Source organism: Nuphar pumila, chromosome 3 (assembly GCF_984573655.1).
Source record: "Nuphar pumila chromosome 3, dmNupPumi1.hap1.1, whole genome shotgun sequence".
NCBI classification, from domain to species: Eukaryota; Viridiplantae; Streptophyta; class Magnoliopsida; order Nymphaeales; family Nymphaeaceae; genus Nuphar; species Nuphar pumila.
The window spans coordinates 94,736,148-94,808,236 of NC_143251.1; the positions used below are offsets into that span (position 1 = coordinate 94,736,148).

At 35.8% G+C, this 72,089-nt stretch overlaps 1 protein-coding gene across 1 annotated transcript; it reads right to left on the bottom strand.

The window, feature by feature from the left end:
* Positions 1-11,356: 11,356 nt before the first annotated feature.
* Positions 11,357-26,654, bottom strand: LOC149843151 (putative methyltransferase PMT18). The gene is made up of 4 exons (XM_090000842.1): positions 25,956-26,654; positions 24,812-24,911; positions 23,783-24,077; positions 11,357-11,516 (listed from the first exon to the last, which is right to left on the bottom strand). The coding sequence occupies exons 1-4, from the start codon at positions 26,652-26,654 to the stop codon at positions 11,357-11,359; spliced, it is 1,254 nt and encodes a 417-aa protein (XP_089856968.1).
* Between the last annotated feature and the right edge of the window lie 45,435 nt (positions 26,655-72,089).

The following is a 72,089-nucleotide window of genomic DNA, read 5'->3' on the forward strand; positions in this document are numbered from 1 at the left end:
GATGACATTGTGATCACTGGGAGCTCAGATAATCATGTGCAAGACGTGAAGCAGTTTTTAATGAAAACTTTCAAGATGAAAGATTTAGGGGAGTTGAGGTACTTTCTTGGTGTGAAAGTTGACAGACAACAAGACACATTGACACTCATGCAACAAAAATACACTCTTGACCTTCTGGAAAGAGCCGGGATGACGAATTGCAAACCAATCAGCACTCCTAGTGTATTACATCAAAGGCTGAGCTCTGAAGATGGTCATCTTCGTGTCAACCCTACAACGTATAGAAGTCTCGTGGAGATGTTACAGTACTTGACCTTTACCAGACCTAATATAGTTTATGCTATCAATCAGGTATCCCAGTTTATGCATGCTCCAACGGAGGGTCATATGGAAGTTGTGAAGCGCATTCTACGCTATTTAAAAGGAACTATAGGAGACATACTTGTTTATCGCAAGAACGATAATCTGCATAGAGGACATGAACTCATCACTTATACAGACGTAGATTGGGCAGGGGATCCAGATGAGAGACGATCTGTCTCTGGATATTGTGTATATATTGGACACAATTTAGTGTCCTGGAGCAGCAGAAAACAAAAGGCAGTGGCACGATCGAGTACAGAGGCTGAATACAGATCGATGGCTGCAGGCACGGCAGAAGCTACATGGATTAGACACTTATTGAGTGATCTTGGGGAGACAATTATTCGATCATTTCTTCTATGTGACAATCAAAGCGCAATAAACATTGCATGTAATCCTATCCAGCATAGCAGAACGAAGCACATTGAGATTGATCAACATTTTATACGGCAGAAAGTCGAGATGAAGGAGATAGAACTACGTCATGTTCGAACAAAAGATCAAGTGGCAGACCTATTTACCAAGGGGTTAACAGAACGCCAATTTTGGCTATTGAAGAGCAAGTTGTACATGCTCCAAAATCACGTACAACTTGAGGGAGGGTGTTAAAATATAGTTTGCGTACCATATGCATGTTAAATGAAACACATGCACAATACAGTTTCATTAATGACATTATTGTAATACCTCTGATATTAAAAGGCTCATTGTATATCTGTTTCTTTTTTATAAAGCTTAGGGTTTGGAGGTCGAGCCTGTGCGTGCCGCCCCAGCCAATTGTGTATCCCCTCCTCCTCTCTCTCTCTCTCTACTTTCCTGTGTGAAAGCTGAACCACACATACACCCATACGAAATCTCATAAGGCTTTGGTGAAAAAATCTGCCAATTGATATTCTAAAGTAACATAAGGTAGATCAATGACTCCCTTTAAATAGGCTTCACGAACATAATGACAGGCCATTTCAATGTGCTTAGTCCGCTCGTGGAAAGTATGATTTTTGGCAATGTAAATTGTACTCTTGTTATCACAGCATAGCTTAGTGGGCCCTTCAATAGTGATCCCCATGTCTTCAAGTAGCTGATGGATCCATACAATTTCCATGGTAGTAGTTGTCATGGCACGATATTCGGCTTCAGTTGACGATAAAGACACTTTTTGTTGTTTTTTACGTCTTCACGAAATCAGTGAGTCTCCTAAGAACACACAAAAACCAGTGGTGGAGTGACGGTTATTTGGGTCACATCCCCAATCAGAGTCAGTATAAGCAATTAATTTTAAATCAGAAGATGATATAAAAACACCCTTATTTAGAGTACCCTTTATGTATCTTACGACTCCCAAGATGGCACTTACGTGGACAAAAGTTGGTGCATGTTGAAACTGGCTTGTAGTATGGACTGCATGAGAGATATCTGGTCTGGTGATACTCAGATACATCAATGATCCATCAAGTTGTCTGTAGGGAGTAGGATCCGAAAGGGGGACACCATCATCAATCTTCATTTTAGCCCCTACTATAGCAGGAGTTTCACAAACCTTTTCATCTGTAATACCTGATTTGTCAATGATCTCAGAAGCAAGCTTAGTTTGAGACAAAAAATACCCTCTATAAGAGTATGCTACTTCAATACCCAAAAAATAAGTTAGAAAACCCAAATCAGACATTTCAAATTTATCTTTCAAAATTGATTTTATACTCTTAACCCCGTTAGAATCACTACCAGTGATGAGCATATCATCCACATATAACACAAGATTACAATCCTTGCATTGGATTTTCTAACAAACAAAGCAGAGTCAGTAAAACAGAATGAAAAACCATTTTCTATCATTACAGAATTGAACCTATCATACCAAGCCTTAGAGGCTTGTTTCAAACTATAAAGTGTTTTTCGAAGGCGAAGCACCTTTCCTTTAGGAGTCTCCATTCCAGGAGGAGCATCCATATATACTTCTTCGTTTAAATCTTCGTTTAGGAAGACACTCTTAACATCCATTTGATAGATGTTTCACTTGTTGATTGAGGCAACAATTATAAGACATCGGACAATGACCATTCGAGCCACCAGAGCAAAGATCTTTTCATAATCAATCTCATATTCTTGACTATACCCCTTTGCAACCAGACGGGCCTTATATCTCTCGAGGGACCCATCACTCTTAGTTTTAACCTTAAATACCCATTTACACCCTATTGCTTTCTTACCTTTAGGAAGGTCTTGAATTTATCATGTTTTGGCTCTTTTCAAAACTCCGAGTTCATTATCCATTGCGGCTATCCATTCAGGACATTTTTGTGCTTCCTCGAAGTTTCTAGGTTCTATGTAAGAATGAATGGCGCTTAGACAAACTCTATGTTTAGGTGAAAAATATTCATATAAGATGAACCTAGAAGGAGTTTTTATGTCTTTCGGTCCTACGAAGGTTCTCCTCACTTTGAGGAGCAGTTCTACTAGTATCATCATATCTTTTAAGAGCACTTTTGAAGGTGTTTCTATCTCTACGAGTATAGGTAATGGGATCTCTAGGAGGTTCCTCATTGATATGTTGATGAAATGGAGAGGATACAGGACGAGTTTCCCTAGTTTCATTATCACTTGAGTTATTCTGATTTGACTCATCATCACTAGTATCATCTTCTTCAGTTAAGAGATCAAATAGAAAAGAATAGTCTACATTCTCGTCATTAGATTCAATATTTTCGAAACCACTGAGATTTTCTAAAAAACTTACATTTCTGGAAACATATAGTTTATCATTTTTAATATCATAACATCGAAAACCCTTTTGAATTTCGGAATAACCAAGAAAGGTACAAGGAATGGCCTTTAGGGAGAGTTTGTCATTTTTATCGGTAAGGACAAAACATTTGCATCCAAAAACCCTTAACCTGCTATAATAAGGTTCTTTCTGATACAATCGTTCAAATGGAGAAATCTTGTTCAAATTTTTTGATGGGAGTCTATTTATTAGATAGACCGATGTAAAGGCTACCTTAGCCCAGAGTCCTTTTGGAATATTCTGCGAAATGAGCAAGGTTCTAGTGGTTTCAATGATATGCCTATGCTTTCGCTCAACCAACCCATTTTGTTATAGGGTTTTTGGACATGATTTTTTTATAGAGAATACCATAACTTTCAACTTTTGAATTCATTTGAAAGATATTCGTCACCGGAGTCGGTCCTAAGAATTTTTAAACTTTCATTGCATTGATTTAAGACCATCATATGAAATGTTTTAAAAATTGAAAAAACTTCATGTTTATGTTTAAGAAAATATATCCAACAAAATCTAGTGAAATCGTCCACAAAAATAACATAGTATGAGAATCCTCCTTTAGATATCACTGGAGCCGGACCCCATACATCGGAGTAAACAATTTCAAAAGATTTTGTTGTAAACATGGATCTTTGAGTAAATAGTAGACTTTTCATTTTCCCAAGAATTCATTCATTACATACAAAATTCTCATTACAAAGATGTTTAATAAAAGGCAAATAAGAGATTTTAACAATGTTGGGATGCCCCAGTCTCTTATACCATACATGAATATCTTTGTTTTGAGCAACATTATAAAACTGATTCTTGAGAATTTGGAGAAAATCAACATAGTAGAGGTCTCCTCTCCTAGAGCTTTCCCCAATCAACTCCTCGGACTGGCGATCCTTTATCCAACATTTATTAGAAGAAAATTTTATATCGCAACCATAGTCCGAAAGTTGAGAGACCAAAAGTAAATTTAAGTTTAATTTTGGTATAAAACGAATTTTTGGAACAAAAAAATCTTGTTTTTCAAAATTGCCTATTCCTTTAATTTCAAGAGGTGTTCCATCTGCTGTTGAGACAAAAGATGGAAGAGAATTTTTAGAAAAATCGGAAAGAGAACAAACACTTGGAGTCATGTGAAAAGATGCACCGAAATCTAGGAGCCAAGATGTCTTACCCGGAGGTGAAGAAGATGACATAGCAGCTCCGGAAATGCCTCCCTTGAGAAGAGGTTGTAGAGCATCCACAATTTTTTGAAGGGAAAGAGGCCCATTTGATGAAGATGGTCGTTCCTCTGGTTGAGATGTCATAGCCGCAGCAAGTATTTTCTTCAATTTGGGGCAAATGGGTTTGATATGCCCGGGTTCTTTACAAAAATGGCAAGTTAATTTGCTATAGTCTCTTTTGCCATATCAATCATTTCCTCCTTGACCTTGATTTTTGAAATGAGGAGGTTTGTAGGCCTTCATGTTATTCTCGGGTCTTGACATGGCATTTACCCCTTCACAATCATTTTGAGAAGAAGAGGTAGCAAGGATGCTAGGAATATTCTTACCAATCCCCGTACAAGTTTCCTCACCACTTAGCTTAGTGATTACATCTTCAATGGAGGGGGATGTGAAGGCGAATAAAAGAGAGGACCGAATTTGTTCAAATTCGGATCTAAGTCTATTAAAAAAATTGAAGAATCGATCTTCCTCTAGTTGTTTGTGTCTTAATTCGAATGCTTCTCCGCTCCATTTTGGTTTGAGCATAGCGAGCTCACCCCAAATAGAAGATAGTTCGGCAAAATATTCCCGAATGAACATATCGTTTTGTTGAAGGGTCAATGCCCTCTTTTGGAGGTAATACTTGTGTGATAAATCCCTTGAAGTATACATTTTTTCAAGGTACAACCAAGCTTCGGAGGCATTTTTGAACTTAATGATGTTGGCGTTGATCTTGGTTTCTACGAATGAAAAAATCCAAGACAAGATTTTGAAGTTCTTCATCTCCCACTCATCATGCCTTTTTGAATACTCTTCTAGGGCTTTTTGTCTATCTTCCTCTTCGAGAATCTTAATATCTCCTTTTTCAATGATGGTAAGTTTGGGTTCGGGTTTCGGTATTGAACCTTGAACGTAACCCCAAAGGCCCTTTCCTTTGATATGGGCTTCCATATTGTCGGCCCAAACATGATAGTTCAAACCACTAAGTTTAAAACCAAGGGAGAAATGGGAGTCTTTTTCGCCCATTAGAGAGAATAGAAGACGAGGAAAAACACGTACCTCAAAAGTTTTTCACTTCTTTCTTGACAAGAGAAGCTTCTAAAATATTGCTCGGGAAGGATGACTCATGGTTGCTATTTTGAAATGATCTTTTTAAAACAATTATTTTCAATAAAACTTTGGAAAATCGTCAACCAAAAGTATAAAAACCGACTTTCCACAAAGTGGTAAGTACGGGTCGAATCTTCAGGGAACAGGAATTAATCAAGATATTTCTGTAAAATTTAATTTATTAATTGCAAATATCAATCGACAATTACAAGGCTAATACAACTACAATTAATCACTAAAATGAAAATAGAAAAGCAACTAAGTCTTCTGATCCACGCCAAGGGTATTTCCGTCTTTTCACCAATTATTCACTCTTCGCACTTGGACAATAACCCTGGATAATGATTATGCTTTTCAACCTAAAAACAAAGGAAAATGCAGAGTTAGCAATTTATTCTATTAATGCAAGTTAAAAATGCAACTAAACCTAATTTTCAAGCAATTAACAAAATAATTCCTAATTACACTAAAGTAATTAATTAAAATATTAAACTAATTCAAAAATCAACTAATTTAATTCTAACAATACTATATGATGCAGATGCAGTACCTAATATGCAGAAAATACTAAAAACAGTCCTAAAATGCCGAAACTAAGGAAATTACGAAAATGCCCCTAACTAGTGTAAAATAGATTTCTGACAGGTTATCGGAAAACCACTGTTTGACAAGGCAAACAAGATCCGATTTTCCCGAAACTTGTTCTGTTCTGTAACAGACAGATTAAATAATCTGACAGTTTTTACAGAATGAAAAAACAATATATGGAACTCCAGATATAAGCGTTTCAAAACTGGGAAAAATCAGGATATTTAAAGTCCCGAAATTTAAAAACCAGAAAAAGCGGTTTTCACAAAATGCTTAGAAATCAGACCAAACCAACTCGGATCGAGCTGAAATTTGGTCTGCAGTTAGCTAACACGTTGATAAAGTGAATAAAACAAAAATTTGCTAAAAACTCAGAATTTTTGTACATAAAATAACGATAGTGCGATGGGGCAAAAATCAAGTTTTTCTTTGAGTGCACTATTCACTTTATAAATCTATTTAAACACTACAAAATGCAAATTAAACCTAATGCAATCTAAATGACACTGAATGACAGTGTATATGCTGCTATTGAATGCACTATTACTACATGAACTAAAGAATAATCATAAATTGCAAACTATGACTAACACTACTAAATTAATGATGCAATGCAACTAAGCTACTCAATGAAATGCACTTCCAATTAACTATGTTAAATACTAAATAACTACGAGTCAAATAAGCACAATGCACAACTCACACACACGAAACAAGTATAATTTACGCACACACACTTCTACACTATAACTAAATCAAATAAATAAACTAATTAGTCTAAAATCAAAATAAATAACACCTAAATGAAATTAATCCCCTAAAGAACAAAGGCTGCGGGTTTAGGATAGGGTTAGGGTTAGGTTTACTCGGTTGACTCAACTAGGCTCGGTCTTGACTTAACTAGGTTCGGGTTGACTTAGCTAAGGTCGGTTTGGTTTAGGTGGGCTCAGTTTGGGTTAGGCTAGGTTTTGACTTAGCTAAGGTCGGGTTGAGTTGACTCAATTAAGTTTGGTTTTGACTCGATTAGGTGAGGCTATGTTAAGTAAACTCGGTTGACCTAAGCTTAGGTTAGGTTTGACTAGGCTCGAGTTGGGTAAGGTAGGCTCGGTTGACTCACTAGGTTTAGACTAGGTCTTGACTTAGGTTAGGTCTTGGATCTAGGTTGGGTTTTGACTTAGCTACTTGGTCAACTAAGTTGACTAGGTTAGGTTAGACTGACTCAATGCTAATTAATAAATAAAAGAAAACGAAAATCAATAAAGGTATTTAATTTAAATCTAATACACGTCTAACTAAGAATTAATTAACTAATAAAGACTACCTACCTAATTATTGACTAAATTACTAACCTAACTTAACTACACGATTTTTTCAAAACCTAAACTAAGGCCACTATGACTAAATTAATTAGGCCCTAATCTAATTTAATTCACTAAGGAAGGTTAAATAAAAGGAAGGAAAGGTGCATTAATGACTTTTAGAAAATTGGAATATCAAAAACCGTCCAACCCCATTAGGAATGGCATTAAAATGCAACTTGGGAAGTGGAAACGTCCAGCCTAGAGAACCCCACGGATTTGGCTTTCCAAACAAGAATTAAAAGCACTTATTTCTTTCTTGAAACCATAGCCTCTCACTTTGGAAATTCAATTAATTTTCAAAATCACTTTCCAAAGTTCACTTCGTAACTCCCTTCTAATAAATAATCGGAATTTAATGCTTTCTTTCTTTACTCCACACGATTTTTGAAAAATCAATTCTTTCCAAGAAAAAGTTTCCAAACTTTAAGTCATTAATGGCCCTCCTTCTAAAAAAACGTCAAGACTAAAGGAAAGTTATTCTAGGCTAAGGAATTTAAACTTACCTAGGGTAATGAAAAGACCTAGATGGAAAAATACGAATTTCTAAGCTAAGTAAATGAGCTATATCTAATTCAAGACTTACCTACCTAATTGGAATCCTAAAAACGTCTAAGGCATTAAACACTTAATGCATTGAATGTAGACACCCTAATGACTCTACCTACTTACAATTAAGTCCTACCTAAAATAGCCTAGAGCTCAATTGGAGCTCTAATGGCTGCCGCCCCTCCTTGGGGAAGAAGAAGACTAAAAAAAAAACTAAACTCAAAATTTCTCAATTAAGATAACACAAGTATGAAATTGCATAAACGAAATTAAATTAAATCTATAACTAGAAATCTAAACTAAGGAAAACTACCAAAGTAATCTAAGATGCTAAGAATAAAGCTAACATAAAACAACAAATTATTAAACGACTAACCTAATGTACTAAACTAAAATTTTGAAAATACTAGCTCTATGTCTATGCAATATCTAACTAAACTCAGCATGAATCAACACTTTATGCTCTTAGAAACTAAACAACATAACAAACCGACCACTAGCTAGACAATTAACAACATAACACAAATCGACTTTTGATTTTTATATGAAGAAAACACCTAAAACTTGAGAACATCAAAAACAAGATTTAAGACGATCCTAAGATACTGAAATTAATTCACTCAACTTGACGAAACTGTGAACTGCGATACAACCAGGAAACCACATGAATTACACAAGGAAATCACATATACTTACACGACTTCACACATTCATTCACGATTTTAACAAAAACTTAGCATACGACACATAAGAAATCTAACTTCCTCTAAAACGAGAAGAAATGACCCTGGAAACACTTGAAGGAATTCAGATCATGCAGTCACAACACAGAAACTAATGACAGACCATATACGTATTAAAATCCAAGGATCGGCTAGACTTAATCTAGCCGATTTTTCTTCTTTTCAAGCAAAAACGACACACAAACAAACCTAACGACTAAGATGAATCAAAATGAAATTTGTTTATGAGATTTTCTAAAAAAAAAAACACATATAACACGCTGGAAACAAAAACCCAAATCGACTAGAAGAACTTCTAGCCGATTTACACGTTTTAGATGAAAACGATGGAAAAACCCGAATCGAACTCAAAAATAATGAAATAGAACCTAATCTATCGTGCTGGTCTGTGCACAAACTCTATACTAGGGCTGAAATAGGAAAAATGCAGGAAACACACAGAAATAATAAAAGAAAACCACACACACGAATTGGGTTTTAGCTAGAAGAAAAGGAAGAAGAAGACCTACCTCTTGGGTGATCCGACGACCGGGGGGATGAAGAAGAGCGGACCATGGCTTGATCTTAACGTCCCAAACTGTTCGAGAATGCTGGACTTCACCAAAAACAACACTTTTGCAGCTGCTACACGTTGGAGATCCACCGAAGATGGAGTATGCGCCGATTCTCGATCGGAGGGTGTAGAAAACCGAATGGAGGTAGGGCCGGCTCACCTTGTTGGTGTGTTTCGCACTCCCACACAAGGTTAGTAGTCTCCACCTCTGCTACACCTGCAAAAACACAGAAAAATGGTGAAAACACAGCAAGGAAAAAGGAAGAAACGGATAGAAATCACAAAAGATATCGAAATATGCTTGGAAACCAAGCATGAACCGGTCTTCAATGGCCAAAACGTGGAAGAATGGAGGGGAAGGAGGTGGTGGAGCTAGAGGCACTGCAGGGGGCGTCAATTCCAAGCCAAAGACGTCTAGGGCTTCTCTAAAAATTGCATTTATACTTTTGACAATTTTCAGAAAGAAGGTTAAAAAAATATATTTTGCTAGGCGCCACTTTCTGGGGGGTTTTCTGCAAAACTTTTTGAAATATGGATAGGCGTGTGGGTTGGGTTTTGGGCTTTCTAAGGGTTGATCCAAAGTCCAAATAACCTAATTGGGTCGGATATGGATCCGATCCACCTCGAAATCCGTGCCCAAACACTGAAATAGCCATAACTCTCTTATTTTAACTCCGATTTTTCTGAAATTCGAACCATAACCCCTTACTATCAAAATACATCTAAACATGGGTTTAAAACCTTAAACTTGTTACAAAATGCATGAAAAACTTATTAACATGATGTGCATTTCATGCATCATCAACTCACTTCAATCTTCAAAATCTTGAAGGCACGATTTTCGAGGCACTAAAAAATGAGGATACGCACAATCCTCTTTCTTCAACGAGGCTCTGATACCATATAAAACTATATTCAACAAGATACAATTATGAAGACTTTAATATTCTTGATAAAGAATGGCATACATGCACAAAAAGAACACTCACAACACTTGTGCATAAAAGCACAAACCTCTCACAAATGCACCAAAGGCATAAAAATAAATATTCAAACTTTATTAGGAGCATGGGCTTTGTCCCAAAGCCATGAAAAATACAAGGGGGGGAAGCCCCTATTTATAAGCAAACAAAAGAGCCACATAGGGGGCTCCCAAGAGAGTCGTTGGGAGCCCCCAACGGTCACATATGTGACCATTGGAGGCTCCCCAACGACTCTTTGGGGAGCCTCCCTATGTGGCACAAATTACAAAAACAAAAAAGAAAAAGGAAAAATAAAAAGGAAAAAAGTTACAAGCATATTCCAAAATGGAATATGCATAAAACAAGAATTTACAAAATTACCCTTTTCAGGTGAACAAGAAAATATATAAATATATTTATATACATAGATAGAGATACATATACATATATACATAGTACATATGTATACGTATCTCTCTCTATATATATGAATATATATATATATATGAGATTACAAATATCGATACATAATTTAACAGAGGGGATACATAATAGGCATCAATCTTGAACCCCAACTCGTGCACACTAAGCTTGAGGGAGATATCCAAAAGTCTCTTGAAGGAAATGAAAGAACGAAGGTTATCTAATGACTATCAAATGAAAGTTGAAGATTGAGAGAGCAATCATACCAAGATTCTTGCATAGTTCATGAACAACGTAGATATTAAGATTTGTGTCAATATTGCCATATTTAGAAGGCAAATGAGGCATGGCTATTTATGAAAGGCATGTATATCTAAAGGGATCTTGCAAGGCAAAATTAAAACTGCAAAACAAGGAGATACGAGTGTTAGGGATTTCTTTAGTACTTTGTCCCTTCTATGGGATGAGTTGGCACTTTTGGAACCTAAGTGGGTAGCTCCCGATGATGTAGAACTTAGGCGAAAGCAAGTGGAGAAAGAACATTGCTTTCAATTTTTCCATGAGTTGTGTCTCGAATACGAACAAGATAATCTATTCTATATAGGACTACTCTTGTTATGGGTATAGAATTTTTCACAAACTCGCGATGCACCAAACTGCCTAGTCTGGCCAGCCTAACGGCCAAAGGTTGTGCATCAACACTTTTCTATGTGTTGAATCATTTCATTGGCCCTACGCACTACCTCGTGCACAGTTGCCTAGAGGAAACTGATCAAACGCATCTCCAAATGTGTATTCTATCTGATACATGCCACTTACGTGCATAGCCATCCCATACCGACTAACAAGTGCAAGGATGCCTTTGCTTCGCATGTCATGGATCATATCACGACTTTATGGGCATGCCCAAGCATAACCTTGCCACAGAAGGGACAAAGCCTTGCGACCCCCAGTCCGAAGACCAGTTGATTATTGTATGCCATAGCGAAGAGCACTACCCAGACTCGTTAGCCGACTCCTAGGCATTCACTCGCCTAGTCCCGAGTTACCATACTCGATTGGAACCACCTAAGGTGATCCTTGGAGAAATTAGCCCTAACCCACACACACTCTTGTGCGTTTAAACACTACGCGTGGAAAACTCATCTAAGTCGAGAGGTCCTTAACCAAATCTCCAAAGGCAACATCCTATGATTTGTTGGCACTGCTTAACCAAACAACGTTTCACGTCTGTGTCATCACACACCATCGCACCAACGACGATACTGTTGCCTATCGATGCCATGCTACCACCGCACGTCACCGATCAAGCCAATACATACCAAACGTTCCTACACTTGATGTATTTTCCACTCAGTAAAGCTCCGCACTGCACATGCTCCATTCTAAAAGCTTGGTCTGAAACATTCTCCCCCACCCAAACCATTGTCGTCCTTGACAATGTCAATGCAGGTAAGAACACAACCTTTAGTTATGCCAATTTTCTTTTGTACTTATCTTTGGTCTTCTTTTCTTTACCTTACTCAACTTGTTCTGGTTTTTATCCACCATCGCCACAACCTTTAGTACCAAGTCTCATTCCTCAATGCACCTCAAATCACTTAGACAGTGATCTTCCGCTCTATCAACATCAAACACTCTTCCCTCGTGGGAACCCGGTGCAATCCCATACACAAGTGGGTTATCCTCGCCCGCATGACAAACTTGCCGTTTTCACGCTCATGGCTGGGGTGCCTTTCGACCCCAACAAGAGCAATTCCAAACCTTTCATGGTCCTCGCAGAAAAAGGCGACCACCAATGCATGCCGCATGGATATCAACTCCCTTAAAGCACTAACTTTCGGTTTTCCAATGATCCAACCTAGTCCTTAAATAGGGGATGCCTATTTGCGTACCACCCCAAAGCGGTCTTTCAAAGCATCTTCCTAGTTACTCGTAATAGAATACCTGCAGAAATCAAAGACGAGAGAGAGAGAGGGAGAGAGAGAGAGAGGGAGAGAGATTGTTGTTGAGAATCGACAACCTATTTCCTTCACACGTCTGCGCTAATACATCATTAGCTTAATAGGGTTACAATATTTCACACGTGGACAAAAATACCCTTGTATTAGTGACTCATTACATTAAAATACAAAGCCTGGGAATGGATATGGATCCTTTATTAAATGGATCCATATCCAGCCCATATTCTAATACCCTCCCTCAAGTTGTGCATGGGAGTGAACTATGTGCAACTTGTTCTTCAGATACCAGAAACGTTGACTTGTAAGACCTTTGGTAACATATCAGCAATTTGGTCTTCTGAAGGCACATAAACTGGTTCAATCTCTTTGTCTGTTATCTTTTGTCTGATGAAATGTTGATCAATCTCAATATGCTTAGTTCGACTGTGATGAATGGGATTGAATGCAATTTGTATAGCACTTTTATTATCACACATAAGTGTCGAATTTGAAATATCCTCCCCCATTTCTGTAAGTAGATGCCTAATCCAGGTCACTTCTGCAGTGGTGGCTGCCATAGATCTATACTCTGCCTCTATGCTAGACCTTGCCACAACTTTCTGTTTTCTGCTACTCCATGAGACAATATTTCTTCCAATAAAAACACAGTATCCTGAAACAGACCTCCTCTCATCTGGATCCCCTGCCCAGTCTGCATCTGTATAGGACAGTATGTTATGTTTTGGTGACTTCCATGAAGATTGAATATACGTAAGTCCATCGCCTATTGTTCCTTTTAGATAGCGAAGGATGCGTTTGACAACATTCATGTGACCAGTCTTTGGTTCATGCATGAACTGAGATACTTGATTAACAGAATATACAATGTCTGGTCTAGTAAAGGTAAGATATTGCAACATACCCACTAAACTGCGATACTTGACTGCATCAGGATATAACTCACCATCATAAATACTGAGCTTTTGGTTGACAACACTGAGTGTAGGTAGAGGTTTACAATCTGTCATTCCTGCTTTAGCCAGAAGATCAAGAGTGTATTTGTGTTGAGTTAATGACATTTTGTTATCTTGTCTGTCCACCTCTACACCAAGAAAGTATCTCAATTCCCCAAGGTCTTTCATTTTGAACTGCATACTCAATAAAACTTCAATTCGTTGAATATGGTCGGGAGCATTACCAGTGATCACAATGTCATCAACATATATGAGTAAGAAAACCAGGGTGGTATCATTCATGTATATGAACAGAGAATGATCTAATTGAGAACGAAAGAAACCATGTTTCTGAATTTCTAAGGAGAAGCTTTCGAACAATGACATGGAAGCTTGCTTCAAACCATACAAGGCTCTGGTTAACTTGCATACATACTCTTTTGGGTCTCCCACTGTATAACCTTGAGGTTGCTCCATTTAGACCTCTTCCTTTAAATTTCCATGAAGAAATGCATTTTTAACATCAAGTTGACTAAGGGTCCAGCCATGTTCAATTGCCAAGCCAAGTATGATGCGAATAGTTCCCATTTTCACCACTGGGCTGAATGTCTCATCGTAATCCTGACCATATTCTTGAGTGAAACCCTTGGCTACGAGACGTGCCTTGTACCGTTCAATGCTACCATCCGGTTTATATTTAATTTTATATACCCATTTGGAACCAACAACATTCTTATCTGGAGGACGGCCAACTATCTCCCATGTTTGACACTCATGAAGTGCCTCGATCTCCTCATTCATCGCTTCAATCCATTTGTTGGATTGGACAGCTTGATGAAAACCAAGTGGTTCATCATGTTTCTCAATCTTGGATAGAAAATTTTGAAAGTCCATAGAAAAGTTGTCATAACTAACCCATTTTTCTATAGGATGTCTTATCCTACCTGATCTTCTTGGTGCTTCTTTGTTATCAGGCAATGCAACGTGTTCTTCAGCAGGTACATTTGTTTGCTCTTTGGGTCTCCTGGTATACACATTACCTTTGTATCTCAGACATGCTGTTTGTGATGCATCATCTGAAACTGTCTCACCATGTGTGTCTTCAGGAATCAAAATAGTATCTTCTGCAGTATGTGAAATAAGTTCAGCACTAAGCCATGGATCATACCAATTACCAGCTGCGTCACCGTGTTCTCGATTGTGATTTGCTTTACTTTTCAGAAAACTATTTTCATCAAAAACAACATTTTCGGAAATCCTAACCTTCTTATTGGCAGGGTCATAACACCTGTAGCCCTTATGTTCATCTGCATAACCAACAAATTGACATATGGAGGCTTTGTCCTGAAATTTAGTTCTCATGGATTTATCAATGTGAACATAACATGTGCATCCAAAAACTCGTAACTCATCATAATCAGGATGCGCACCAAAGAGAACGTAATAGGGAGACTGATTTTCAAGGATAGACATAGGAAGACGATTTATCACATGAGTGGCAGTGTGAAAAGCTTTTGTCCAAAGACTAATGGGCAAGTTACAATCATGCATCATACTCATTGCACTTTCCACAATATGTCTATGTTTACGTTCAGCAATTCCATTTTTTTGTGGAGTGTACAGGCAAGAAACTCTACGATGTATCCCATTATCTTGGAGAAAATCTAAAAATTCTTTGGAGGAATACTCACCACCTCCATCACATTGGAGAATTTGAATGTTTTGGGATAATTGAGTTTTAACATAGGCATGAAAATGACAAAAGATGGAAAAAACCTCTGATTTGTGTTTCATAAAGAATATCCAGGTAAAATGAGAGAAACTGTCAATAAAAGATACATAATATTTGCTTTCAGAAGAGGAAGGATTGAGGGCTGGGCCCCAAACATCAGAACATATTATTTCAAAGGGCATGGAGGCTCTTTTATTTATTTGATGAAAAGGAAGTACATGACTTTTGCAGACCTGACAACTGGGACACATTTTATCCTTCAATGAAGATGAAACATACTCTGAAAGAAAACCATTGGACACTAACTTTTCAATAAAGACTTGACTACAATGACCAAGACGAGAATGCCAGAGATCTGGCTTATTACATTTGGATATACTTAAAACGCCTTTGGAGACATGATCAGACTTGGGCTTCAGGACACTGGAGGTTGAATCTTCATTGAAGACATACATGTTTCCACGTCGCTCTCCTTTAGCAAACATCTCCTTCGTTTGAAGATCCTTGACAAAGACAGAAGTAGGAGTAAATTCCACAGATGAATTGGTAGAGTCAACAAGCTTAGAAACAGAGATAATATTTTTCTTTATATTTGGCGCATGAACAACATCAGATAAAGAAATAGATGACTCAGACAAAAGAATGAGGACATTGCCAATGTTTGAAATAGGGTGGTGAGTCCCATCTCCAGTTACAATATTAAATTTACCAAGATAAGGAGTCAAGGTAGAGAACTTACCTGCATTGCCACTGACATGAGTTGTTGCCCCAGAGTCAACATACCATATTCCATCATCACTCTGTTTTAGATTCAAGTTGGCCATCGCAGATAAGAGAAGATCCTTGGCATCATCACTGACTCGAAATGTACATGCAGTTCCTGATGTAGCAGCATTTCTATTATTTTGTGTTCTGTTCCGATTTTGTGGATTGAACCAGCAGTTGACTTTGATGTGACCACGTTTGTTACACTGGTAGCATGTGGGAACATTCTTTGAAATACTGACATTAGGATTTGGTGTAGGTAGTAACCCACGTCCACCCTGGATTGGAGTTTCCCTGCTTCTGCCACGTCCTCCTCGTGAACGATCAGCTATTATCCCTGTGGCAAGAACTTCATGCGTAGATGATTGTCCTGCTGAAGCATCAGGCATGCTTTTCAGAGTCATCTCGTACTGAAAGAGTTTAGCACGTAATTCTTCAAAACTGAGTAGCGTAGGTAGACACAATAAAGACGTTACAAGAACATGATATTCTGGTCCCAGAGCATTCAGTGTCTGTTGCACTTTTTCTTTATCTGACACTGGATATCCAACCATGGCTAACTGATCTGTGATGCTTTTGACTTGATTTAAGAATTCAATGATGCTCATTGCCCCCTTTTTTAGCATTTGAAATTCGCGTTTGAGAAACAACAATTTGGCCTCCAATATCTGAGAGTAGGTTTGAGCTAAAGCCTCCCACAAAACTTTGGATGTGCAATCATCAGGAATGGAAATCAGTACTTCTTGTGATAACGTGAAAGTGATGTATGCGACAAGTGCCTGATCGCGCTTCATCCAAGAAACAAAGGTAGGATTGCGAACAATATTCGACAATCCTCCATCCTCTTTGGCTTCGGTTATGATGGATTCTGGGGGCATTGGAATGGAGCCATCCAAGTGACCTGAAAGGTCTTGACTTCGAATAAAATGAGCAATTTGCCTTTTCTAAGTCAGATAGTTGTTTGTAGTTAGCTTTTCCGAAACTAGCTGCCCCAAGAAATTGGAAGAAAGACCCGAATTAGCTGAAGTATCCATTTGTAGGCTTGTTGACAACCTTCTTTTTTTTTTGAGAAATAATACTAGTGACTGAAACTGAGCTGTTTTATTACAGTTGGCAGAAATCGGCACAATGTCACGACAAGGGAAATGGGAACTCTAGGGTATGGAAAGTTTGACATAAAAGGAATGAGGATATCAAAAACAGATTCCTGGTTGGAAAACCAGGGAACTCGATATCAAAGGCAGATTCCTGGTTGGAAAACCAGGGAACTCGATTTTACTGAAATCAGAATATAAGATGTTAAATATGATGAATCAATAGGAAACTAAAGAATAAATTTTCACAACTAAAGAACAAAAAGAAGAAATATTAGAGGATGATTATGTAAAACAAATGGAAAACTGAAAAACAAACTTCGACCAATAGATTTTCACAGTAGAAGCTAGAAAGATAGGTAATCTTTTTTCTGTCAAACTAGAAACTAGAAAGATAGGACTCGGCACAGGGAACTCGACCTGAAGAAGGTGATCTGCTGAAGAGGATGAAGGGGACTCGGCACAGGGAACTCGACCTGAAGAAGGTGATCTGCTGAAGTGGTGAAGGGGACTCGATCTGAAGGATCGTGCTTTTCACGTCACGCTGGATAAGATGAATGTCAGGACTCGGCTGAAGGATCGTGCTTTTCATGTTACGATAGATAAGATGAAGGATCTACTGTTGGGTGTGGCTGAAGAAGATGAAGGAGACTCGGCTGAATGATTTCAGCCTCTGAATGGGAAAGATTCGGCTAACTGGAAGGAGAGATGGAGCCGATGCTGAATGGAAAAGACTCGGTTGACTGAAGAAGTTGAAGGATCATGCCTTTTGGTTCAATTAAAGCTTGCACTGAAGAGATTCTTTATGCCCAGACCTGCCATGCTCTTATACCATAATAGAATACCTGCAGAAATCAAAGACGAGAGAGAGAGAGAGGGAGAGAGAGAGAGAGCTCTGATATTGTTGTTGAGAATCGGCAGCCTATTTCCTTCACACGTCTGCGCTAATACATCATTAGCTTAATAGGGTTACAATATTTCACACGTGGACAAAAATGCCCTTGTATTAGTGACTCATTACATTAAAATACAAAGCCTGGGAATGGATATGGATCCTTTATTAAATGGATCTATATCCAGCCCATATTCTAATAACTCGTCCACACAAGGGGTAACTCATGGTCCAACACTGAAACTCAAATCCAAAGCCAGCAAACACGTTCTCGTAAGAACCAAACCGACGATCCACGAATGACTTTTTCCGTAGACACAATCCATAGAGAAACTGCAAACTCAAGGGACTAAAACAGCGAGCATTCTGCTCACGATGGGCACTCCGCTAACCCACAATCTCGGGAGAGAACATAAAAGTTCAATTGAATCCCCCATCTCAAAGGTGCAAATCCATAAAGTTGAATTCAACGTGCATTCTCTACATGTATAAAGCAAACACCACGCTCCACCTGCGAGCTTGACGCACAATTGATAGGAATCTCTGACTTATCCACGTTCTCTTAGCCAACTGAACAACAACCTTACATTTCTACTTACTATCTACAAGATGACCCATACCACATTGCCAACAACTTGCTTCCACGCTCGATCAACTAAACTTCAGTTGCGTAAATTCGCATAAACATGACAAACCATCATTGCTCTCTTCAGTGTCAAACTCACTAAACAACAAGGTCTCTATAAATCTTTCTGTTGTGATGTTAATTTGTCACGGTCATAGAATTTTTCGTAAACTTGCGATGCGCCAAACTGCCCAGTCTGGCTAGCCTAACGACCAAAGGCCACACACCAACACTTTTCCATGTGCTTAATCATTTCATTGGCCCTGCGCACCATCTCATGCACAGCTGCCTAGCAGAAGCTGATCAAGCGCATCTCTAAATGTGTATTCTATCTGGTTCATGTTACGTGCATAGCCGTTCCATACCGACTAGCAAGTGCAGAGATGCCTTAGCCTCACATGCCATGGAGCGTATCGCGACTCCATAAACACGCCCAAGCATAACCTTACCACATAAGGGAAGAGGCCTTGTGACCCCCAGTACGAAGACTAGTTGATTATTGTAAGTCATAGTGAAGAGCACCACCCAGACTCGTTTGCCAGCTCCTAGGCATTCACTCGCTTAATCCCGAGTTACCATACTCAGTTGGAACCACCTAAAGTGATCCATGGGAGAATTAGCCCTAACCCATGTAAGAAAATATGCGGAAGCACGAGAACAAAAGCCACTTGAAGGCTTTACAAGATTGCAAACATATAAGTGCATATGCACAAGTCCTTTATGGGACAATACAAAGATCAATAAGAAATAAAAGACACTCAAGAATAAAAAAAAGTATACTCTTCTTATTGATAAAATGCTTCAAAAGAAGCTTAAAGAGACAAGGGGGAATACCCCCATATTTATACACAAAGAGAAGAGGTTGGGGACCCTTGAGAGCTCCCAAAGAGTCATTGGGAGATCCCAAAGGTCATATTTATTATTGGGAGCCCCCAACGACTCTATTGTCAAAATGACCATAGAGCCCCTAGGGCTCCCTTGATATTACAAAAAGAAAAAAAAGATTAAAAATTTTAAAAATAAAAAACAAAGAAAAATTTATTACATGAGTGAAATGACTAAAATACCCTTATGGGACATATACCTATAAAAGTGAATATATATATATATAATCTTAACACCCCCCTCAAACTTAAGGTGTAAACATCGAAAGTTTGTTTAGAAGAAAGAGAAAACGTGGGGCAGCAAGAGGCTTAGTAAAGAAGTCTGCATGTTGAAATTCTGAAGTGACAAAAGGCAACTCAATAGTTCCTCTCAGAAATTCATCATGAACATAATAATGACAGTCCATCTCGATGTGCTTGGTACGCTCATAAAAGGTGTGGTATGCTCGTTGGTATCACAACACATCTTTGAAGGGTTGGAGATGTCAACACTCATACCTCTGTGAAGATTTCGTAACCAAACAAGTTTCATAGTTGTAGTTGTCATAACTCTGTATTCGGCTTCAGTAGAAGATAGAGAGACCTTCTACGCATCTCCAGGCAATCAGAGAACCTCCTAAAAAGACATAAAAACCAGTAGTTGAGATTCTATCATTAGGATTTCCTCCTCAATCAGCATCGGTACAAGCAGGTAAATTTAATGAAGAGAATGAGGATAGAAATAGCCCTTTAGTTATGGTATTCTTGATATATCTGATGATTCTTAACACAACGCTCATGTATACAGTTGTAGGAGCATGCTAAAACTGACTAGCAGAGTGAACGATATGAGCGATATTTGGTCTGGTAATTGGCAGATAAGTTAGAGACCCAATTAGCTGTCTGTAAGGTGTGGGATCTTCGAGAAGAGTCCCATCTTCAAGTCTTAATTTAGCATTCACCACTTCAAGAGTCTCCATCTTCTTATTATATGAAATGTCAGATTTAGCACATATAGCTGCAACAAGTTTCATTTGAGACAGTATGTACCCTCTAAGAGAGTAGGTAACTTTAATTCCTAAAAAATATCTTAAGAATCCTAAGTCAGACATATCAAAATTATCTTTTAGCACACTTTTAACATTACTAACTCCATCTTTATCATTGCCTGTAATAATCATATCATCTACGTAGAGTAGAAGAATAACAACACTAGTACCTATATTTTTTATAAAGAGAGCAGTGTCAGTATAAGACAAACGAAAACCCAAATTAGTCATGACATTACTGAACCTATCATACCAGGCCTTGGGAGTCTGCTTAAGACCATAAAATGCTTTTAGAAGTTTAAGAGATTTTTCATTTTCAATGTCAAATCCCGATGGAGGATTCATATAGACTTCTTCATTCAGCTTTCCATTAAGAAATGCATTTTTAACATCTAATTGATATATAGGTCATTTTTTAGTTGACACAACGACTATTAGGGTCCTAACACTAGTCATTCTAGTTACGGGTGCAAAGGTTTCCTCATAGTCAATACCATACTCTTGTGAGTATCTTTTAGCTACTAATCTTGCCTTATATTTTTCTAAAGTTCCATCACTCTTGGTTTTAACTTTGAAAACCCATCAACACTCAATAGGTTTCTTGTTGGGAGGTAGCTTAACTACCTACCAAGTTTTTGCTTTTCTAAGAGCATCTAGTTTCTATGTCCATGGCTTCAATTAAATGAGAAATATTTTTAGCTTCATTATAGTGTGAAGGTTTATGGTGTGAATGTAAAGTTATTAAGCAAGTCTTATAATTAGGGGATAATGTTTCATACGATACAAACCTATTTGGTGGAATAGATTCTCTACTAGATCTTCTAAGAGATGTTTCTTCTAAAGATTCATTGTTTTGAGAAAAAATTTCAAAGGCACTAATAGAATCATTTTGTTTACGCCTGAATGTTTTTAGAATTGGTGATGTTCCAATATTAGACTTTTCATGATGCATATCATCTATAACTTTATAATGATTCAATAAATCATCATTAGGATGTATATCTTTTCTTGGGGAAAAATCATACAAAAACATATAATCAATTTCTGATGGACAGGTTTATGGTAACCTCAAAGCGTGCAAAATGCACATTGTTGAAATCACATAAATAGTGCTCATCGTCTTCACAGATAAGATGCTCGAACTGGTTTGAAAGACCAAAGCATGTAGAATGGGTCGTCAGTTAAAATATGACCTGACATATCCATTCGTCTCTTTGTTTTCGTCAAGGGAGATGATGGGATAGTACAAAAACTCTAATGGACAGGTTGTTAACAACCACCCTTCAGGCAAATGACTCGGTGTCCCCAATCATCAAAATTAGGGGACGGAACTACCAAAAATTATTCTAGGTAATAGATCTCATAGAACTTCTGCAAAAGTTGGATGCATCCTTTGCTACTAATGCCTTTGGGGAATCCTCTCTCGATCACCGACCGTCCCCTTAGGAACGGACTCAACTGGCTGTCCGGGGTATCAAAAATACATAGCATAACAAACCCCCGGACAATCTTAGTTGTTTTTACATTTCGCTCATGCGCGTACCCTCAGGACAGCTAATATCGAAACAAAGTTATTATGTTCATTTTACTTATTTTGACTTGAACAACGCAAAAGGAACGACGTATATATTAGTTTGAGTTCTGAATTTTGGTCATTATGCTCACTCTTTGGTGACATCTGATAATATAGGAACGATATATAATCAAGATTAATATGCTCATTTCTGCATATTCAAAATTGCATATCATGTATGCAATAAAGCATGTGTTAGTTTTGTCCTAAATTGTTATGCTTGCGTGTGCACCTACTAGTTTTTCATAAAACAGACCCGTCTTATGGGTACAGGTGATGATTAGGTCGGTACGACAAACGATGGCATGATGACGTGATGGTATTAAGATGAGATTTTTTCCCTTACGTTTCGCTCCCAAGGACATTTTTGTAATTTTGCATAAGGGTTTCCTTGAAAATTTCTCTTTTGTATAAACTTTAAATTATTTAAAATCTCGTTTTTAATCTATTTGGTTTTTAATGTACACAGTTTCAAATTCGTTGTGTAAAGGAAAGGTTTCGCAAGTAATGCGCCCAAGGTCTGATGACTTGTTATTTCAAAAATATCATTTTCTGCTGAATTACTATTTAAAACTCTAATAAAGGAATGATTACAAGGCTTTCAAAATTTTCCTAAAAAGTTACAAGTCCAGGATTTTGGGGGCGTTACAGAGAGGGCAGGAGGGTCGGCATCCTCCTGCCGACGTTAATCAAAGAGAAGGGAAGGGGGGAGAGCAGAAGACGGGAGAGTGCAGGGAGCGTACCTGGGCAGGGACGGCTGCTCTGGCGAAGGGGGCTTCGGTGAACCACCAGCGAGCGAGAGGGGTCGAGGAGGGAGAGAGAGCGGGAGACGGGAGAGTGTAGGGAGGGGGTTTCCTCTTTTTGTAAAGAGAAACACCCCCCCCCCCTGCGAGGGTTTAAATAGCCCATGCAATGCGTGGGCTGGGAACTGGATCCGATTGGATCCAACCTGGATCTGATATATATATATATATATATATATATATATATATATATATATATATATATATATATATATATATATATATTTAAAACTCAGGTCTTACATTTACCTTCTTCTCCCAAAGTTTCCATAAGGGAAATGATTTGTATCATATTTTTCCTGTGCAACATACGCTTAAAGACCATCATCATCCACATTTGAGAAAGACAACTCTTCTATGATGACTATAGAAACATGAGAAAGCCATTTCCTTTTCTACACACACTTGTAATATGGGCTCCACTGTGGATTTGAAAATCAGATTTCCAAGGAAGTAACTATTTGATAGGCTTGTCCAAAATAGATGAGTATTCTGTCCAAGAATTTAGCTTTAGGCTATGCCACATTCATTTACCTGGCATATAGTCCTTAGAAGACTGGACTAGGAATCAGCTAGGAAGTTAAAAGCTTGTCTGATCCACTGACTGCCCTGATAGCAGAAGCAATCAATTTCTCACTCGCCTTGATATTTCTCATCGTATAATGAAAGTAAATATGATTTTCAGATAAAAGGGAAAAAGGAAAGAGAGAGAGAGAGAGTTATTCTCCTTTAAAGTTGCTTAGTAAATGGTATTAGTTGGTTACGAAATAAACAGTAGCAATTTTCCTAAGAAAAAAAAGGAAAACATTAAAAATTCAGGGAACCAAACAAAACAAACTATAAGAAAATTACAAAAGAAAACTTACCATGCACTATCAGAATCAGTTTCTTGGCAAAAAGGAGAGTTCAAAATCTTTGACGTTTTGATGCAGTGTATATGGTTTGTGGGCTTTCTCCATACTGCTAACGGACCCGTCTCAGCAATCTTCTTCCAGCATAGGCGTTTAGCCAGAAGCTCCAAGTTTTCCTGGTCTTTTTTGAGTTTCTCAGCACTCATTTGCCAACCCTTATAGGATGTTTTCCAAGCAATGGGCGGCCCTGACAAAACCCAGAAGCCACCAGGGCGCAGAACCCGATCTACTTCCATCAGATAGAGACCGTCTAGACATTTTCAAATGTATTACAGTCAGGAAGGCAAAATAAGCATGTAAATAGAGATCTAATAAAAATTCTTTTTTTCCTTTTTGTGAAAAGGCTGCCAGAAACTTAGTAACAGTCTCTAGAGGATAAATTTGGTGATCTCATCACAATTGATCTTTTAAGTTCATAAAAGAGTCCAGATTGCCTTTCATGGAGACAATGGAGCTCATGTATGCATCATTGGAACAAGGGCACAAAATTTCCTCAGGAAAATCATATATCAACAGTGTCACTAAACCCAATTTTGTCTTGCAAAAAATCATTTATTAAACTATAGTTCGTTCAATTAATAAGAATGGGGAACTAAGAAATAGCAAACATTTCTAGTACTCTTCTTACCTGTTCAACTCAATAAATCTTTGGTTTGTGGATTAGACATTGGAAAAGTGAATGTTGGACTGTTGATGTTTTACAAAAGCAAGGATGTTGATCAACACAAGAAAAATCACATGAAGGATCTTAAGTAGTACTAAAGCTATCCTATGAAAGCTGGCAATAGCATCCTCCTGTTACCAAATTGTGATCAGATCAGCTAGATTTAGCAGTTGAAACAAACTAGTGACAAAAAATTTGTGTATAACTACCATAACCAGTCCAATCGACCAGACAACGTGAACAATGGGCCATGTCGAATGATCTTGATGGAAAAGGTAGTCTGTAGGTGCTAAGTACTCCAAGCATAGCTGGTAACCCACGTTCCAGTGCAAATTGTACTTGGGCATGATGTATATCTCTTGGTGCAACTGACATGGTCAGTATGTTCAGATCCAACAAAGCAGCACCAAAGCTAGCAACCTGCAGAAGACATACCAGCTACTCATTGGACTCATAATTCAGATTCCTAATGTTTATTAGAAGCATCAGTATGCTAACAGCTAGGACAGGCTTGTAGAAGTCTATCTTCTTTCATATGGGGATGCACTTGTATGATACATTAAACTTTTAATTAGTGTAAACACATATAGTATCAGAGGCAAGATGTCTCCCAGGTGCTGATAGTGAAACATTGTGACTTGCGCTTTTTATGATTATGTTGGTTATGTTTTGGCATCAATCTTACTGAAATCGTGCACATGAGTTAGTGAGTATGTGTTAAAGTGAGTTGAGCGAGCAAGTCAGCATGTTCTTGTCAGTAAGTATAGGTTTAGTTACAAAATGATTTGGTGTGTAAGAAAGAGAACTGAACTTATGGGTAAGTGACAGAAAACTCTTTATCTAATTGAAATGACAGATGCGTGTTGTGACAAGAAGAAATGTATCATTTGGAATGGACACCTAATCACCATTTTCTACTTGATGGTGCCACTCCATTACCAGAGACACTGCATTAATTAGATAATTGGTGTATATTAGTACTAAGGATCAAGGAGTTCTCTACCAGATAAAGATACAAGCAGAGCAAAACATCAGCTGACAAGCTTCACGTTGTGTGCATCGTAGAGCCTGTGAGGCACTGCATTTGGAAGCCTGCAATCCTCCAGCTAAGCTTTTCCTATGCCAGTTGATTATGATAATGTCTCTTAAAATGAGTAAAAGCCATTCAATTTTGAAATCATTTTAATTTACTCAATTTATCTCAACGGCCAGGTTGCAATATCTAGCCCCTAACAAAAATCGTCAATAACCAATAAATTGAAATAATTTAAATAAAATATTGACAAGAAAGAAATCCCAAGCAGCAATTGCCCACAATATATTATTCCACAAACCCAAGTGAAACAATGCAAATTATAAAAGAGTTTGTAAGGGTAAGTTAAGAGAATTTCAGGAAAATATATCATAGCAAAAAAGGAATGAAACTAAAAACAAAGAGAGAACGCAACTTAAGCAGCTACTTACCCCACAACCAACATCAAGAGCAGTCCTTACATTGCCACTCTTCAAGGGCACAACGCGTGAAATCAGCTTAACATACTCCTTGGCACCCGCCGGAAAAGACGTACCGCCACCGGGAAAGAAGAGTCTCTGGTGGACGATTCGGACCCAATTCTGCACTGCCTTGCTCACTGTCAAGGTCTTGTAAGGCACATTGTCAAACCAAGCCCATTCCCTGCTCTTAGGCCAAGGGAACGGATTCTTGTACCTCTTTGGCCTTGGAATCAAGCACCTCAGCAATTCACTCCTATTTGGACAATGCCTCTCTCTGTGAAAGAGCATGTGGTTGCTGAAGTCGTTCTCTCTATTGGGGTCTTGGCATGGGCAGTAGTCCATATACTTCATGTCACAGTACTGGAACAATTGGACCTCTAGAGAGAGGTTTGTAGAGAGAAGAAGTGAATGGTGGGTCTCAAATTCAAGAGTGCTGCTGTTAGAGAGAGAAAGTGGGTGGGTCGGGGTATGTGGAGAGGGGGGAGAGAGGTTGGCGAGTACGAGGTTGGTGCAGAGTTGAGATGTGGGTGCAGTGTGGAGGGCCGCTTTCAGAGCCAAGAAGGATGTCTTGGTGCTGCTGTAGAGGCCCAGAAGGTAGAAGAGAGAGATGATCACAGAGGAGAGAAGGAACCTCACCAGGTCTCTCCTGCTGCAGTTCAGAGTCGGCATTGCCGTCTCTCTCTCTCTCTCTCTCTCTCTCTCTCTCTCTCTCTCAAGTACGAATTGGAGTGTGTCGGTGTGAGTGGATTGCCGTGAAGAATGGAACTGGGGAAGGAAGTTCTGGGGAAAACATTATCATGAGTGAATTACAAAAGTAGATATATAGTTGGTAGTTATTACCATGTGTCATTTTACAAAAGTAGATAGATGGTTTTCCTTCAAAGCCGAGGATAGTTAATGGCTTGCATCTATGTAAGGCTGAGAAACAAGCTGAGCTACTCATAGTTCGGCTCATATTGGGCTCGTAAAGAGCTTGTTTGAGCTCCTAAAATTGGTTCACAAACTGACTGTGAACAATAGGTATTAAGTTCGGCTTAACTTGTATAAACTCCTTAGGTAGTAAGGAATATTTTTACATATATTTTAATGTATAATTTTGTAATCCTATTTCTTTCAGCTCTAAAGCAATGTATTTTTTATATAAACCAGCAAAATGTATTTTTTATATTTTGCCTGGTTTTTTCTCAATGTTGAATCGTTGGGCCACCGATTCAGCTGTATCCCCGATACCAATATCGGCCCAAAAATAAAAAAAAATTTATTATGTGTTAGTCATAACGTGACACATGTTAAAACTATAATAATTGTAAAATAATATTACAAAATATTTTTTGGTATTTTTTTTACATTTTATTATCAAATAACCGATTAAAGCCTGTAGTAAAACAGACTGGCTTATGAGAATCAAAATTTAGTTGATGTATGTTAGGAATGTCACTTGAAATCCAAGACTTATTGGATTTTTAAGTTCCAAGGTTCCTATAAGAACCACCAAGAATCTTGAATTAAAGATGTCAAGTGGTATCGAAAGTTGGTGCATGGTTTGATGCCAATAAGGTTGTTGTTACTACAGATTGGTGGTTCAAGGTCGGATCTGGTGTGGGGCACATGTCTCAACCGACCGGTACATAGAGCCCCAAAATGTCCTCCATAAATCATGAATCTCAGGCCCGAACATTGCCTTAATCTAAAGACATAATGATCTAAGGCAATCAAACACACCCCAAGAGTTCCAAGTTTTCTAATTTTATGCACTAATGGCAAAATAGCTAACCAAGGAAATTAAGAGTTTGCAATGGCATACACACTTTTATAGGGATGCAAATGGATCAGATCCAAAACATACATGAGAATTTGGATTCAGATCAGATATAGAACAGCCAAAATTGTAAAACCTCCATCGTGGACCCGACCCATTTGCAACCCTACAGTGTAGGCGTAATGGCACTCAAGCTAGCAAGTTTTTCAGGTGGATAGTGATAGGCTAAATTCAGGAATTAGCCAATCGCTTTGGGTAACTTGGTCTACGTCAGCCAAACTATTTTTGTTGGGTTTACTGCTTTACACCATTGTTGTAAGAATCGTTGCAAATCGGCAGATTCATACCCCTCGATTATAAAGAGGGCCAATTCGTTTTTAATAATATTAATTTTCTTAATATTTTTAAGAGGGTTAAATAAATTTTAAATATTTTACTGTTTTTATCTTTTGGTACAAAATTGACTGATTTCGATTGATTCGATTCAATTCCAAATTGGTTCGATTCTCTGAATCGTTTTCAAAATCGATTCAGACCTGAAACCAATTGTCACAGCATTGCTTTACACTACTTCATGGAGAGAAACCCATCTTTGGGATTTTTGCAGAATTGGCTTGAATTTTGTCAATTTTTGTGTAACTTCATGTTTGGCTTGATTCTTTAAAGAAACTTTTACTCTTAGATTTTTTTTTTCTCCCAAAGAAAATCCTGGTACCCATTTTGTGACATTGGTGGCAATCATCAATTGTTACAAGGACACCTCTAAAGATTCAAACTAGTCCTTTGGATTTCTTCTTGCCTAAATATACAAAAAAAAAAATGGGTTTTCTGGTGGAAAATAAGCATAAGGCTATGCAAAAAGATTTTCAAGTTATACAAATTCCCATCAATAGTAAGATTTTAGAAGTTCCAACAATTTCAGGATACCGGTAACAACACAGCCTGACTCTTTGTGAGGGACCCGAGTGAAGGGCATCTTTGTCCTTGCAAAATTGAACTGCGAGCACCCCTTGGGGCTCCGCTTGCTTGGTAGTAGCAGCTAGTTCACGTTACCTTGTGTCGGGACGTTGCAGGTTCAAAACCCAATGCTATAGTTGTATAACTGGTAAGTAAGGATGGCAGTGGACCGGGGGAAAGCGGGCCCCCGCCCCGCTTCACCCCATTTGGACCGGGGATGAAGGGTATGAAACGGGGATGGAGGCGGGAACGAAGGTTAAAATCCATCCCCGTCCCGGGGTGGAGGCGGGGATGGACGTGCACTTTTCCCCGCCCCGCCACATCCCCGTTTGAACCCGCCATGCCTCATCCCCGTTTGAACCGGGGATGGAGGACATGAAACGGGGATGAAGGCGGGGGTGGAGGATAAAATCCATCCCGGGGGATGGAGGCGAGGGTGGAGGATAAAATCTTGAGACCTTGTCTCCACCCCAGCCCCGCCCCACTGCCATCCCTACTGGTAAGGGTCTGCCTAACCCCAGCTTACCTTTCAAAAGAAATAATTGAACAGTATGGGCCATGCACAAAGGCAAATGTGCTGGCACAGGTATAATGACCTAAAGACCCTTGTGTTAAGTTTGATTTACCTTAAAAATTTTGCTGGTTAGTCCACTGACTAGCAAAAGGAGAAAATGTGGACCCCCATGACCTTTTAATATCATTAAAAATTTTCCCGTCCCAGCCACATAGCAACAAATACTATAACTTGACAGTCCGTACGTGTGCCGTTCCATACTTACGACTTGTTTAAAGAATTTCTCTCTTTTAACGAGGCAAATCCATCGCCCTCTCCCCCACCCCACCCCCAACAATAACTTCACAAAAATCCAAACTCTCGTGAGAAATACGGACAAAACTTTACAAAAATCAGAATCCGTGCTAAACCGCGTGTGAAATAGGTTTCTTGGGCTTCTTCATTTTATTTTTAAACTCTGACCGTACGGATGTGATTGAAGCATTTTATTTTAACACATAAGTGATTTTTTATAAAGTTTGAAAAATCTAACGGTCCAAAATCCTTATAAATTTTCAAGACTCCAAACAATAATTTTTTTCATCTAAAACATATGATCCAGGTGTGAATTCTAAGTAAATCAACCATGCCCAACACATTTAACATTTAGTACCGGAGAAACTGAAAAACCCATTTAGCATGAGATTTAGCACGGACCCATTACGCCTCAATTTTATATACCCTAAAATTTTTAAATGATTTTTAAATTTCTTTTTCCACACTTTCCTCTTTTTCAAAAGAAAAAAAATCTCGAAAAGGTTACAAAGACAAGCCCAACGTTTACGATATTACATTTTAACGCTCTTTTGTAGTTATATCTCAAATAGCTACTCCAAGTTGCCATCATCAGTCTAACCTTAGTTTAATGTGACTTTGAGTGAGAAAGTCTATTTTACCCCCTTCCCCACTGTTTCTATCTCAGCTTCTTTGTCACCAATTGAGGGAAGAGAGACATTGGGAAATTCTCATTGACAATTTCAAAGGCCCGACCTCCTTAAAAAGTCCATTGTTCGGCCTACATCAATGTTGTATTGTGATCCATATTATATAGAGCTCAAAGGTTGCATCCATTAGCATGGGTTATGTCTTTTGAAATTTTGTCAAAGTTAGTAAAACCAAGAGTTATATCTTTTGATAAGGGTACTAGGGCTCAAGAGTTGCAGGGTGCAACTCTTAGGGTGCTAATGTCTCTTGAATGATGGTTAGGTGTTTTTTCATATTGAAGAGGTGTATCCTTTCATATTCAAGAAGTGTTTTCTATGATGAGGAGAGGCACCTTTGCAATTATAAATAGATAGGTCCCATACTAATTGGAGAATTCAAATCACATTTATGAGAATTCATTTTTCAATCACATAAAAAGCTTAGTAAAAATTGAAAGATTCCCTTCTTTCTTAAAGTGTGTTGATAAAGGAAAAAAAGAAGAGACAAATCATCGTGTTATCATGGATAGAGGTATATTTTAATTCCAACAGTTGATATCAGAGTATTAGGTTCAAAAGAATGTATTTTTCATCATCAAAATTTAGTTGGTTTTCATTGTTTTTAATCCAACTTATGGGTTTATGCATGATGTTGGATTTGATATGGATCATCAAATCTATTTGTCTAAGGTCATGTTCATATTTGATACTTATTGTAACGCCCCTAAAAAATTAAACATTTTAAAACTTTTTCAAACCCCAAATTTTGAGAAAAATTTAAAATTTTTATTTATATAAACAATTCACATGGTTCTCGAAAGTAATATGTCAACAAGTTCATATATGGTCATATTTCAACCGTTCCAAATACTAGACGGCCCACCTGAGCGTAAGTGCGAATGTATATTAACCTCTCAATATCAGATTCAGTATGAAATCATTCATAAACACAACTTGATTGAGACTATTACTCTAAGAGCTTTTCACATGTGAAAAAAGAAATGCGGAAGACAAAATGTATCAAGATTTAAGATAATTGAGGAGTTACATAAAGATTTAAAGTTCTAAACCATATACAAGAACATAATAGGAATGAAATAACATAATTTAAAAATGTTTTCATTCCAAAATATTACACTTCTTTAAATGTAAGGATTTAGACAAAAAGTAAATTTACACAAGTTTTTAATCATCTTAAACTTTTACCTGATCCCTCCAAGAATCGTAGTAGGTAAAAGTGGAGCCTTCAGTCATGCAACAACCCGTGCTTCGCTTCAATCCTCTACGAGGTTATCTGTAAATATAGTAAGGGATCAACCACATGCTTATAGGAAACCAAAACTAAACTTGAAGAATGCAATTCAAGTTGAAATGATGCAGTCAAGTGTAATTTTCATCATTTAGAATTGAGAGTTAAGGGAATCCACATCATAATAAGAATATGATATTCAATCACATAAATCATCATTCATTTCATGGCATTCATAATTACATCACTTATATGCATGAAAACTCAAAATCATTCTCGTTTTAATTCATGATATTCAATTTCATAATCATTCATATACATAATGATCATTTGCATAAATGTATGAAACTAACAATTCCTAGCATATTCCAAAGTGAAGTAAAAATGCAATATATCATGCAATGCTATCATTCATTTTTTTTATGCTCAAAAGAAACATGCACATGTCCCACTTATGACTAAGTCATGCATTATTTCAATTATAAATTTCGCATGTCCTTATTTCAGAACATTTATGCACTTTGCATTCAAATATAATAATGTAACAGGTCTCATATCGACCTTCCTGTGTACCTCGCACACACAAGCACCTCACGTGCAATCAACTAAGCCCTTGGCTTGTATCAACAAGTCAAATCACATGACCAATCATCAACATGTCTTTTTCATTCACATGTAATAAATTCATATGCAATAATCATGTAAAACCTTAAAAGTCACTACATGTTCACAATATATGATTATGCATATAAAATCTGTTGTCTTAAAAATTTAATTAATTATTTTTCTTGCTTATTCAAACTCATCTAGTATAAAAGAGGGTATAGGCATCTAAAAACAATAATAGGAGTATTCATTATTCTATATATTTTTTATTGCTCTCCTATGACTTAACTGGTTCTTCCATAAGCGATTCAACCCTTCAGTGCACCGGTTGGGAGAACAGACCCATGGTCCCAGCTCTTGGCCTACGCTAAACCAAAATCGTGGGTGAAAAATCGGGCATGCATCCCTAACTCTATAGAGTTGTGGTCATATCACCTAGGACTCATTGGTAGACCTGTCACCTAACCTCTATGGAACGTGAATAAGAGGCGTCTTCAACCCTCAAAAATACATGTCCCACGAGGCTTATACCGCCCTTCCCTCTCTCGAAAAGACATAAGATCAGAATGGATCCAGCCATCTCAGAGAGTCCGGCCTTGCCGGTGCCTAAAATAGATTCATTGTTCAGGGTTATCTTTATTATTAAGTCATAGGTCAGAGCCAAACATTATATTCTCATAAGATAACTCTCTCATGCCCTCGTGCATGAATTCAAAAGTATATGCCACTTACATAACTTAAACTTACATGCCTTCATGCATGATATCAAATTCAATGCCACTTGCATAATTCAAATTTATATGCTCTCATGCATTATATCAAAATTTACGCCACTTACATAATTTAAATTTACATGCTCTAATGCATGATATTAAAGTCTATGTCACTTGCATAATTCAAATTTACATGCTCTCATGCATGTTCATAACAAATTTGTATTCACTTTCATGCATGACCCTATCATGTCATGATTCAACTATACATGCCTACATGCATGATTCAATTCTAACATAATTTCATGCATGATTTAATCTCATCATGCTTAATACAAGATGTACTCACATGAACTATTATGCATGCATAGATAATTTTACTATTTCATGCACAAAATATATCACATCATGCGTGCACACATTAACACGATATACAGAAAAATGTAATCATATTCACAAGCACGATACATTCATTTTAGACATATTTTTATGATACAAATTTCACATACATGACAAGCTCAATAAAAAAAATAATGTCATACAAGCATTTGATGCAGTCAATTCAAACACGATAATACAATCAATCATTCATTTCACATCAATGTCAAACATGTATCTCACTAACTACAATCATGACCAGCATGGTCTCCAAACTATAATTGTCAACAATCCTAAATATCCACAACTAAGTAAGTGTGTGAGCAAGAGTGTTGCATTCAAGAAAGTAATTAACTTGTGATGCACTTGCACCACTTACTTACCATGGGTATTTACCCGATTTGCATATTTTTGTATTTGCATTTTTCTTTCTTTTTTCTTTTTGCATGACATTTTTAGCCGCATGCGATGCTTAGCATCAAGCATCGCGCAATTTGCTCAGTTACACACCTGCAATACACATTTATATAGACAATACAATATAATTCTAATATTTTCTAGCAATGTGACTATGATACGAATTCATTGTTTATATTAACTAACTTTTCAATTCTATCATACAACATGAATACCATTCTAAAATTTTAATTTAGGAATCCTAGCTTTTTTATGCAACGAAAAGTAAAACGAAACTCGGAATCCTGAAAGTTCAGTGAAACTGCCACATGACACGATCTAATCGCCCCTCTCATAAAGAGAGAGCGCCATAACTGCACACACAACGACAACTTATCGAATTCCACTCTCGCGTATGCGCTACAAAATTTAAAACATGAATAAGTAACTTGATTTGTGAAAATCAATAAGTAATGCACTAGCAAGTCTAAACAAAATTGGACAACCATGTGGAGTAACCCAACAACTGCATGAAGTCCAAAGCATCGCTCCTCACAATGGCATAAAAATCGAGGCACTCAATTTTTAAGGGGATTTCATATTCCTTTGGGAATACGAACCGTGATGAGAAAACCAACACAATATGGTTGCTAAAATGAAAATATACATGCTGCAGTGCCATGGCAGCCCTGTATGATTCCCTATGCCAAGAATCAGAAGCGCAGGCTAGGCCGTGAAGCATAAAAAAAAATGGCTAACATATAAAGAAAAGGAAACTCATCAAATACAAATTTACTTTAACGCATACATGAAATTCGGCACATTATCAACATAAATAAATAAATAAAAATTTATAACCAATCCTGATCGGTTGGGCTCAGGTTCCTAAGGGAAACATGCAACCGTGATTTGGGAAAACCCTGGTTAGGGTCATTCGGTTGAGGCAAAAACACCCAATTACAGAGAATACATATACCCTCAACAAAAGAAAGAAAAAGAAAAAAAAATAAAGAACGAAGACTCAGTAATACTATAAAAAAAAATCAACAAATGGACATTGACCTATGCGATGTACATGAAGCACAAAAAAAATGAGGAGAACTTTTGATAATAGGAATCATACAAACTCATTAAAATGTCCAAACCAACTCGAACCAGTGAGGAGCATACCTCCACAATGCTGACGAGAAATTTCGGTGAAGGATGGGGGCTCAGTTGGGTCAGAATGTGGCAGGTGATCGACGTTGACCTCACCCAAACAAGTGAAGGAAGAAGCACCAAGGGGAATCCTGATGCCTGCTGAGGCAAACCGCGGTGGTGGATGGCCTCCGATCGACACTCGAACGGGGAGACAAATGAGTCTCGGCGATGGCGACGATGACACAAATGCTTCCAGTTGGTGCCCGAACGGCAGTTCACGACGATGGCACAAGGAAGATTAAGAAAAGAGGGGAGAAGGAGGAGAAAAAGAGAAGGGAAGGGGAAGAAGGGAGGAAGGGAAAGAAGAGAGGAAGGAGGGCGTCCGTCAGCGAGGGTCGACGACAACGTTGCTCCAGCGGGTCTACGAACGGGGAAGGGGAAAAGGAGAAAATTGGGTTGCGTGAGAGGGAGATGGTGAACAAAAATAGGAAAGGGGATTTTGTGTTAGGGCTTTATTGGGGGTGTCATCGGATCCGGTTCGGGTCCAATTTGGGCCCGACCCGAGGAAAAAAAAAAAAAAGAAACTAAAAGTAATCATTTGTAAAATAAAATGAAAGAATCTCTATGATGAAATGGGTAAATAAAAAAATATATAAAATAACACTAGAATTAAACTATTTGGTTGCTAAAAATCCCATTTTAGACAAAATTTTTGGTTTTAAAGATAATACTCTATTCACTTAAAATATTTTCCAAAATTTATTTTATGACTAAAATACCTTTTTTACGAAATCATTTTAAGAACCATTAAAATATGTCTTGTTAAGTTCGAAACCCCTATAAAAATGCCTAAGTGGTTTTGGGACTCATTAAAATGTTTAAATTGAATATTTTTATGATATTTTATTTACCAAAATTATTGAAATTATTATTTTACCCTTATTTGTCAGAAAGGTGTAATTAAGCGTATAAACAAACAAAATTGACAATAAAAGATAAAAACACAAAATTTAACTCAAAAGAAGGTAATTTCTTTATTTATTTTCTTTCAAAAATTTACAGGTTTTACATCCTACCCCCCTTAAAAGAAATTTCATCCTCAAAATTTTACTCGGATACAAATAACTGAGGGTATTTCTCTTGCATACCCGCTTCGGGTTCCCAAGTGCACTCCTCGGTACCATGATGCTGCCAAAAAACCTTGACAAAAGGAATGGTCCTGGTTTGTAGAACCTATTCCTTTCTGTCAACAATCCGAATTGGCCTCTTGACAATAGATAGATCCTCCTGAATATCCATATCCTCGTATTGAATGACATGAGAAGGGTCGTAAACATACTTGTAACGACCCCAACTCATCCTCTCTCAAATGCGGAATTTTTTTTTTGATGTGAAAATATTCCCAGAGACCTAGGATCTTTACAGTTCCACTCACCGTTGGATAACCACACACCACAATAGAGCTTACACTTATCTTCCACACCAAATCAAACCATTATTCATTTATTGAAATACTAATAGATATGTCTGGAGACATTTGCATAAATGAATTTTTCAGAGTGCAATAACGATTAAATGAACAAAAAGGAAAACAAAAGTAGAGCCATGATGTCCCTCTAAGATTTATCCAGCAAGTGCGTAACACCCGTGACTTGCCCAGACACCAGTCGCTTCACTGAGTTCCTGCTCCTGTGAAAAACCATAAAAAGGAGGGGTCAGAAATCCAAAGGATTCTGCGTACAGATCTCTCTAATGAAAATAAATGAGCATAAAGAACACAAGTACAATTTTATGCAATTCTTCTTGAGGAAAAGCCATTATTACATCTACGCACTCCAACTTAAGCATTCATGCAACATCTTTTAAGTATGCAAAAACTTTAATCAATAATAGGTATTCACTTTGGGTAAGCAAGGTATTCCACATATATTAAAGAGTAACCATCACTCATCCAGCAACATATATCAGGGAAGAGAAACAGACCATGTCTGATCTAATGCATAGCAAAATTATGCATGATATATGTGAAATGTATGAACACCTTATTTTCTTTCATTTAAGTTCATGTTTTCATATGCATGCCCTATTAAATGCATACAATTTAAGTTCCTCTTTTTAATTTCATCGCCCACGGATACACCAAACGGGTAAAATCCCCGAGGTCAAGTTAGGTTCCCAGGGTAGCTTAGCACACAATTTGTATTTTATTACTGGGTTCCAACTTAACCCTCGACCGAATCACCTTCGGAACATTAGACCTCCACATCTAATGTCGGGGACACAAGGAACACCCCACGCCCACAAGTGCCACTTCCTTGGTACCATAACCTCACAGCTGTGACTAACACACCACTCCCGGGTAAAGTGACAGATTTTCCCTAAAACCGTGGCCAGGAGAAGGAACCTCAATATCGGGTTCAGGAGACCAAATTTAAGCACATAGAGTTTTTGTATCCTCACAGTCTCTCCAAGACTGGACTTTTAAGATCTCCATTCTCCATATGGAAGATCCTAGAACATAAGTTACACTGTTCTTATTAAAGTCAATTATTTAAGTGTGCAACACCATATGCAAAGGTAAAGTGAAAACCCACATCCTCCTTTGCGGGAACCCTTACGGGACTCCTTCCTGTGAGGACAACGGGAACAATGCAGTAGTGTTCCCTACCAACTTGTGTGGTTTGAGTGATGCTATTAAACATATAAAAAAAACAACCAAGTCCACGGCTCTACAGGCCGTGATGATCCATTAGGCCATCAATGCATCACAACAAAAGCAAAAGTAGTGTTTTATTTATAACACTAGGCCAAAGTGTCAAAAGCATGCAACCATAAACCCAATTATAAGCATGTCATTTTTACATTCTCACTATGTGTACTACCTCCATCACATATAGGTATCCACCAATACATATCTCCTGCGAGTATGTGCACACGAATAAACCTCGCAATTTCGCATACTTATGTTAAATGAGACATCAATAGTCTAGTAGAAGCATGACTATACAGTTTACATGTATACTCATAACTTTGCTCATTTCCATCAAAATGTACATCTATTAAAACTCACACTCCTCCTGTCAAACTGAACAATATATCACTGAAGGAGGGAGGCAAGAATTATATATATTATTTTTTTTCTTTTTGTTTTAATAAACACATCCAGCCCAGCCGACCTTGTCGGCTAGGTCTGACAGCATATGCACAGGCCCGGTCTGGGCCTGTGTATGCTGTCAAGACCTAAACAGCATAGAGAAAATCCCCTTTATGAAATTCTGTATTTATTTTATTTATTATATATATATATATATATATATTTGCATCCGACAACCCCTATCATATGCCCACGCACACAACCCATCCAAGTAAGAAAACCACAGTCAATGACACTCTGTTTCCTACACCCCTGTGGCCACCAAGCTATTTACCAACCATTGGTCATTCAACAATTGATTTAACTACATGCCACAACCCATTTTCAATGAATGACATTTCTTTAATGTCTCACAACTCTTCTACAATAAGCAGTCAAACCCAGGCAGGTATTTCCTTATGTAGCAACTAGTTTGCCACAACTATCCCATTTTAAAAGAAAACCATAGGGTCTGATTTTATCTCAACCCTGAACACTAGATAGGTAAATCTTGCTTCCACATAATGGACCTCTCACATGCCCTTTTACAAGTAAAACAGAAGCATTCAGTGTTCCTACTTACAGGGATTTAACATAACATGTAGTATTTTAACTAGATTGGTGGAATGAAAATATACATGTTACATGGTCCAAATCTAGCAGATCAAAAAATAGATCGATTTAATCTTCCAGACCCAGCGAGCAAAATAAGAGTGAGCAATTTAATACCAAATCAGGTTTTCAGTTTGCACGCATAATAATCATAAGTCATTATTATCCATCTCCTCATCGACAGTCGTTGAAACAAAGCATATAACTACAACCTACTTGAAACAACCGAATATGCAAGACCAAAACACAGATCAAGTAATCCATATTATGCATACAAGTCAGCCAACTTAGATCATTACAGTATATATATAACTACGCAGGATGATAAAATAACACGCCCCTTTTTAGAATTGGCAGTAAAGAACTACGAATCACAATCTTATACTAAATGAACTGGTCTATTAAAAGAAAGCTGAATGTAGCCGAACCAACAAGGATTTTGGTGACTTTAGATTTCAGCAATCATACGTCGAATCATCAATCACACACTGTCCAGCACGCTCCAATGGAGTGGGGCAGAAGATAAGAGAATTGGGATTCAAAAAAACTCAATACATGTAAAAACCCCTCTTTACGATAACCCGTAACCCCACCAAACCAAGGTTTTGCACAACCTTAGACCACTCAACAACACAATCGACCCTACTCCATTGGGTTTAATAAACCGCCAAATCCCCCCTTTTTTTAGGGTTTCCATCCAAAGAAAAAGAGCACAAAATCGAAACGGGGTTCGATTGCTCATTCATTTCCACGAGAGGGGACTCGTACCTCTTACGGTGGTTTTCCGGTGGCCGGAGACGAACGTCGCAGAGGGGTGCAGACTGGTGATGCTCCTCCCAACTGTCGTGAAAGGAGATGCTCGAGGGGCCTTTGACACCTGCGGATGGTCGGAGATTTGCCGGTGATGAGGCTCCTTCCTCCGGCGTGCGTGCACCGAGAGAGAGAGAGAAAGAGAGAGAGAGAGAGAGAGAGAGAGAGAGAGAGAGAGAGAGAGAGAGAGAGAGAGAGAGAGAGATGAACGAATCGGAAGAAGAGACCTATTTGGGACCCCCTTTTGAAGAGGAAGGCCCGGCAAAATCGGAGCCCCCTTCTCTCCAGCGGCTGCGCTTCAAGCCTCCCTCCCTTTCCTTCCTGCGATTTCGGTTAGGGTTCTCTCTCAGAACCCTAACCCCCCTTTCTTCTTTCGTTTCAGATTTATCGGGCAACCCTTATCGGGTTACCCCTTTCTCTTATAAGCCCTGTTACACAGGGCTCGGCTCGGGTCCGGACTCGAGACCCGTAAGCCGACCCCAACGATATGGATCCACAAGTTGGATCCAAATGGATCCAACTGTGGATCCCCGGATTAACCTTATAATAAAATTTTTATTTTACTATTTTTCTTTCCTTGTGGTTGATATTATTGATACCTGATTGCCCCTTTATGGGTCCTAGATCTGAAATATGGATCTGGGCCCAATTAACATTTTTTTTTGAAATATTTTGTAATATAAACAAAATTTATTAGCAAAACTTTTCGGTTTTTACAATACTTCCTGAGCATGGACATGTAAAAACATCGTGAATCTGCAAGTATGGTGGTGGTAACTCCATGCGATAGGCTGTCTTGCCAATTCTTTCTAAGACTCTAAAATGACCAACATACCTGGACTGAGTTTACCCTTCTTGCCAAAATGAAAAACGCTCTTAGTAGGAGAGATCTTGACAAACACAAGGTCATCAACCTCAAAAATAAGCTCCCTACGTCGATGATCTGTGTAGCTTTTCTGATGACTCTGTGTTATGCATAAATGATCACGAATAATTCATACCTGATCTGTATAATGCTGAATTGCCATAAGCGACTCAACACCGCGATTGACGACATCATCCCAGTAAACAGGTGATCTACATGGCCTCTCATAGAGTGCCTCATATGGTGCCATGCCAATGGTCGCATGATAACTATTGTTATATGTGAACTCTGCGAGAATCACGTGACTACCCCAATTGCCTCTCTAATCTAAGGTGCATGCCTGAAGCATATCCTCGAGGGTCTGAATAGTCCACTCAGACTGACTATCTGTCTGAGAGTGAAATGTTGTGCTAAACTACAACCTCGTACCTAAAGCTTGCTGAAAGTGCCTCAAAAAATATGAGATAAAATGAGTATCATGATTAGATAGGATCGATATAGGCACGTCATGCAAATGAACTACCTCCTTAATATATAGATCTACAAGACTCTCAGGAGTCTGAGTCACACGAATAAGCAAGAAATGTGCTAACTTAGTCAATCTATCAACGATTACCGAAATGACATTGTGTTGACGATGAGTCTTGGGTAGTCGCACGATAAAATCCATAGTGATCTCTTCGCATTTCCACTACAGAATCTTAATAGGCTGCAATAGACCACCAGGTCTCTGATGCTCGTTCGTGACTTGTCAGCAAGTCAAATACTTCGAAACATAAACATCTTTCTTCATAGCATTCCACCAATACCTCTTCTGAAGGTCTTTAAACATCTTGGTCGAGCCAAGGTGAATGGTATATCGAGATTTGTGAGCCTCGTCAAGGAGCTCACACCTTAAATCAAGATCGTTGGGTACCCAAATATGGTCTCTCATACGGATACCTCCATCCTGAGCTTGTTGAGCGTCTTCAAAAATTTCAGCTGCACTATCGCTTTTTAATGAAGAAAGCGTGCATTTCTTTTAAGCTCAGTGAGCATCTTTTAAGAAATTTCAACATCATTTTCCCTCTTTGACGGAGAAATCGCTATGCTTTAACTCGAGGATAGATGCACAACGTTGTGCGTACTTCACATCCATCGAGGTTTATTGGAACCTTGGGCTATAGCCAAGCCATGTGCAAGTGACTTAGGTTTTTACAAAACAACTGCTTTGCACAAAAGCAAAGCCTTTCCAATAGGAGCTTTATTCATCAATCATAATTTTGATCGAGTAGCGGTAATGAAATCGCATTGGCGATTTAGAGTTGATCTCCATTTGAACACTCATTCATGTACACTATATGTAATATAAGCAGGAGCTTGTGCTTTATAATGCGGTGGCGTAAATGAGTGCATATTTAATATTTAGTGGGAAAACTACACTAAATAACTTGTAAAAAATAAATACATATATATTTGCAGAAAGCAGGAACCTTGGCATCATTCGACACAACAACAATCTTAAAAACATAATTTAAATTGCAGAAAGCAAGAGCCTTGGCATCGTTTGACGCAATGACAATCTTAAATGCATAATTTAAATTACAGAAAGTAGGAGTCTTGGCATCATTCGACCTGATGACAATCTTAAAAGTATAAGCAAATACATATATATGTTTGCAAAAAGCAGAAGCCTTGGCATCGTTTGATGCGATGGCAATTTCAAATACATATATACTACAATATGCAAGAGCTTTCATCATAAAATATCTAACGATAGTCATAAAGAGATGGGCATGAACACTGAAGTGTCCTAGAGAGCGTAAACCAAGGACTAGAGTCAGATACTACTTTAGAACGTATACGATATATATCACAACATAAATCAGCAAATACTTGAGAGAGAGTGATCGACGAATCAAACTTACTTTCCGATTGGTGAAGAATGGCTCCAGAACGCTCTATTTGCTTCGAACTAGGTTCAAACCTTTCTTTAAGAAGTCAAACTAGGTCAGATGAGTCTGACCTAGTTGAGAAAAATGAAGAGCAAGTCAAGCTGTTAAACCCAAGTAGTTTGGACAAAACTGGGTTTGGTCCATGTCAACTAGGTCGGGCACATTCAAACTTAGCCCAAGTAGGCTAAGTCTAAATCAAGTGAATCAAACCTGGGTTTACGACCAAAAGACACCCTGACTTTTGACTAGACCTAGCTGAGATCAAGCTAAGTCAAGTGAGTTTGGACCAGGTCAGGTAGGTTCAGACCAGGTGGTGTAAGTTTTATGAAATAGATTTTTTTTAAAAGATATTTTTGATGAAAACAGTTTATGCAAGCGAGACATTAAATATTAAAAACCGGCTCACACGAGTGGTGGAGTTCGGGTCAAATTCAGGGAATGGGAGAAACACTTTGTATTCCATAGAAAACTAATCTACTTTTTATTGCCTTGAAAATTAAAAGAATTAATTAATTAATTAACTAAGAGTGCGGCCCTCTGCGGAGGGCTTAAACAAATAATAAAAGAATAATTAAATGACCTTATTACAACCCAAAATGAATGAATGAATAAATCCTAAGCTAAAAATAAAAGAAGAAAGGTCTTCAATGCTTGAGCTTCTAGTCCCTTTGATGTCTTTGATTTATGGTCTTTCTTTCCTATTCATGAAGGGCTCTCTTGAGGGGCTCTCTGAAGGGCTTGAAGGGACCTTTTAAGGGGTCTTTTGGGGACCTCAGAGGGATCTTTGAGGGCTCGTTTGTGGGATCACCGCACAATCAATCGCTTCCATGCAAAACAAAAATTACAAAACAAAAACAAAACACAGAAAACTATACAAAAGTATAATGTTATTTTAATAAAAAATCACAAAAATAAGAATCTAACTACTAATAGCAAACTAACTACATGTAATAAATATGAACTAACACGTAACAAACTAAAGCACTAAATGACAAAATAGCAAAACTAACTAACTAATAATCAAGAAACTAATCAACTACTAATAAATTATGAAACTAATAATCAAACTAACTACTTAACACAATGAATCAATTTAACTAAATAAAAAACAAACTAAACAAATTATTCACTAATTAATAATAAAACAAGAAAAAAAATAACATGCAACAACTAACTAACACAAAATGACAAAGTATGCTAACCGTATAAGGGAATTGAAATTAACTAATTCAATTGAATATAAAAAAATGTGAATGCAAGAAATAAAGCAACTAACTAATAACTTGACTAACTTATATCTATTCTAACTAATCACGAATTAACTAGCTAAATAATCAAGAAGTAAGAAAAGAGCACTAACCGAATTCAATTCCAAAATATTAAATCTAACAAAATACTAACTAATTCAAAATGCTAACTTGCTGTACGAAATTCAAGCTAAACTAATAAATAACAAACTGAAAATAATACTAACTTAAATCTAATTATCAAGAACCAATTTCAAAACTAACGATTTTAACTATTCAAAAACTAATGAAAGTTAAAGATTACTAATAAATAACAAATGCAGCTAATTACTAACTAGTAAAGGAACATGTATATGATGTCCTAACAAATTAACAAATCTGGAATAATAATGAAAAAAAACTAACCTACAACTACTTAATGAGTTAATTAAATTGAACTAAGAATATAACTTAGCTATTTAAGAAATACCAAAACTATTATGCAAGATGAAATCAAGAAATACTCAAACTAACATGCATCAACTAAGAACTAACCTAATTAATACATTAAACTGGAATTAACTATAGAAATTATAAATAATCTAGGAATAGCAACATAAGAAATAATTAACTAAAAACAATAATTGACTACTATGGTAAATCGACTAACATGATTAAATCTAATCTAATCTTTACTTCAACTAATTCATATATAATGAAAGTAACTAATTAATTTTGATAAAAACAGAAATTGACGTGAATTTAAAATTAAGATCTAACTATAAAAAATACTATTATCCAACTCGGCATGCAAATCGAGAAAAATGGCTAAATTAAACTATTATATATATATATATATATATATATTTATATTTTCAGATAATAAAACTAAACCTAATCTAATCTATATGCAATAAATATGCAATGATGAAATAAACTATATGCAATGATATGATGTATACTATGCAACAACTAAAACTATGAAACTACGGAGAGACGAGGGAGAAGAAACGTACCTTCTGATCCATTTTCGACGAAGGGGTTAAGAAGATAAAAAGTGGTCTTACCTTTGAGCTACACTTGCCTCCGTCGAGTGGGGGTAAGAAGAACCGACACCAGAGAAATGTTAGAAGCAAGGCAAAAATGAGGGAGAAAGGAAGAGATCGAGGGAAAACCAATTGGGAACGAGGAGGAGGAAGAGAAGAGGGAGAAGATGCCTGCGTTTTCTCAAGAGGGAAAAATGTGGGCTGCCGCTAAAGAAATAATATTTATACTAAAACTTCTAAGTTATGCGATTTTTGTGAAAGTTTAGATAATTTTCAAAAATTCCAAAAAGGGTCTTCCTCTAAAAACGTGTTTTCCAAAAAAAGAGACTACTTCTAAACTGATTAAAATTAATTAATTAACTCTTAATCTAATTAGACTACAACTTAAATAGTCATAAACTAATTTAAACAATGAAAAATATAGGGAAGAGCTTGAAATATGTGTTTTTTCTATATTTTCAATTTAAAGCAGTTTCTCAAAAACACTAATAAGAATGAGTTTTTAATATGATTTTTCGATGGATCATTCATAGAATAATATAAATAAAATGCAAAACTTATGCATGATCACCAGGTCAGGCAGGCTCAGACCAGGTCAGGCAGGCTCAAACCAAGTCAGGTAGGCTCAAACCAAGTGGGCTAGGTAGGAGAGGTTTTAGAGAAATAAGGAGAGCAATGTTGAGAAACTAGGTTTTGATGACACATAATATGATATACTGTCATATAGGCTTTAATATGATATGATAATATGCCTTCATGAATAATGTTATATTATGACTGGATATGATTTGTCATGTATTTAACGAGTATTTGATGCAAGGTTATTTCACCAAAAAAAGATGGAGACCTTCTGCTCAAGTACAACCTTTGATACAATCATACTCTCTGAAGAAAAAGCTTGATGGGTCATTCATTCTTAAAGATCATCCAAGGAGATCAGCTACTTCAAGATGAAGATTTTTTCTTCTTTAGAGTCATATGTAACAGAACCTTCAGAAGGATGCATAATGCATATTTCATATTGCATGCTTTATCATACAAAGCCATCTATTTACAAAAGCTATGTTTCATAAAAGCAGCACCTTTTTGAAAACTAATCATTGTACTTTCTTACAAACTTTTATGAAAAAGGTATTTTGACAAGATATAATAGCTCATGATTTCAAAAGCATTAATTGTACCTTCTAACATGCATTTATGAATAAGACAACTTGAAAAGAAATAAAAACTAATGATTTCAAGTATGAAAGAAAAAGACAAAATGAATTTAAGTCATAATACAAAATCGTCTACCTTGAATTGATAATATAAGAAAACTAATATTATTATATTATGTTTGGAAAATACTTTAGTTACTTTATACAACTCAAGAATGTCGACTTACTTAAAGTCATCATTCTTTCTGTAAACATTAAATACCACCTCAAAAGCATTTAAGAAATGACTATTTATTTAATCCCCACTCAAGAATGTCGACTTACTTAAAGTCATCATTCTTTCTGTAGACATTAAATAACACCTCATAAAGCATTTTGAAAAATGACCATTTACAAATAAAGTACTCAACAAAGCATTTATTGTACTTATATACATTTAAGTAAAGAAGTGACGATTTATAATAAAAATACTAATATACTACAAATCATTAAATTGAATAAAAACAAAACTGCATGATGATTTACAATCCAACGTTCAATGTACTACAAATCATTTATTATAAGAATAGACCTTTTACAAAATATATCACACCTAAAAATACTACAACGAATAGTGTACCCCAAATACTACACTTATAGAAAGAAGACTTTTTCGAAAATACAATACAATACACATATCTTTTTACACAAAGTTTTTTTTAAATGACTTGACATCTCACATCCCAAAAGGACAATCATTTCAAAAAGGCAACGACTATTTTCTTGAAGCTATATATACACTAACAAAATAATATTTCAAACAAGACATGTGAGCTTACAACGAGAAAAATTCCTATTCGATATTTGAAAAAGAGAGCCTAGAAAAAGAAAGAGAAAAGAAAGAGAAAAAGTCAAGAATAGCTCTTTGACAAAGAGTATTATCTGAGTGAAAAGAACAGAACATTCTGAGAATTCTTCATTCGTGCATTCATATCATTCTGAAGGTTCTATAGGAAGTATTGTAACTTTCTAAGTAGACCTCTGTGAAAGAGGGTGTTTCCCTTCTCTGTTGAGAGAAGTAGACCTCTGTGAAAGAGGGTGTTTTCCTTCTCTGTTGAGAGAAGTAGACCTCTGAGAAAGAGGGTGTTTCCCTTCTCTGTTGAGAAAAGTAGACATCTATGAAAGAAGGTGTTTCCCTTCTCTGTTGAGATAAGTAGACCTCTAAGAAAGAGGGTGTTTCCCTTCTCTGTTGAGAAAAGTAGACCTCTGAGGAAGAGGGTGTCGTACTATTTATCTGGTAACTCGGATTTTATAGTGAAAGGCTCAAGTGTTTTGCTTGGGGACTGGATGTAGGTCAGTGACTTGACCGAACCAGTATAAATCTTGTGTTTTATGTGTTGTGCCTTATTGCATTTTATTTTATATTATCGATCTATTTCATAATTCACTATTCACCCCCCCTCTAGTGGAATTTCAAGCAAGAGAGAGGGAGAGATTTTTATAAGAAAAGATAGAGAGGATGCCTATTTATAGGCAAAGGAAACCCCTTTTTAAAGTTTCCTCCTTCCTATTTTGCCCTTGGCTTTTTGGATAAAGATTGGAGGTTCTTTTGGTGTGGGGCCCACATGAAAAATCCATGAGATATTTTGTGGGTCCCACAAGATATTTTTTGAGAAATATTTTTATGGGTCCTAGCAATATTTTTGTGGGTCCCATAAAATTTTTGGGGTTTTGGCGATTTTTTTCTAAAAATTTTTTAGTACGCCATGCTCTTCGTATTGATGTAACTAAAAAAGTGGGCTCGTACAAATCTTCTAATTTTACTCAGGGAGGAAGTTATGTCTCCCTGACTGTTTGAGCATATATTTGCAAAGTTACAAATATCTCAAGTATAACTGGTTCATTAAAATCGATTCGATTCACATTTTGGGTTCATATGCTATTTTCTCTTTAAAATGCCTTATAAATTTATTCAAAAATTTTGCTAAAAAATTATGGGTCTTACATCATTACCCCCTTAAAAGAATTTTTTCTTCGAAATTCTGTTAGGAGTACTACATGAATAACTCAAGATATTTTTTCTGTATATTAGATTTATAATGTTATCAACAAAAGACTAAGTAGGCATGACATTTTTCTTACTAGTATGTCAATCGCCTAGTTTGATATCACTTTCATTCCAATCATAACCTCATATCACGATCCATGATCAATGAGGGTATGCTTCTCATATGTGAGTTCAATTTATGCTACAACAATGGAAGCTTTGTTAAATCCATATTCTTTCAACCAGCTATCAATCATAGCAATTTTGTGTAACTGTTTCATACACACAGATTATCCTCATAAGGATTAACCATATTGGAACAAGTTTCTTGTCAGATTACCTGATCTTGAAAACATACTTCTCATAGGTTCACCTTCGTCATACTCGCCTGATATTGGGTCAGTATATCCTCACAGAATCATACGAGCCAAGCTACTAGTTTTGAAATATGTACACTCACGTAGAGATGTACATTCTCACATGCTCGCTCTAGCTAGACTATTAGATCATGAATATGTAAAATCTCACAGGACTCTCTTCCTGAGAATAGTTTCTCAATATTTTATGAATTTTATTAAATGACTTTTAACATTCTAATTACGCAAACTTAGTTACCCACTTATAGGGTCGATAACCACCAATTTGGGCACAAGTACATATAAAATTTGATTTGACAAGTCCAAGATTTCTTTAAGGAATAAATACATGTTGCTTTAGATGACTATTCACAAGGTCATGAGCCACTTATCTAGGCTCGAGCATTCCTTTAATTTTGTCTTCCGACTGTCTTTCTATCCAACACAACTCTACCTATCAAGGTATTCAGATTCCTTGATATAGTCGTTATCCGTGAGTTGTTCGGTTGACACCGCATAGACATGACCCACCACGGGTTTCTGCTCTGCCTTAAGCAGTGATAGTCATTGGGATGGAGGATGCTGTTGTATTTGTTGAAAGGCTCCTCTAGATCCCATATTTCTTCATTTAAGATCTAAGGCCTTTTTGCGAAATTCTCTTATATGATGGTCTGGTTTGCCGCAATATAGGCAACCCCCCATATCACGGGGACAAACTCCTCTGAGGTTGAGCTACACCTCGGGCAACAAAAAATAGACTGTTGGTAGGGCTGATTGGCTTCCACCATCTGCGATGTCCGCTCAGCCGGTGAAATGAAATTCTTTACTTGTAAATCCCTCTTATGGAAAGGTGGTCGTGATTCCTGGCCACCTGAAAATGTCCTCTTGTTATTCTCATTGCTTGCTATAGGTCTCTTTCCTATGACCTCTTTGGATTGCTCCTAATCCGCGTTAATCTTTGAAGTTGTCGCTATGGTGGCTTAGAATGTCTGAGGCATACTAGTGATGACACGAGACCGTAGCCCTTCTCGTAATTTATTTATGTATTTATCGGCCATCTCCTGGTCAATGTCGAATAACCGAGAGAAGTATCACTCAAAATTTTGAAATTTGGTGATATAGCCGATAAGACTCATACCACCTTGCTCGTGCAAGAAACTCGATCTTTTTCTCATTTCTGGAGTGCAACGATGTAAACACCCTAAAATTTTGAAGTTCATTCCGAACATTTCTTTTCATAGACGCCAAAACCCTGCAGGGCAATATCAAGTCTCACTCCTAGGATTATCCCAGTCTAGAGATCAGTCTACCCTCATTTCGTCAATAAAATTACCATTTACTCCTAAGTCATCCTTAGTCTTTCATCTGTCAGACTTAGCCAAGCTAAGCTTAAGTTCAGAAAAGTTATAATGTCGATCATTTCTAGCCTCCCTGAGCTCACGATGAGTTGTTAGTTCATTCGAGCTAAATTCAATCCATTTTAGGCGAAATAAGCATATTTTTAGCTCGAATTTTAGCCAGACTATCCATGAGTCAGCCAAATCCAGTAGATCCTATCCTCAGGAGTCTGACATAAGTACATCAAGAGTTTTAACGATCTAGTTCCAATTCAAAATCACTTTTACACACTCAGACCGTTATTTTAGCTCATTTGAGCTCAATTCAATCCAAATTGAGCTAGCCTCAGCTGGTTGAGCTACTGTTCTAGCCCCAAATTTAGTTCATCTGAGTATAACCGGCTTCAGATTCAGTTCATTCCAAACCACTCCAGTTCAAATCAGTTTAGACCAGTCTAGTACCGTGTTTATGCCCCTGCAGGGCTAAGACCAAAAAACAAAAAATTATCCGGGACACTGTTTGTGATCGTTGCAAAAAAATTTATTTTGTTCCTTTTTAGGGGAAGAAAGAGAAAAACTCTCGCAAGGTCTCACTTGACCTTTTGTAAAGATATTTTGAAATTACTCACCTCCGTTTTGAAATTTGCAAGAAAATAGAGAGATGAGATTCGATCGTCGGTATGAGGTTCAATCGTTCGTGACACCTTTACCAGGGGTAATCAAACCAAGGATCGAATTTGTGCCTTTGTATTACCTAAATTTATCTAAGAAATTATTCTAAGTCCAAAATGCACATAGAATCAGGCTTATGCTATGATTTTGAACTGGAAAATATGTATGTTTTTGGAAATGCTTCAAAGATTTTGATTTTTCCAAGTGATTTTTGAAAAGATTTGAAAATATCCTTTAAGGAATGACTTTGAAGTTCAGAAATCGATTTTGCCTTGAGAAATTAGAATTTTGAAATGAATTTGAGTTAAAAGTTTGAAATTAAAGGTTTTGAAATTGAATTCAAAGTCAAGAAATTTGAAATTTGAAATTTGAAATTTGAATTTTGAATTTTGAATTTTGAATTTTGAATTTTGAATTTTGAATTTTGAATTTTGAATTTTGAATTTTGAAATTTGAAATTTGAATTGATGGAAAATCGAATTTGGAGTTGATTTAAAATTGAATTCAGAATCAAACTTGGAATTTTGAAATTGCTTTTTAGAATTGAAATTGAAAATTAGAATTAGATTTGAAGTTGAAAATTAAAATTGAACTTTGAATTTAAAATTGAAGAATCGAAATCTGAAATTGAAAATGTAATTGAATTTGAAAATTAAGTTGGAAATTAGAAATTGAAATTAAAATTTTGAAAATGAAATTGGAATTTAGAATTGAAAATTCAAAATAAAATTTAATTTGAAATAAAATTCAAGAATTGAAATTTAAAAAATAAAATTTTTTGAAATTGACATTTGAATTTAAAAATGAAATTCGAATTTCAAAATTTGAAATTTGAATGAAATAGAAAATTGAAATTGAAATTGAAATTGAAATTGAAATTGAAATTGAAATTGAAATTAAAAATAGAATTCGAAATTTAGAATTGGAAATTTGAAGGAAAATAGAAAATAGAAAATTGAAATTGAAATTGAAATTGAAATTTGGGATTTGAAAAATAGAACATTGAAATTGAAATTGAATTCGAAAATGAAATTCAAGTTGAAATTTGAGATTCAAAAATAGAAAATTGAGAATTGATTTTAAAATTGAGATAAAGATCAAAATTTGGAATTTGAAATAGGAATTTGAAATTAATATTTGGAATTGAAAAGTGAAATTAAAATTAGAATTTTGAAAATGAAAAAGGCGAATGAGATTGAAATTTGAAAATGGATATTTGAAATAGAATTTAAAATTGAATGAAATTAAAAATGAAATTAAAAAATAAGTCAAAAAATTATTTTGAGTTTAGAAATTAAAATTGTTTTGAAAATTATTTCAAAAATCACTTGGAGATTTTAAAAATAACTTGAAATAATTTAAAATGATGCAATTTTATCTTAAATGATGAACGCATTAAAAGAATTTTTTTGAAATTGAATTTAAAAGCAAATTTTATTCTTTTAATATAATTAAAACAAGATTAAATTTTAATATATTCATGACTATGGCCACAAATATATGTTAATTTAATCTTTATTTAAATTCTAATAAAGAATGAAATTAATTTTATGCTTTTATAGAATTAAAACAAAATTAAATTTTTATATATTTATGACTATGACCGCGAATATATTTCGAATTAATCTTTATTTTAGATTCTAATAAAGAAAGAAGATTCATTTTTGTGAAATATGATGATTTTTGAAATTGACTTAAAAGTGTAAGTCAATTTTTATATCTTAATAAAGAATAATAATTCTAAGTATTATTCATATTCTGACTATAGTCATAAATACGAACTTTACTCAACATTATTTATCCTTTATTAAATGGTGCACCCATTCGTGTTTCCATAGTATTTTTAAGAAAACAAAAAAATACAACAAATTAAAATAAAGAAAATTAAACTAATATGTTCATTCATTCTAAACTAAGCATAAAATAAATTTCTCATTAATTTAATTATTAAAATCCTTAAATAAATTACATTAATCGAAAAGAAAGAAAATAAAAATCCTGCAAAATGAACAAACATGTTAGAAATAAATGTAGGCATTTATGAATTTTCTTCAATTATTGAAAAATTGAAGAAAAATCTACAACATATCCTTTTTATGCCCTAAAAAATAAAGAAAAAATCCATAAACATGTCAAAAATTTATGAAATTTTATATGTATAAACTAGACCTAAAATTAAAGAAAACCCTTTTTACAAATTTTAAAAATGAGTTTTTATTAAAGAGGACACATCAAAACAAGTTGAATTGAACTTCAAAAAAATGCTTAAAAAGGCAAATGATAGTGTTTCGACTTCTGATCAGAACTGGATATGAAAACTTCTTAGAAATCACTGAAAATTTATGAAGATAAACTAGACATGTAAAGAAGAAATCTCCAATCTATAGATCTAGAAAATGATCCAATCTGATCAAGTTGGTCAAAAATTGGATAAAGCCTATGAAAGAAAAATCAATAGATTTATGGTTTTTTATCCGAATAATAGATAAAAAGGTAATAAAAATGTATAAAAATTAATGTGAATAAACTAGACATTCTAAGAAAAAAAATTCTTTTTACAAATCTAAAAAATTATCTCCCATTAGGGAGATATGAATGCAACAAGTTGGTTTTAAGTCAGAAAAATTCCTGAGATTGCAAACAGACAAGGTTTCAGATTAAAATGCAAAAGAAATAGAAATACTCTGTAGAAATAAATAATAATTTACTTAGAAGAAGTAAACATGAAGATGAAGAGGATCCATTTTACAAATCTCAAAAATGATCTTTCATTAGGGAGATATGACTATAACAAAATAGGTTAAAAACCAAACCCTAGAAGTGACATAGTATAATAAGGTTATAGTTTTTGGTCAAAACCGGATATAAAAACACCATAGAAATTAATGAAAATTTACATAAAGAAATTGGACTCAATTATGGAGATTTTACTTTTTACATATTTGAAAAATCATCTTTGGTTAGGGAGAAATTACTTTGACAAGTTGGTTTAATTTCAGGAAAAATTCGGATGAGGCTAAATAGCAGGGTCCGAATCCCATTTTTTTTGAGGAATCAAACCAACTCAGATTGATCTGATTTTTGGTGTGGATCTAGAAAACACATTGATAAAGATGTGGTAAAAAATCAGATTAAAATAAAACCTAATTATATACAAAATGATGAGAGCAAAAACAAACAAGAATTGAAAATACCATCTCAACATAATTGAATGGGATAAAATCTCATAAGTGGTTTGATCCAATGATCAAACATGAAATATACCATTCTAGATCATAGATGATAATAAAAATAATGTAAAAATATAAATTAAAGCATCGAAGATGAAATTAAAAGCATTAGGGCATAAATCAAAATTGATTTGACCCACATAATGTAAAATTTGATCTATTGAAGATCAAATCCTAATTTTAAATGGCTAAAATGAAAATACACAATGTAAATAGCAATTTGAATGGATCAAAATATAGAAAATAGAAATTTACATGGAATTAAACTAAATCTACATTGCTATCACACGAATTTGAAAGAAAATACAAGAAAGAAGGGAAGAAAGGGGGGGGGGGGTTGAGAAATTGAAAAAAAAAAATAGAAAAAAAAAAAAATCAAAAGACAGGGAGAGAGAGGAATTACCTTAAGCTTCTTCTTTTTTGATCCAGCAACCACTCCAAGCTTGAGCCACAAATGCAAATGAGGAGAGTTTTCTTCTTTGAAAAACTCGTCAACCTCAAAGGGAAAAGGAAGGAGAGAGAGAGGAGAAAAGAAGGGAAAGAGAGATTTTTTTTTGTTCTCTCAATTTTTCAACTTTTCAACTTATGAGAAGAGAGACCCCCAAGGGGTCTATTTATAGTTTGAGAATGGGGATGGCTTTTGCAAAATGTTGTGGGACTAAAAAAATCTCAAGAAGGAGATGTCAAGCCCATGTGGGCATTTCTTTTTTTTTTCAAATGGGCATAAATGACATTTCATAAAGTCTTTGACACATGTCAACCATCTTGCACATGGGTGCCCCATGTGGCAAAAGGGGGCTCACATGGGGTTGGCGCCAACCCCATGTGGGTCTTTTCCCAACTTTATAAATGGGCAAAATAGCTCTTTGTGAAATCTTTTGACACATGGCACCATCTTGCAAGAGGGTGCCCATGTGTGTCTTTTTTTTTTGTTTTATAGATGAGCAAAGTAGGATTCATTTGAAAATTTTGACACATGGCATCACTTATGAGTGATGCTCATGTGGGTTTTTAAAAGCAAGTTTTTTGTTTTAAAAAATGATTTTTATTTTTTTGATTTTGAAAATATCAAGTGACGCCCCTCTTTGAAAACAACATTTTTGATTTTTGGATTTTGAAATTAAGATAAAAAGGCAAATAAAATATGAGCAATAAAAAGAGAATTTGGAAATAATTGTATTTCAAAAATCCAATCTTGATTTATAAAATCCAATTTTGGCAAAAACTGTATCTAGATTGATTTTTTGAGAATTTTTGTAAAAATATTGATTTTGGTTTCCAAAATTTCAAAGATTATCTTGAAATTAGGGATAAAAATTTGATTTTGATTTTAAATTTGAAATCCACAAATTGATCTTGAATAAAAATTGGACTTTGAAACTGGATCTGGATCCATTTTGATATTTCAAAATCCAAACTGAATTTTGAACTGGATCTAGGGCATTTTTTAAGAGATTTTTGAAATTCAAAGGTTTATTTTAGGATTTGGGGATAAAAATTGGATTTGATTTTGAATTTAAAATCCCCAAATTTATTTTGAATAAAAATTGAATTTTGATACTGGATCTGGACCTATTTTGACATTTCAAAATCCAAACTGAATTTTGAACTGGATCCAGGGCATTTTTTAAAAGATTTTTGCAAAATAGTGGATTTGAATTTGAAAATCCAAAGATTGATTTTGAAATTAGGATAAAAATTGAGTTTTGAAAAGGATCTGGATCCAAAGTTTTGAAAAAGATTGGATCTGGATCTCGATTTGAAGGAATTTTGGTTCAAAATGGGAATTGAACCCTGAATATGGATTTCTGAAGAATTAAAAATGGGAAACCCCAAATTCATAATAAAATTGGGATTTCGGTTCTGGATTTAGTTTAGAGAATGAAATTGGATCTAAATTTGAATCAGAATCCCATAAGTAAAATTGAATCTTGGTTGTGTTTTTGCAAACGATATTTTTAAAAGATAATTTTCAATAAAACACTTAGAAAATCGTCAACCAAAAGTAATAAACCGACTTTCCACAAGAGTGGCAAGTACGGGTCGAATCCATAGGGAACGAGAAATATTCAAGTAATTCTAAAAATTTCAATTTATTAATAAACAATTATGAATCTAAGTCAACAATTACAACTCTAATAGAAATTACAGAATAACTACTAAAATTAACTAGACAAGCAATTGAGTTCTTCTTTTGCTCGCCAAGGGCAATTCTGTCGTTTCACCAATTCTCAAATTTTCACTCTTGACAAGAATAACCTTGGAATCTTTAGTATGCTTTTCAACCTAAAACAAAGAAAATACAAAGTTAGTAAACAATTATAGCAAATTAATCTAAGAGTTAAAATAAACCTAATTCTAAAGAAATTAACCAACTTAAATCCTAATTAACACTAAAGATCAAATAAAATACCAAAATAATTCTAAAAACTAATTAATCTAGGTCTAACTACGTTAATGGATGCAGATGCACTAACTAAAATGCAGAAAATACTGAAAATTAACAGAAAATGAATAAAACAATGAAATGACTATCTTACCCCTAACCAGTGCAAAAATGACTTCTAACAGCTTTTCACAAACAGACTGTTTGATAGAGCAAACGGAGTCCAAAATTCCCGAAATTTCTTTTATTCTGTAACTAACAGATTCAAGAATCTGACAGTTTTTACAGATTTGAAAAATTCTTTCTGAAACTCCAGATATAAGCGTTTCAAAATCAGGGAAAATTTGGAAATCGTAGGACCTGAAATTGAAAAACCTGAAAAAGCTGTTTTTACAAAACGCTTAAAAACCAGACCAAATCAACTCGAAATGAACTGAATTTTGGACTGCAGATAGTGAACACGCCAATAAAGAGAATAGAACAAAAATTTTCAGAAAACGCAAAAATGTTGCACATAAAATGATGAGTGCAAGACAGGAAAAAAATCGGTTTTCAAAATCAGTGCACTATTCACTTTGGAAATCTACTTTTGACACTATGCCTACAAATTAAATGCAAACCCAATCCTAAATGCTTCTAAATGGCTGTTAAAAGATAGAGAATGGATTCACTTAATTTAACTACATGAACAAGTAAATAGAGTATGCAAATCAAGGTTAGATCTAATCTAAATAACACATCAAATATAAAATAACCTAACTAAAGATGCAATACTAACTACAATGTCTAAAAGATTAAACTAATTAAACCTAATACAATGACCTAAACAAAATACTGAAATAAAACATGCAATGAACAATTAAAAGCTAAATGAACATGCACTTATAAAGAATCGTTAACTTAATTTACTAACTAACCGAACTAGCTTGCAAAACTATCTAATGTTAATCGAAAACTAAAACCAACTAAGGAACTAGGAACTAATGGGGTACGGTTTAGAATTTGACTTGAGCTAGGTTCACGCCCCACTTTGACCTTCTAGGTTGACTAGGGTAGACAAACTAATAAGAATAGAAACCGAAAGCTTAAATATTACTTATTAAAAACCGAAAATGGGAAGGACTAATTAAGTTAAATTCAATACACGTCTAAATGGAATTAAATAAACCCTAATTAATACCTACCTAAGGACTCAATACCTAATTTAACATTTAAATCAATACTTACTAAAAAGATTAAGTCTAAATCTAATCTATGTTAATATAGAAGGTTAGAAAAGAGGGTAATAAATGACAAGCCATGAATTTTGGAAAACTTGGATTATCAAAAATTGTCCAGCACAAAAGGATATGATTTTCCTTAATTGCTTTCAAAACCGATTTGGGAAGTTTGAGAAAAAACGTCCAGCCCAAAGGTTGTTACTCTCCTTAATTGCATAACCAATCAAATTGGAAAGTAAATAATGTGAAACTGTCCAACCAAAAGAGTCCACACGTTTTTTACTTTCTATTTTTTTTTTTTAAATAACAATTAAACTCCTTTCTCAAAATCGTGGTCACCTCTTTTAGAAAGAAATTTTAAACTTCAATTTTATTTCCCAAAATTTTTGAACACTCAATCCTTACTACTTTGGCTGGATACCCAAAAGTCAAGACTTGCCTTAGATGCTTTCCACGAATTTGGAGGAATCCAAAGTTACCAAACTTGTTTGGACACTAAAATTACCTCCTTGCCCTCTTTCACAAAAAAAATGCCAACCATGCAAGAAAAGGTGTCTTCAACCTCTGCTACACCTGCAAAACACAGCAAACACAGTTAATACCAACAAGGATCCAAAGAAATGGAGAAGAGATATGAAAGAAAGATGAATAAATGCTTGAATCTCAAACAAAACCCAATCCTTCAATGGTGGTGGCGTGGAATGAGAGGGGAGAAGAGGGGCTAGAGTAAGATTCAGCTGAGGGGCATGAATTCCAAGGCAAAAACCTCTAGGGCTGAGTGAAAAATTGATTTTATACTTTTGGCATTTTTCAGAAAAAGGTTTAAAATGAAAAATATTGACATGCGCCACTTTTAGAGGGGGTTTTCTGAAAAATTCTTCTAAATGGATATGGATTCACATGTGGGTTGGATTTAAGCTTTTTAAACATTGATCCAAGGTCCAAAACAACCTAAATGGGTTGGATATGAGTCCGATCCACCTCAAAATCCGTGCCAGAACACTAAAATAGCCATAACTCTCTTTTCTGAGAAAATGTGCACATTTGTGAGAAAATATTCTCTTTTCTACCTAGAGTATTAACTCTAATTGGGCTAACTTCATAGATTTGAGAATCAAATTCAAATATGTTGTTGTTGAGTTTCTTCAAGGAGGCTATTCATTTCCTTGATATGAAAAGAGAGGAAATATCCTTAGCTTCATAAAAGCAAATGGATGAAAGGATATTGATAAAAGGATTTCACATAGATAAATATGATTCCTGGCAGTTTGATATCTGGGACTTACCCATGATGATCTTTTTGCACTCTTTTGAGACATAAAGATTGAGCTTTCTTGGGTTTTGGCGAGAATTTCATCACATCAACCTTCAACTTAGAGATGTTCTGATTTTCTCTAGAAGGGCATGTCACATTCTCCTTCAACTTGGAGATGATCAAAGTCTTTCTTTCCCCTGGGAACTAAATTGATGATATTGCCTCTTTGATTGAAAATCTCTTAATGATAGCATAGATTAAATATCTTTTAGGGTTTGTCGGGAGGTTCATCGCATCAGCCTACAACTTGGCGATGGTTTGAACTTTCCCTGGAAGAACATGTCATATGTTCCTTCAACTTGGAGATGTTCTGAGTCTTCTTTGGCCCCAAGGATCTAACTTATTCACCAGTCTTCAACTTGGTGATGATTGAGAGATCCCTTTTACAGACAATCAATTATTTTTGCATGATTTAAGAAAATTGAGTGGATTTTTTTTATCGTGTGGGATATTTTCACTGTCTTATTGCTAGAAGAATTGCCTTTAGAAATGTGTCATAAATATGATCAATATCCATTCATTTCTGGCTTTTCAACATCATTGAATTTTTCTTTACCGGCCATATCAAGGATTTTCTTCATCCTTTTGGTTGATCAACAGAAAAACTTTAAATTTTGTTCTTTCTTCACAAAAGCTTCACCCTTTTAGAGAGAATATTGAAGGTAGTTTGATGTAAATCTTTTGTGCAATAAAAATTTTGAACTCAATAAATATTTTTGATAACAAATTGGCAAAATATCCTAAAATCCTTTGTGAAATAATTGCTTGATATCGGATTGACACATCCGTGACTAGATTCTCCTCTCTTTTTCCCCAAAAGAGAGGCTTAGGCTTGACCCTTGACCTGAACAGGTAAATACTCCTCTCTTCTTTAAAGAGAAGGTGTTTGCAAAATGAAACTTTCGAAGAGAAACTAAGTTTTCATCAAAACTCTTTAATCTTAGGCTTCTCTTATGGAAAGTCGGCTAGTGGGTAAGGTCGATGAATATTACAGAGGAGAGAGTCCATCACAATCTCTCTGAAAAAGGGTCCTCTGCAATGGGGAGGCCAAAATGAGAAATTGGGGGCCATAAAAGAAAATGAGCTTCCGTCGAAACTCTCCCTGAAAAAGGGTTCTTTGTGTAAAATTGATTGTTGTTTTGCAAACAGTTCGCGAAGAAATGAGTCCCTTCAAACTCTCCCCCAAAAAAGGGTTCTTGCGAATAGAAAATGATTGCATGCGAAAGGAACGAGCTCCCTCAAACTCTCCCTAGAAAAAGAGTCCTTCGCAAGAGAAAATTGATTTGGTTTTTGAAATGTTTGGCCAATTGGAAGCGAGTTCGATAAGAGGGTCGAACCTTGAAACACTTGATTGGCAGAAATTGCAACTCGAAGGTTGAAAAATGATTGAGATTGATAAAATTGCAACCCGAAGGTTGAAAAATGATTGAATTGCAACCCGAAGGTTGAAAAATGATTGAAATGATTGAAATTGATAGAATTGCAACCCGAAGGTTGGAAAATGATTGGAATTGATAAATTTGGTTGACCTGAAAGTCTGAGCATGAATTTGAATTTAAAAGTTTGACCCGCTCGAAGGCTGGATTTTGAAGAAAGTTCAACTCAGAAGTTGGATTTTCGAAAGAAAGTCCGAGTCGAAACTTAGTTTTGAGAAAAAGTCTGAGTCAGAACTCGTTTTTGGAAAAAAATCCAAGTCAAAACACATTTTTGGAAGAAATTGTCTGAGTCAAAACTCATTTTTTTAAAAGAGATCATCCGAATCAGAACTCATTCTTGAGAAATCATCCGAGTCGGAACTCATTTTTTAGAAATCGTTTGAGTCAGAACTCATTTTTGAAAGAGATCGTTCGAGTCACAACTCATTTTTGAAAAAGGTTGCCTGAGTCAAAACTCATTTTTGTTGTCCGAGTCGAAACTCGTTTTTGAAATAGATCGTCCGAGTCAGAACTCATTTTTGAGAAATCGTCTGAGTCAGAACTCATTTTTGAGAAATCGTCTGAGTCAGAACTCATTTTTGAAGGAAAATTGGATCAGCTTGAAAGAATGTCTGGGTCGGAATTTGGATATTCAAAGGAAAATTAGATTTAACTTGAAAGAAAATCTGAGTTGAAACTCAGATCTTCAAAGGAGAATTTGATTAACTTGAAAGAAGGTTCGAGTCAGAACTCAGATCTTCAAAGGAGAAGTAGATTAACTTGGAAGAAGGTCTGAGTCAGAACTCAGATCTTCAAAGGAGAATTAGATTAGCTTGAAAAAAAGTCTGAGTCGAAACTCGGATCTTCAAAGGAGAATTAGTCCAACTCAGAAGCTGGATAACTTAAAAAAAATGACCAGCACGAGGACTGGGTTTAGAAAATGATTCGATTGAAAATTTTGAACATGACCAGTATGAACACTGTATTTTGAAAAGGGATTCGATCTGAGATCGAATCTTGGAAAAGATTGGTAAAAATTGCAAACTGAATTTGAAGATTGACAAATTTTTGAAGATTCCAGGAAGCTTAAGATGGAAATTCTTGACCCAAGATAGATTCAGACAGAGTTGCATTGTTTAGGATCACCCCTTACCCTGAATGGGAAATTGATGAACATTTGAAAAATGGATGAAGATTGATAAAATTGATAAAAATTGATAAAGATTAATGAAAATTGATAAAGATTGATGAAGATAGAGCTTGTTCGATCTTGCCTGCATGTAGGATATTGGAAGTGAAAACAAGTCTTTGTAACAAAAGATGCCGCAATACACCAAGGAAAGAAAATCTTGAGTGAATGAATAATTGATCATTGTTATTAAAGGAAGCTCCTTGAAGAATACAACAAAGATAAAATAGGCAATTTAGGTGTAAAATATGCAGAGCATTGATAGGATCTGGCAACTTCACCCCATCTGTATTGATCAGGCGATATGAATTGCGTGGTAGTGCTTCTTTGACCACATAGGGACCTTCTCAATTGGGCGACCATTTTCCATGTAGGCGATGCTTGAGATGAGTTGTTGATCTGAGTACCAGGTCATTAACTCGGAATCTTCTTTCGATAACAGACTTAGCATACTGTCGGGCTATCCTTTGATGATAAGATTGAGCATGTTCAACTGCTTTGAGTCTCCTTTCATCTAGTAGATCAAGTTGTACCAATCTCTGCTGCTGATATTGATCAAGTGGAAATTCTATAAGTGAAGCAAGTTTTTGAATGTGGAGAGGCAAAACTACCTCAGTCCCGTAAACAAGCTCTGAAGGAGTGACATTGGTTAGAGTCCGAATGGTAGTTCGGTATGCCCAAAGTGCATCATGAATTTTCTCATGCCAATCATGACCCGTTTCCACCATTCTTTCCAAAATGAGAATCAAGATCTTATTGGTGGCTTCTGCCTGACCATTCCCTTGAGGATAATAGGGGGCTAAAAAGTGATGATGGATCTTGAATTTTGAACAGAAAATCTTCATCCTCTCATTCTTGAAATGTATACCATTGTCTAAAACAATGTCATGTGGTATGCCAAATCGACAAAGAATGTTTTTGTGAATGAAAGAGACCACATGGCGGCCTTCTACTGTACGCAGTGTGACAACTTCGACCCATTTGGTAAAATATTCTATGGTGGCAAGAAAATATTTATGGCCGCTGAATGTATGAGTAATTGGACCCACTACATCGAAAGCCCACATAGAGAATGGCCAAGGAGATACAACTGATTGCAAATATACGACTGACGCATGAATGGAAGGTGCATGCATTTGGCATTTGATGCACTTCTTCACAAATCGATAGCAGTTCTGCTGCATGGTTTTCCAATAATACCCTGCCAGAATGATCTGTTTGACAAGATTTTGGTAACCAACATGGCCACCGCAAATACCTTCATGCGCTTCTTAAATAATTTTCATGGCTTCATCATTGTCTAAGCACCTGGCGCACTCAACACTGAATCCACAGTGGTAAAGAACATCGACAAGGATGAAATATCGAGCGGACATGCAATGGATTACTTGTCTCTCCCTTTTTGGCATTTCTGGTGGAAAGTCACCAGTTTCAATAAAATCCTTGATGTCTTGATACCAAGGTTTCTTCTTTTGCTCGACCTGATTTATCTAAATGACTGAAATGAAGGCAGGTTGATCAAGTCTGCCGACCTCAAAAGAATGACAAAATTCACCTCCTTTGAAAGACATGATGGAGCCCAGACTGGCCAAGCTGTCGACTATTTGGTTGTATTCCCTTTTGATATGATTGAGTTGAAATTCTTTAAAAATATCGATGAGGGTTGAAGCAATTTTTTGATAGAGAATTAACTTCTGATCTTTCACTTGCCACTCGACCTTGACCTGACTGACGATGAGCAATGGATAGCCAAAAGCTTGCACTTTTTTAATGTTGAAACTTTGCAGAATTCTTAGGCCTTGTATTAGAGCTTCATACTAAGCCATGTTGTGAGTACATTGAAAGCTGAGCTTGAGAGAATAAGGGATCATTTCTTTCTCAGGTGTAACCAGTAAGATTCCAATCTCTATGTTGGCCATGTTTTTAGAACCATCGAAAAATAAATTTCAAATGGGAGATTGTTGAATATTATAGATGCACTCATCAAGAAAATCATCTTCTGCTTTAATTTCTTCTGTTAGGGGAAAATCTGCCACCCATGGTGTGGTGAAGGAAGTTTTCGACTGATCACGAGTGACCAACTTGATTTGATTGTAACTTGAATATCCATCCATAAAAGAAAACATGGCATGACTTGTGGCGCTATCGATCAAAAGATCAATGTTAGGGAGTGGATAATCGTCCTTTGGGGTGGCCTTGTTGAGATCTCTGAAATTGATGCATATCTGAACTTTTCCATTCTTTTTGAAAACTGCAACGATATTTGCCAGCCAGTCAGCGTAATCAATGGCTCAGATGAATCCTGTTTTCGACAAATCTTCAAGTTCTTCTTTAACTTGTGGCACCACTTGAGGATCCATTTTCCTTAATTTTTGCTTGGCTGGCTTGAAATCTGGATTCAAAACAAAGAAATGTTCGACCAATTTGGGATCTAAGCCTAGCATATCTTCATAAGTCCAGGCAAAGACTTCTTGATGTTGCCTAAGAAAATTGATGAACATTTCCTTCTCCTCTGCATTCAGACTGGTGCCGATCTTGAGGATTCTTGGATAATCTTTAGAGCCAATATTAATATCTTATGTTGGATTTTGAACCAAAGGCGAGGATTCATCTTGCTTCTGAATATGGGTGAATTCTGGTAATTCTTGAATGGTTGGGTCAAATTCTGCGGGTTCTGCAGACTGTTCTGCCACTTTGCTGACCTCTTCATTTGCCTTTATCTGGTGAATTCTTGCTGGTTTTAAAACCACTGACGAAAGATTTGGAATGGCAATGAGCTTCCTTATCGCTTTAGGAGGCATTCTGAAAATATTGGAAGAAAAAAAAAATTTAGGAAAAAAAAATGCAAGAGAAGATGGCACAAAGATAAGGAGAAAATTGATATATTGACGATTGAATATTTACAAGAAGATGACCGACTAAGAAGAAGAAACTAGGACTGCAACGTCCTTTACAAGGAAGAAAAAATAAGAAAGTGAGAAAACATTGGCATTGTTGCTCTTAATTTGCCTTTTTGATGAAGACTGTCACTTTCTGAGATTCTTTGCCTGTGAATCCCAGTCCTGTTCTCTCTGAATGGCAGACAGGGATGACGAGTTCTAGCCTGCCATCCTCATTCTTGCCCAAGCCTTTGAAAGGCTGGTAACCATGTTTAATCAGGAGATCAAATCATTTCTTTGCTTTGGAAAATTAAGGAAACAAAGGATGATATTTGAAGGAGGTGCAATTCAGACGCCCTCCAAGCTTAAAGAAATGTGGTCCTTGTCATTGGACCATTGCTGCAACATTCACAATAGACTGGGCTTCTTCCAGCTTTAGAAATTCTAAGCTTTCACTGAGGATAACTTTATTTCTTTCCCTGATGCTAGGGATGTCTGCTGTAAAGGTAGGACGGGGAATTATGGGTTGCGACAACCTCTCTTCTGGATCTTTCCCCAAAACTATGGTGATCATGCCATCTTTTGACCACTTAATGCATTGGTGCAGTGTTGATGGAACGACATTCACATTGTGAATCCTTGTTCATCCCAGTAAGAGATTATATGTGGGTGGCAAATTAACGACATGAAATAACACATTGTGCACTTAATAGTTGATAAATTTTTTGAGGAAGATCTTCCCCTTTGCCGTCTGCCCGTGGTTGTCAAAACCATAAATTATGATAGGGTCTGGCAGGTATTCTTCTTCCTTCAAGCCCAAAGCTTTGAAGGTTATTTCTGGGCAAATGTTAAGGCTGCTGCCTCCATCGACAAGTACGTGGGGGACGGTCATTCCCCTGGTCCTCACTATGATGTACAAGGCATTATTGTGAAAGCAGTGAGGTTTTGGCAGATCTTTTCAGAAAATGTTATGGGCGTGTTGGTCATGACCTGGTTGACGATCTGAGCCATGTCTTGAGGAGTTGTGCCTGGTTTGACTTTGATCTTCTTTAGCAAATCGTCCAAGACTTGCTGGTGCTTGGAGGAGGCGTGTGCCAATGTGATCGTTGCAAATTTTTTTCCCTTTTCTTCCTTTTCCTTTTGAGGGGAAAAAGAAAGAGGCGAGAAACCCTTTGCAAGGTCTCACTTGACCTTTTTAAAAAAGATAGATGTTTTGAAATTACTTGCCTCTGTTTTGAAATTTTGTGGGAAAAATAAAGAGACAATATTCACTCGTCGGTATGAGATTCAACCATTCTTGACGCCTTTACCAGAGGTAATTGAACCAAGGATCAAATTCATGCCTTTGATTTTGCCTAAATTTGTCTAAGTGATTATTCTGAAATCTTAAATGTACATAGAATCATGCTTGTGCTGTGATGTATGCTTTTGAAAATATCTCAGAAATTTGAGTTTTCCAAGTGATTCTGAAATGGATTTGAAAATACTTTTTTAGAAATGTCTTTGAAGTTAAAAAAATTGATTTTTGAATTGAAAGGTTGAAATTTGAAAGCTTGAAATTGAAGATTTTGAAATTGGATTCAAAATTGAGAACTTTGAAATCTGAAATTGATTGAAAATCGAAGTTAAATTGATTTTGAATTGAGAATTTGAACTTAGAAATCAATTTTGAGACCTTGAAATCAGAATTGAAATTTTGAACTTGAACTTAGAATTAAAATTTTGGAATTTTGAAAGATTGACTTTTGAAAAAGATAAACTTGTAAATTGAAACTGAATTGGAAATTAAAAGTTGAAATGAGAATTTAGTTGAGACTTGAACCTCAACTTCTGAATTTTGAAAATGAAATTTGAAATTAGAGTAAAGAGTTTGAATTTTGAAAGTTTGAAATTAAAATGGAACTTGAAATCGATTTTTGATTTGAAATTGAGACCTTAAAGTAATTTTGAAATTTGATTTGATGTTTGAAATCAGAACTGAATTTAGAAATGGAGTTGGGAATTTGAAAAAGAATTTTGAACTTAATATCGGAAATTGAAATGGAATTCTAAGTTAAAAGTAAGAATTTAAAAATTAGAAGTTTTAAAAAATCGAATTTAGAGATTTGAAACAAGTTTTAAAACTGAATGAAATTGGAAATAAAAGAGATGAATCTCAATTTGTAAATGAAAGTTGAAAATTGACTTTGAATTTTAGAAATGAAAACAGTGTTTTTGAAAGTTCCTTTCGAAAATCACTTGGAATGTTGAGAATAACTGAAAAGAATTTTAAAAAAGATGGCAAATTATGATGCAACTCTATCTTAAATGATGAATGCATTAAAAGAATTTATTTAAAATTGAAATTTAAAAGTAAATTTTATTCTTTAATAGAATTAAAATAAGATTAAATTTTAATATATTCATGATTATGGTCATAAATATATTTTAATTTAATCTTTATTTAAATTCCAAGAAAGAATAAAATAGATTTTTTTATGCTTTTATAGAATTAAAGCAAGATTAAATTTCCATATATTCATGACTATGGCCACAAATATATCTTGATTTAATCTTTACTTTTAATTCTGATAAAAGAAGAAAATATACTTTGAAAATATAATGTTTTTTAGAAAGGTCCTAAAGTGTAGGTCAAATTTTATTCCATAAAAGATAAAAATCCTAAGTATTGTTCATATTTTGACTATAGCCATAAATGCAAATCATTTACTTAGAGTTATTTACCTCTTATTAAAATGGTGCACGTGCCATTCATGTTTTCCCATAGTGCTTTTTGAAGAATAAAATAAAATGAAATGCCACAAGCAATTATGAGAACTATATGCTCATATATTCTATTCTAAATAGAAAAGTAGAAATTCTCATTAATATGAAATTATTACAATCTTAAATTGAAATTGAATATTGAAATTCCTAATCTAGGAAAAGAAATCAGGATCTCTCATGCTTCTCTACAAACACAAGATATCACAAGGCAACAAAAATACAAAATATAGAAAGAAATTGAGAATGCTATGTCAAAACTAACATACATATGGTTATGCTTATGCTATAATGGAAATGCATATGCATATGTGAAGATGCAATGCCTAGGATAAATGAAGAAATGCATATACATAATGAAGAAATGCAAATGTATCTGCCTAAGTGCAATGCCTATGCTAATGAAGAAATGCATATGCATCTGTGTAATCATCGCAAAAATTTTCCTCTCTTGGTATTTTTCTTTCTTTCTCCTCTTTTTCTTTCTAGCCTCTATTTCTCCTTTTTGAAGAAAGAAATGAAAAGACAGAAAAGAAGAGAGAAGAGAAAAGAAAAGAAAGAAGAAAGAGGAACTCTTTTGCGAAGGTCTCACTTGACCTTAATTTTTGAAAAGATTTTAAAAAAGATTACTTGCCTCCGTTTTTGAAATATTTGTGGGAAAAATTGGGAGACGGGGCTCGCTCGTTAGTATAAGGTTTGACCATTCCTGGCGCCTTTACCAGGGGTAATCGAACCAAGGATCAAATTTATGCCTTTTTGCTTTGTCTTAATATTGTCTAAGAATTTATTCTAAGTCTAAAGATGCACAAGGAATCATGATTGTGTAAATGCAAAAGATGTATGCTCTTTTGAGAAGAATTTGGAAATTTTATCCAAGTGATTTTAAAATTATGAAGAAATATGATGGGAAAATGGTTTTTGAAAGTTAAAGATGCACTTGGAGGAGTTAGATTTTCTAACTTAAGATTTAGAATAGATCTTGAGTTTTGAAATAATCAAAGATTGAAATGAATCTGAATTTTGAAGAAGGGAGTTTTAGGAAATAAAAATTGAAAGTTGAATATGGACTTCAAAAATGTATCTAGAATTGAGAGTCAAGATGGAATTTGAAGATAGAGTGGAACTCTAGATTGAAAATTTGACATCAGAATGAAAGGTGGGAGAAATCTAGATGGGATTTGGAATTTAGAATTGGGTGTGAAACCTGGAATCCATAATAAAATCGGATCCAAAATTCAGAATCTGAGATGGAATTGGATCTAGAATCTAAGATGGGATTTTGAAAAAGTAGAATTGGATCTAAAAATCTAGAGTCCTAGATGGAGTTAGATCCGAAGTCTGGAATCCAAGATGGAGTTGAATCTGGAATCTAGAATCCTAAAGGGGATTGGATCCGAAGTCTGAAATCCGAGATGGAGTTGAATCCGGAATCTGAAATCCTAAATGGAATTGGATTTGAATTATGAAATTTTGAACATGTATTTGGATTTCAAGATCTAAATTGGATTTAGATTGGGATCTTTAAAATATCCAATGTTGAAAAAGTAGAAAATCAGATTTTGAGAAATCCAGAATTGAATTTGAGAATCCATATTGAATCTGAAATAGATTTGAGAAATTCCCATGGGATTTGAAGATAGGATTGGATTTCGGAAATCCAGATGAAACCTGGAATTGGATCTGAGAGATCTAAATTGACTTTTGAGATTGGAAAGGAAGGACAAAAAATGAAATTTGAATCAGGACATGAATCCGGAAACTGCAAAATTAAATTAAACTTTTGAATTTTGATCTGAAATGTTGAATTGAATTTGTATTTGATTTCTGAAGATGAATGTGGAATTTCAAAGTTTGAATCAAACTTTGAAATTCGATTTGAATAGGAAATTGAATTTTTGAAAAAAAATGAATTTTGAAATTTCAAAGTCAAATTGGATTTTGAAATTGAAATTTTAAAAAAATGAGACAGAATTGAAAAAAAGAATTTGAATTTATACATGAGAATTGATTTAAGAAATGAAGAAGGTATTTGAAAAATTATCTCAAAAATCACTTGAATTTAAAAAAAAAGAATTTTGAAAATATGATGTAATTCTATCTTAGATGATGAAACGAATTAAAGAATTTTGAAATTGAATTTGAAAAGCATATTTCATTCTTTAAGTGAATTTAAAATAAGATTAAAGATATAATACATCCCTGACTATGTTCATTGAATGTATTATATAATAATCATATTTAAATTCAAGTGAAGAATAAAACATTTTTTTGTGTTTTTATTGAGTTTAAAATGAAATTAACTCTCAATATATCCTGACTATGGCCATTGATATATATCTTGAGTTAATTTTAAGCTAAACTCTAATTAAGGAAGAAAATATTTGAAAACATGATGATTTTTGAAAAAGATCCAGTGTGGATCCAATATTATTCCATAAAAGATAAGAATCCTAAGCATTGCCCATATTTTGACTATGGCCATCAATGTGAGTCATTTGCTTAGAATTAATTACCTCTCATTAGAATGGTGCATGTGCCATTCGTGTTTCCCATTCGTGAAATTTTTGGAATAAAGAAGAAAAATGGTATGAAACAAGCAATTCTAGAAAATATGCATGCTCATACGTTCTATGCTACTGCAGGAAATTTAAAATTCTCATTATAACATAGCTATTACAACTTTGGATTGAGTCTGAAATAATGAAATCCTAATCTAAAGAGGAAACCAACGTTTTCTACATATTCCCTGCAAAAACCAAGTTAGTACAAGGCAAAATAAAAGAATATGAAAACATCTTGTTGAAGACTCACATATACATGACCATGTCTAGATTGATGAGAAAATTCTATATGAAGATACCTATGTAACTCATCATTTTGATGAGATAATGAATGTGGGGATAGATATACAGTGCATCCTGTCAGTGAGAAGATATAGGTTAGAATGTGTATACAAGGTACTAGATCTAACTGGGATGCATACAAGATGCAATACGCAATGGGCTGGATGCAAGTACCAAGTGATGCTGGAGGTAAAAGGTGATGGTGGAGAAGTGAATTTGCAGGTGGACATATACAAGTGAAAATGTATAGGAAGCATGGAAGTAGTGAAAATGTGGTGGCAGGGTGGTGAAAACGCAAGAAACTGTAGGTATTGGATGGTGACAGTAGTGGGATGAAACTACTGTAATTGTGGTGGCATTGTATTTACATGCAGGGGAAGGTACTGTATATTGATGCACAGGTTATAGTGTAATGCAATATTACTGTACATTTATGAAGGAAGTGGGCATAGAGTCACTATAGTGGTTGAGGCTACTGTGAGTGAAAGTGTAGTGTTATGCATAATAGTGCACAGGTGGGGTAGGTGAAGCAGTGACAACTGCAAGCAATGTGCATCGGTTGTGCACAGTGTACGACTGTGAGATGCAAAAGCAAGATATAGGGCTGAAGGATACACTATTGCTGTGAAGACAGTAGATAGAGTGCACTGGTGCTTTGACATATTGGGTAATGGAGATGCAATAGGTAAAGGGGCTATGGCAGATAGTGGAAGTGGAAGATTTCAGGAGGTTGATGAAACAACAGTAAGCATAATAGTATGAGTGAAGAGACATAACAGGTAAATAATGCAGCTGAATGTAAGTATATTAGGTGGTATATATGACAAACGATGAAGATGTTATGAGTAGCTGTGAACATAACAGGTGGAGTATATGTGTGTGTGAAAATGAAGTGAAGAAGGCATTGACGTCCAAGGCTGATTTAGCTGGCCCGGATAAGATGGCAACTGATGGGTCGAGCAATCTCAAGGAACCTTGCAGTGTCTTTTTTTTTTAAATGTATTCTTCAACTTTTCATCACATCTGATCTCCCTCTCGTTTGAAGGACCCAAACCTCCGTCGCTGAATGCTCCCACATAAGATCGCAGTGAATGTTGTCCAGGGAGACTGTGAATAGCCTAAATCAAGGCCACACAATCCAAGATTTCAAACATGAATGAGGCTGTCTAGGCTCAGGAATTTCAGTTGACAGTTGCTTCATTTGAGAAATGTTGATTTCTGATCATGTTTCATTAGCTCATCTACTTTTAAGTTTCCACCTTCATGAGATCCCAACAGTAAAACCAAAATGATGAATTCAAATGGAGGATTTCCTGCACATGAATTAAAATATCTAAAAATGTATACTATCATGACGAATTATATTAGAACAGAACATATGGAATTTCGGCAGGAACAGGGCACCGAATAAAGCAAATGGTGAGTAACTCTGAACACCATATACTATACACTTGTGGATAAAACCTAAGCTCTATGAACTAATAAAAGGAAAGGGGCAATCAGCTTACCTTGGCACGGTTAATCTGTGGATTCTTTTCAACAGCCATGAATCAAGCATTAGTGAAACAACTTCCATAGTATTAACCGATATGCTTAATCAACTGATGTGGATAAGATGGCTAGGGGAATCAGGGCAATAACTCATAATTTTTAACAAGCAAATCAAGTGTTCCTATGTGACTTCATGCAGTGAGTCCCAGTGGTGTTATTGGTGGTATCTTACTCTGTTTGACGTCAGCCACATCAGTTGATTGACTCCAGGAAATCGCCTTGAAGGTATGTGGATGATCAAGAATGAGGTACAGAAAAGTACTGGGAACCCAACCAATGGACATGGATGGCGATTTTCAGGATCAGTTCCATACAACACTATGATATACAAAAAAATATATAATACATGATGCAAGAGATATGCAGGTATATGGATGATTAAGAATGAGGTAAACGAAAGGAAAAGAAAGAAAAAAAAAGCAACAATAATAAAAGAAAATAAAATTAGAGAGATCACAAAGCATGTAGAAACTTTGGCCATCTACTTATTCACAAAACTTCCACATGGTAAAATTAGAGAAAACATAACTTGAGAGATAAAACTCAACTAGTGCATGAGCTGATAACAACCTCTATATGCTATAACTATGGTTTCAAACAATCCATGTCTAGAGTTGCAGATAGCCTTGCACTATGATTTGGTCCAAAATCAGGTAACCTGAGTAAAATTAACAATTGATCATGATTACCACATTTATGCTTCCTAAAAGGTGAAGACCAGATCCAATCAACAAAGAATTCTACCCCTAGGGCCAAGGGGATTATATCTACAGAATTAATGGAGTTCACTTCAAGATTTGACAATCATGAAGATCAAGATGGATAACGTGCCTCCAATCTTTTACTGCAGGAACCACATCCAGGGAAACCACTCCCAAACAAAGGAAAAACGTGGATCTCTGGTCGGAGTTGAAGAGAGTAGATTTCACGACACAGGAACCATGACTTTCATAAGGTCACTATAATGGGAGAAAGGCCCAAACATCCTAAGGCCAACCTTAGTGGACTGATTTAAGGAAAGTAAAACAGCTTGCCTCAATGCTTTCAAAAACAAAACAGGTGGGGTTGGGGTTTAGCAAACAGAAGTGACCCAAAATAAAGGGGTGAGACAATGAAAACATTGTAATTCCTATAGATTTGATAGGCACGGATGGATGATGTGAATGATAAGATAAAAAAAGGGGAAAATATAACAAAATTACTAAAGATACAATGATTCAACTCTTGATGAAGGGAGTATAAGACAGATGATGGCCATACTACACCAATTTTGGAATGTTGAAAGGCTGGCTAAATGCATCTAAGGATGCAACTAGATGCATGCAGGGAAAAAAAACTTTAGCAGGGAGTCACGAGAGGTATGATATAATGAAGCATAGCTATTATCGTTATATCCAGTGATGCTCAAGCACTTGGTGCTGATTTGAAACAGGTTCAAAAGGGACGAACGACGTGAAGCAGAAAA

Coding starts and splice junctions, on each gene's coding strand:
- LOC149843151 (XM_090000842.1), bottom strand. CDS start 26,654: ATGCCGACTCTGAACTGCAGCAGGAGAGACCTGGTGAGGTTCCTTCTC. Junction 24,912..25,955: donor CTCTTGATGTTGGTTGTGGG/GTAAGTAGCTGC, acceptor TGTCTTCTGCAG/GTTGCTAGCTTTGGTGCTGC. Junction 11,517..23,782: donor ACTGATTCTGATAGTGCATG/GTAAGTTTTCTT, acceptor ATGCCCATAAAG/TCGTGATATGATCCATGACA.